The sequence below is a fragment of the Haliotis rufescens genome, unplaced genomic scaffold (assembly GCF_023055435.1).
Source record: "Haliotis rufescens isolate VD_foot unplaced genomic scaffold, xgHalRufe1.0.p SCAF_16, whole genome shotgun sequence".
Classification (NCBI taxonomy): domain Eukaryota; kingdom Metazoa; phylum Mollusca; class Gastropoda; order Lepetellida; family Haliotidae; genus Haliotis; species Haliotis rufescens.
The window spans coordinates 23,998,803-24,070,891 of NW_025963846.1; the positions used below are offsets into that span (position 1 = coordinate 23,998,803).

Genomic DNA, 72,089 nt, shown 5'->3' on the forward strand with positions numbered 1-72,089 from the left:
ATCATGGAGGCTGGAGCAAGCTGATACCACGACAAGATCAATAGTAATTGTGACAATTTCTATAGAGTTGTACCACATGTTACTCACCGCCATAATTTACATGGAAGGAAGATGCATATTTCAAACCCACCCAATGATATAATCGCACTTGGTCATGAATACTTAGAGGGGGGTAAATATTTCCATATTTGATTTTGATGAATAGGAAATGTATTTTAAGAATGGCAGCCGTGTGTTAATACAACGTTATGATGCATAAAAATTCATTTCTTCTTGGGAGATTTTCTTTGTGATTTTTTAAAATGTTTAACGCAGCACTAGGCAATATGCCAGCTATATGAAGGTGGTCTGTAATTTTCGAGTCCAGTGCAAACAGTCCAGAGATTCACGTCACGTGCATCGAGCCACGCAATTGGGATACGATGACATGTATTAACCAAGTTACCAAGCCTGACCACCTAGTCCATTTAGACGCCTCTTACGACAGTCATATGTTTCGGGGGACCAAAATGCTAAACCAGGATCCCTACGGGGTTAAATTAAAGGTGACCGCTAAAGAAATATGAGTAGATAATCAGGGATGACCGCTAAAGAAATATGAGTAGATAATCAAGGGTGACCGTTGAAGAAATATCAGTAGGTAATCAAGGTTGACCGTTGAAGAAATATCAGTAGATAATCAAGGGTGACCGTTGAAGATATATCAGTAAATAATCAAGGGTGACCACTGAAGAAACATCAGTAGATAATCAAGGGTGACCGTTGAAGAAATATCAGTAGATAATCAAGGGTGACCGTTGAAGAAATGTAAGTTGAGTTGCGTTTCAATCAACTGAAATATTTAAAATCTCCATCACTTTTAACAAATACCTGCAAAATGGAACCGTTGACATACGAAAATGCCCTGTAATGAAACCGAAGTTTGACGAACTAGCCTACCCCACCCGCATGTGGACACTAGAACATAGAACGTCAACGCCGGAGGACAACCAGTCTCGATTAATTGCCGAAACAAATTTCACTGGCGTAAAGGCAACCAGCGGAGAAAATTAAAGGAACGGATCACAGAACATCCGCGATGTCACCAGGAGCTCGCGAAAAGGGTAAGCATGTTCTGCCCTACCGGTATTATACACGCTATAAGTCATAGTTCAAGTTATCAGCGTGAAATAAAACCATAAGATGATATATTTATCTTCCAAATGTATATTTTTGTTTTTTTACTGTGTCGTTAGTATTAAAATTTAAAAACAGAAAATTTGTGTATACTTTATTACAGATTCTGACAATACGAAGTAAAAATGTCGATGAGGGTATGTTAATTTACCACGGTCTTCAATGCGTTGTTCGAGCACGTGTTAATGACGTAAGAAGGTGTTCATTTCTATTTGTGTTTGTTTTTTACGTTGATCTTACGTACCTGTGTGGACCGACCATTGTGTGTGTGTGTGTGTGTGTGTATGTGTGTGTGCAGGGCATGTGCGTGTATGTGCGTGTGAGTGCGTGTGCGTGCGTGTGCGTGCGTGCGTTTTTTTTTCTTTGTTTGTGCGTGTGTGTATGTTCGAGGGTTACATGATCTGTTTACGATATGCTGGAAAGACAAAAGGTTTTCCCCAGGTCACAATTAAAAAATGATCGTACACTGAACATTCTGGTCTGTAAAGTGATTCGTTGTGCGTCAGAAAACATTGCTTCTCCTTCATAAGCTTCAGGGAGCACAAATCAATGTTTTGAAGCCCTGACTGAACAAATACTCCAACAGAAATCCCAGCGTTCCCCTCCCCAGATGATTAAATGAGCAGTCCCTTAATGTAACAATCTCTGACAGATCGCATAGACAGAACTGCTTCCGGATGTATCAAACCCATGTCTGGTTTCCGCGGTACGTTATTTAGATAACTTCCAAGCTCTCTACGATTTCACTAACAAAGATGTGTAACATTCATGGAATGAACGACGACATAAGTGTTGAAATGTAAATCCGTCTGCTTTTGCATTACTTTTGTAATAATATTCATATCTGTGCACTTCACCTCGGGTTACCTTTGTTAATAGAGTTACATGTTTGTCATGTATGGTAGATTCTTCTTGATTGTCATAAAGCACAATGGTTACCCCCAGGGTGCCTTATGAAGATGACTCAACTCACTGGCAAGTTCAGGGTTTGTTTCCAGTTGGTATCCAGCTCGTTTCAGTACATTTCTGATGTGTTGGAGCGTATCCATTTAACACTGTCATCCTTTAAGTTCGCATACAGGAGTTTGAACCAGAGTTGAACGGTCACTAGTACCAAACCCATTGGGCGTAAGGCTGTGAATCAATATATAGTTCATGTAACATATAATTACGATTTGAAAGAGGACAAGTCACATGCGTTCATCCATGAATAGCGTCATGCAGATGTATTTGATGTGTTTTGATAACGGTGAATTTCAATAATCGTTGTGAATATTTATAACAAATGCACCTACATTGAATATCGTTAATTTAAATTTGGAAAAAAGCATAAATATTATTAGAATAAAATAAAATAAAAAGCAAGATTAAGCCATCATTTTGATCACAAAAAACGACGTTGCCCGGGGTGTATTATTAATTTGAATTTGGACAATGCATAAGAACTATTTAAAAATAATAAAATAAAAAAGCAAAATTAAACCATCAAGTTGAAGTTGCTCTGGATGTAAAACGAGTCATATTTAATCATAAACCTGGAATACTTTAAACCACTTCCTTAGCTTGAACTCTTCTGTTAAAAACTTTACCGACCACCAACTCACCGACATGCGCAGTCTTAAGCAAAGAGGCTGTAAGAAAGCCTTCAAAGATGGCATATCTGTGGGAGGCTCAAGGACTGGCATTAAGATCGATGGTCTAATCACGGCTGTCATAAAGCCTCATTAGCTGAAACGGCTCTTCGAAAACTTCACACCAATTTTCCACTCTTCTACTCACGAGATAAGGAACTACTTGCTGTTCGTGGAAAGAGGTAAGCGATATTTATTACGGCGTAAAGCATGTTTGTGACGGGGAACAAAAAATATGAAATTAAGAATAGTGTTTTATGTTGGATCTTTTTGTTTCCTTCATCTTTATTAGCTAATTTTGAATTTGGGAAACGTTTTTTTTAATTTCTTCCAACCAAAAAATGTTACTACGTTTCGTATTCAAACTTTTCGAGCATGAGAGCCGTGCCAGTTTACACTTATCAGAGGGGTAGAGAAAGAACGCGTTGTTATACATATCGGTGGCTGGGGGGGTTAGATCGCTGACTTTGTGTCCTGGCAATTGGGTGCCTCACTCTCAGAACGCCCCCCCCCCCCCCCCCCCCCCCCCAAAAAAAAAAGTACGAGAATTTGTACTTCACTAAACAAAGTGTAATCCAAAATATAAGATTTGTTGCGTTTCGCCCCTTTAATATTTGGTTCAACTTTTAAGAGCATTATCGGGCGCCGTTCAAATGGTTTACTTGTGGGGTGTCATTAACTTATACATCATCTAAGCCACATCTGAGTACGAAATATATTTTCTTTCAGATTCCTTTTCCAAACGTTTAAACTTATATATATAACCACTTAACAGATATTTTATTTTTCACATTTAAGCGTATTTATTTTCTTTATTTGTTCGTCCTGAAGTGATATAATATTTCATAACTCTTTATATATTTTTACATCATGTTTTTACTCGTCCTTGAAGCCATACTTTGATATTTGTGATTCACTTATATTATGGGAATCAAATATACTGATAAGCAGATAAAGGTATAATATGTGATTGTTGACCTGTTGTGCCGGACTTGATGACCTCTCTGACCCATCGTTGACCTGATGTATGACCCCTCGTACTGGTCTTGTGAGGCGCTATTTATCCGAAAATATGGAATGTGATTCTGTTGTACTGATATGATAATCCTTTGTCGTGGTACATGGGCCACGATATGCTGCCACTGCGACAATCGAATTTATACCAATCTGTAAAATGCTGATAACTTTCTAAATTAAAACGGTAACCCGGTTGTAAATATTCATTTTGTTAAATATAATTTGTAATGTTCCGCAAACAGTAATTCAATACAGAGAACCGGCTAAAGCAGCTGAAACGGTCACTTTGATAACTGTGTGGCTGAACGAAATGACTGAACGAAATGACTGAGCGTTAACAGAAACCCGTATAGTGTGTAAATGATGGGCCTATAGTTCAGTCACTAACTCCAAACATTACAGATTCCTATGCATGTGTATAAAACTACATATGAATTCAAATGGCTTTCTCTTTTGTTTATATTGTAACCATTTGTCTATTTTCGGTGATGTTGAGTCTACAATTTTTCCACGATTTACAATGAGAAATATTAAAAGGAGTTAAATTTAAATTACTAGTATCGGTTAATGGCGACATCATCTGACACATTTAGAATGCATGTATGATGATAATGATAATCTAACTACGATAATGTAATGAGGACAAGGTGGTCAGAATTCGGGACTGGGTTAGAATTGGTCTTCAGCAGCACATGCTTGTGTAAGAGGCGACTGACGGGATCGGGTGGTCAGGCTCGCTGACTTGGTTGATGCATGTCATCGTATCCCAAATGCGTGGATCAATGCTCTTCATATTAATCACTGGATTGTCTGGTCTAGACTCCATTACTTACAGATCGTCGTCATATAGCTGGAATATTGCTGAGTGCGGCGTTACAAAATACAAACAAACTGAAACACAGATCTATACTTGAACACTGAAATTAATAATTTACAATCGCACATTCCTATACCAAGTCTACAATTTTAGCATGCGGTAATGATATAAAACTATCGTTGAACATTAATGTGTATATCATCAATTCCTTTTTCCAAGACCCTTGCTTTAGCGTGAGTGAGTATGGTTTTACGCCGCTTTTAGCAACATTCCAGCAATATCACGGCGGGGGACACCAGAAATGGGCTTCACACATTGTACCCATGTCGGGAATCGAACCCGGGTCTTCGGCGTGACGATCGAACGCTTTAACCACCAGGCTACCTGACCGCCCCCTTGCTTTAGAAGTCTAATGAAGGTGAAGGTCATTTACACAAGCACGTGCATATTTCGAACGAACTTGAACACTCCACTCCACACACTTTGATTTTGAAAAGAACCAAACTGTTCAACATTTGGTAATATTTAAAAACAGTGGGATTATAGATGTAGCGCCTGTTTTATCACTGACGCATAAAGGGGGCACGGGTGGCCCAGTCGTCTAATGCGCCGCGATTCGCTGTGCAGAGTTGCGTCCCTTGGGCACACCAGAAACCTATGATTGTGGGTTCAAATCCCGGTTCGCCCCGATTATATTTCTAGGTTTGTCAGCACCATACCCGTGCTCGTGGGTTTCACCGAAGTGGTAAACGTCTGAGACCTGCATCACTTCGGGCTTTCCTCCCACATTAAGCTAACACGCCGTGATATAACATGAATACTGTTAAAAGCGGCGTTAAACCCAACTCACTCACTGACACATAAAGATCTTGCATTCTGATTTTTAAAAAAACATAGGCTGAAGCGCAATGTCAAAAACTTACCGCCATCAGGTTCCTGTCGCACTCTTTGCTATTTCTGGTGTCCCCAGCTGTGATATTGTCAAACGCGGTGTAAAACATTATTCACACACTGTTATATTCACTAATTTGAGAAAAAAAACCCCACCCAAATGTGCCTGTGGAGTATTCATATTAGAACTCGGTTAGGCAAAAAAATGGAACCTCAAATATAGGTTGAAATGACGGAGAAAATGGTCGCATGAAAACCAATCCGTGAATGCGTATCTGCAACACATCTTTAGATGAATAGGGGCGGTCGGGTAGCCTAGCGGTTAAAGCGTTCGCTCGTCACGCCGAATACCCGAGTTCGATTCCCGACATGGGTACAATGTGTGAGGCCGTGATTCCCGACATGGGTACAATGTGTGAAGCCGTGATTCCCGACATGGGTACAATGTGTGAAGCCGTGATATTGCTGGAATATTGCTAAAAGCGGCGTAAAACCATACTCACGCACCCACTCTTTAGATGAATAACCGCTTCAAAGGTCCGTCTTTGGATAGTAGTTTCGGTGTGAGTGAGTGAGAATGGCTTCACGCCGCTTATATTTCAACAATATCACTGCGGGGGACACCAGATATGGGTTTCACACATTGTACCCGTGTGGTGAATCGAACCTCGGGATGACGAGCGAACACTTTAACCACAAGGCTACCCCACCGCCTAACAGAATGAGTGATGTGCGATCTAACGGCCTTTATAAAAAAGACCAGTTATAAAGTGAAATCTTTCTATGAATCGTTCTATAAAAACATTTTCACCCAAAGCATTTTGTGGCATATATCTCATCTCATTCCCTTTGCATTATGGTTTGTTTGTTTGTTTGTTTGTTTGTTGTTTAACGCTGCACACAGCAATATTCCAGCTATATGGCCGCGGTCTGTAAGTAATCGAGACTGGACCAGACTATCCAGTGATTAACATCATGAGCATCGATCCGCGCAATTGGGATACGATGACATGCATCAACCAAGTCAGCGAGCCTGGCCACCTGATCCCAAACAATGCAAAAACAAAAACAATGCTCGTTGGCTTCACCAAAATTGTAAACATCTAAGACCTGAATCACTTCGGGCTTTTCCTCCCACATCTATGAAATACTTGTAAGGGACATTCTCGTGATCTCGACAAAAACACGGGAACTCTAGATTCGGCCAAAATCTCGCGTTCTCGCGATCTGGCATTCTGTTTTGGGCATATTTAGCTCGTTTCCAAAGGTAGAGATCGCGAGAATGTCTCTTACAGTATCCCATACATATCAAGCTGCCACACCGTGTTATAACTGAAATGCTGTTCAAATCCGCGTTAACCAAACTCACTAACTCACTCACACAAGCGCCCGTATACCATAACGGTTTAACAATTATACGTTGCAGACCGAGGGCGAGTGTGCAAATACGGTACCGTCTTGTCCCGATAATGTACCGTCGTGAGCTCTCCAGCCAATAATCTCATTTTGCATGAAATGCACGTGCAGCGCGCAATTCTTTGAAATGTACAGTTGTATTCCAGTACAAAGGCTTTAGGAAGACCTTATATCCGAGCTTGTCTGTAGGATAATAATTAAAGGTATGACATCTGATACATGTGTTCTAATTATATTTGTCATATTTGAGTGATGTTATATTTACCTATTTGCAAATTTGAGTTGGCTCACGTGATCAAAGTGTCAATTCCGTATAGCGTTACGTGTGGTTTAATAACGACAATTCAGTTTTAATAATTACTAAAAAAATGCACATGCACAACCCATGTCAGTTTTGACTTGCGTGTGTTAATATAGCACTTTCAGAACATTTTATCAAACTTTTAACATCAAACAATGGAAAAGTGACAATATGGTACAGTTTCACGTGATATTTGGATAGCCATGTGATGATGTATTAAAAATGCCATGATACATGATGGCCATTACTCCAAATACATTGACATGTTATGCAACAATGACAAGCCAAATGTTAGCGCGTTGTGAAGGCAGTAAAAAAATCACACATAACAAAATTGCGTCATAATCGAAGCCGCCTTTCTGCCTGCACGTGATCTCCGTGCTCGCGCCAAGGATGTGCGCGCTGCCAGTATGCACCTGCGTGAAAGTCATGCGTTGGTCACGTGCTGCACGGGCGACGGTGTTGTTATAGGCGCGTGAGGTTGGAGAGAAATTCTCCTAATCGTGAACGTGAGGATTGTCGCCATTGAAAGGGCTAATTACACTTACGATGAAGCAATTAATTTACCTTCAGTTTTCTATAATGTCTAAGTGTTGAATGGCTTTGAAAGTCATAGTGTGAGAATCGACAGTCAAACTTCAAAATCAGCAACAGTTGGGACGGATTTTCTGACACGCCACCCCAACTTATTTGACTTGTTAATATAAACAAATCTTGTCAATATCACTTCACAGACAATCCAGTCTTTCCAATGGCATCTCAAGCAAACGTTTAATTCAGGTTCGAAAATTCACAAATCTTCAAAACACCCGTGTCTGGAACGTCATGCTCAAGCGGTTTTTTATTATATGTTGAGAGCCCTTGCCAAATAAAAAACGTCTGAGTAGCATCTATTTGTGATCAATAATGTTTATTTCCACATAAGGGATTTTTACTTTCGTGCAATATTTGAAAAAAAACTGTCATCATTTAGACCTCAAAATATTATGACATCGCACGAGGATGAAAAGAAATCTATATCAGGCTTGCTTCATTTTAAACATTTAATGTCGAACCAAACCAAAGTTAGGTATAGAAGGTAAAAATTAACCGACCTCGGAGCTTTAAATGACAAGACAGACAGATCTGTAGTCCTGCACCATGACCGTGGAATATATTTATTTTATGAAAAAATAATAATCTAGAAATGCATACAAAAGCAAGTCTAGCCAGCTCAAGCTAGCTCTATTCCACAAATCAGCAAAAGGAAATTTTTTTATTTTTCGAGTCAAGAAGGATATTGTGTAATATAAGTTTTCAGAGACTTAATGCTAGTCTAACAGATCTGGGGTTATCTCCCTTAGACTTACAGCCTGAACACCTGCTACGTGCCGTCATCTGTAGCCCGTGCTCTACAATCTACCCAGACATTATTTGTGTTGTTGTTTGACGGTGCAATCAGTATTATTCCAGCAACATGTCGGCGACCTGTAAATAATCGTGTCTGGACCAGACAAACCATTCATTGGCACCGTCCCATCGGCAAATGATGCCATGCCAAGACTTGGTGCCTGACCACCGAGCCAATTTGTCACCTCTTGCAACAAGCATTGATTGTTAGACATAATTTAACCCCGAATCGCCAGTGGTAGAAATTTTTTTCAGATATGAGTGGAAAATATGCAAACATATTTTCAGAATAAATATAAGGTACACAGCCTCAATGCCTAAAATATTATTCTCGATACTAGGGTGTCTCATTTTGTCTTTATCGTCGACAAGAGTGAATAACATTCTCTTGAAGAAGTAAACAATGCAAAGATCTACCAAGATATTGGATTAAAAAAACCATAAAAAAATCCAAATCTCTACTTAAAGTCTCCGTGTTTATTGCCCTAGGGATCAGGGCCGTGCATGGGCACGCCCACGTTTTTTAAGGGTGTGGTGGGGGTGAAGTGTTTTTAATGGCGTGGCATTTAAACTGATATAAAACATATTGTATTGTAAAGATGCGAAATTTAAAAGGTGGGGTCACCTGGATGCGCACCTGGCTCAGCTGGAGACAAACCTTTAAGGAGCAACGATTTGATTTTCAGAGAAGAGGGGGGGGGGGGGGGGGGGGGGGGGAATTCATACATTTAAAAATTCAAGATGCTTCGTAGTGTAGGAATATAATAATGTGTCTTTCCTAGCAGACAAGTGTCCAAAAATACATTTCATCATTTGAACTGATTTTACACAAAATAATTGCGCCCCAATACATTTAAAAAAAATGTTGACCGTGAAAGAAATCTCCCACCACACTCCACATCTGAAAAACCAAATGGTTTTCTCCCCCACGCTACCATTCTTTCAATGGACTATGTATGTCTATCGATTCAAACATATTTTGTGGCATATAAGTAATATAATTCTCATATCATTCCCTTTGCATAATGGTTTGTTGTTTAACGCCGCATTCAGCAATATTCCAGCTATATGACGGCGGTCTGTCAATAATCGAGTATGGACCATATAATCCAGTGATTGACATCATGAGCATCGATCAACGCTATTGGGATATGTATGCCCTGCCTCCGGTCATATACTCTGGTTAAGGTAATATTACATATAGTATCAATAAAATCCAGCTATCTGATTGGCTAGACCCATACAAGTATGTCCAAACACTATGACGTCACTGTTTCTTATGACGCGTCATAATTGACCTTGTTCATGTTTTGAGTTACGAGGCCGATTCCACTGACGGTCGTAAGGTAGAATTGATATTGTCACAATATATTTCACCGAAAATATATCTCTATCAACAAGTAATAATAAATTCATTTCCTTCGGTCTCACATGCCCATTCACCTCGTTAAATCCCTGACCCGTGAAGATCCGGGGTAGAATAGGTCTTCACAAACCCATTCTTGCCGTAAAAGGCGACTAAGCTTGTCGTAAAAGGTGACTAACGGGATCGGGCGGTCAGGCTCACTGACTTGGTTGAAGCATGTCGTCGATCCCAATTGCGTGGATCGATACTCATGATATCAATCACTGGTCCAGATTCGATTATTTACAGACCGCCCTCATATGGCTGGAATATTGCTGAGTGCGGCGTAAAACAACAAACCAAACCAAAAAAAACCCGTTAAATCCCGTACACTTCGCCAATGACACATGCAACGCATGCTGTTTGTCACATGTGTTATGATTTCCAACACATTGTATGCATGTGTGGTACGGCTAGAGAACACTTTAACCGTGAGGCCTACCCCACAACCAGACTGACATTTAATCCCAGAAATAGTGTTATCGTTTAAAAATATATATATCTACCAAATAAGAAAATAAAATCCAAATTTGAGCCAAGAACAATGCTTAATTTCAGAGCCAATCTAGATTTGCCAAATCATTATACACTTGAGTTGGACTTTTTTAATTTATTCTTTAGTGGCTTGGAGACAGACTACCCACAATTCACCAACGCTAACTTACTAATGAGTGAGTGAGTAAGTGAGTGATAATATTTTACGGCTCAATTGTCAATAGTTCGGCTACATCACGGAAACCTGTAAATTGTGTTTGTTTGTTTGTTTAAACGCGGCCTCAGAAATAGTACAGCTATATGACGGCAGTCTGTAAAAATCGAGTCTGGAGCAGACAAGCCAGTGATTGACATCATGAGCATCGACCTACGCAATTTGGATCGATGACATGCGTCAACCAAATCGGCCAGTATGACCACCCGATCCCGTTAGTCGCCTCTCGCGACAAGCATGGGTTGCTGAAGACCAGCTCTAACCCGGATCTGCACGGGTAGCAACCTCTAAATGATCGTGGTGGTTGATAACATGAGCAATGATACATCGGGTACTATGACACACAGACAGTGACGTACCACTTTAATCTGAAACACTTGAGGACATTTGAGGAACATATGTCAGTGTACCATATATACTCAACGACAAAAGAAACGCGAATACCATACATGTTGGTTAATATGTGAAGAATTATTCATAGTCAAGAGATTGGTTCGATGCACAAATGAGCATACTGTTATGTTGTTTGAACCGACGTTCATGAACGCATCACATGTGACGTCATAGATCCATGACTCGACTTGACTGATTGTTAGTTTTGTCATGTGTGGTACACATTGGAAACATCTCTTCTTAACGTACATACTTCCCTATATGTTTCTATGTTTCGCGTTTCTTTTGGCGGTGAGTATATTATTCATTTGCTTTACTTTCTTATTATGGCGATTACAAAATGTCCGTTAGTGCTTGGAAGCACACAACGAAAGCAGACAGGATAGTTTGGTTCTGGTATTGAACAAGTTGTTTATCAGGAAATCGTGTTGTCTGTCACATGTGGTACTGTCACGCCCACAGATGAACGTATGGAAGCACAGCTGGGTCAGCGCTGACATCGAGAACACAGATTTTGGACATACACTCGCACATCTGTGCAACTCGTCTGTCACGAGATAGCGATTTGTGTTCACTACAGTGGGCATTAGTAACATTGAAACATTTCAGTTTCAATAAACCCCCTGTTTATTTCAATTTGATACCCAGTCTCACGTCTCCATCCTGACCGTCGATTGACATTGCCAAGTATTCTACATCACTCCCTACTGATTAACAGACATTGTAAAATATCCAATTATCATAAAAAATGATATCATCACTAAAACATAAATCCAAGGGAAAGCGTGGGGTCCGTTGATAGTACATGCAGTATAATTTTCAACAAAGCTATAGCATATTTTCTATTCGGATATGATAAACTATTTGTGTATAACGGGTTATACGATTTCGAAAAAGCTTGCAGTGCATCGTAGGATTTAGGTAACTGTTTGGTGCATCGTATGATTCGGTTGAATGTTATTTTGTGTATCGCAGGATTCGGGTGAATGTTATTTTGTGTATCGTATGATTCGGGTGAATGTTATTTTGTGTATCGTATGATTCGGGTAAATGTTCTGTGGTGTATCGTAGGATTCGGGTAAATGTTATTTGCTGTATCGTAGGATTCAGGTAAATGTTATTTGGTGCATCGTATGATTCGGGTAAATGTTATTTTGTGTATCGTAGGGTTCAGGTAAATGTTATTTGGTGCATCGTATGATTCGGGTAAATGTTATTTTGTGTATCGTAGGATTCAGGTGAATGTTATTTTGTGTATCGTATGATTCGGGTAAATGTTCTGTGGTGTATCGTAGGATTCGGGTAAATGTTATTTGCTGTATCGTAGGATTCAGGTAAATGTTATTTGGTGCATCGTATGATTCGGGTAAATGTTATTTTGTGTATCGTAGGATTCAGGTGAATGTTATTTTGTGTATCGTATGATTCGGGTAAATGTTCTGTGGTGTATCGTAGGATTCGGGTAAATGTTATTTTGTGTATCGTACGATTCGGGTAAATGTTGCATGGTGTATCGTATAATTCGGGTAAATATAGAATTCAGGTAAATGTTTGTATTGAATCGTATGATTCAGGTAAATGTTGCTTGGTGTATCATAGGATTCTAGTAAATGTTTTGTAGTGTGTCTTTCAATCGCGGCCAGTTTTCGTCTGTAGATCAGATGCCGTGTGTCATATGATTCTGGTACATTTTCTGAACATCAGCATATGATTCGGATACGTGTTTCGTCTTGTGTCTGGTTAATGTTCTTTGCTGCACTGTATATTTTAAGTAAATGTTACGTCATGTATCACGTGATTATTGTCATTACTGTACGTTTCTGTGTGTTCTGGTATTGTGGCTAATGTATGGTTAAAGAGGGTGGGTCTTATGTCACGTGATTCTGGCACATATCGTTCGTACTCTGTATGAATCAGACAAATGGTCTTTCGTGCATCGCATTATTCAAGCAAAGAGTATGTAATATATCGCATTAAAAAGTACAATCATATAATCATACAATACCAGTGTGTTTTCAATAGTGTTTCACATGATTCAAGTAAATGTTTCTTCGTGTTTCACATTCAAGTAAATGTTTCGTCGTGTTTCACATGATTCGAGTAAAAGTTTCGTTGTGTTTCACACGATTCAGGTAAATGTTTCGTCGTGTTTCACATTCAAGTAAATGTTCCATTGTGCTCCGTATGATGTAGGAAGGTATTATTTGGAGCGTCTTATGATTCAGTAAATGTTCAGTTTTACACTATACTATTCAAGAACGTGTTCTGTCGCGCGGCTCATGATAAGGTAAAAGGTCCGAATCATAACGTATGATCCACCTGACGTCTCCTTCTGCTATATCACTACCATGAATGCCCCGTGTACATATAAGATTAAAAACGAAGAAACGGTTTCTGTCTTCGTACCTTTGTTAATAAGAATAAGAATATTGTATTATAGTGTCACCCGCTGTACATATAAAATGACAAGGCAAAAATATAAAAACTCCAGTGGCCTACGAGACACTTAAAGACTCATAAAAAAATATTTTATAAATACACACGCCACATTTAATAATAATCATGAAAATAACATTCATAACATCCCCCGCACAAGCATCCTACATACCCCCAAACACATCTATTCCCACATCCAATCCTTCACTCACAGCAGCTTACTATGACCACTCAAACACACACAAATAACAGTAATTTCGTTTGTATTTGGATGAGTACCATGTGAAGACAGGGAACAGATGAAGGAGAATACGGGATCAATAGTGTAACATGTCAATTGGTGTTTTATGTACACGCATGTACATATATGTTTTTTCTTTTGCACTCGGCAATATCCCAGCTATATGACAGCGACAAAAAAGCAAAAACAATCAGAGGTAATTTAATCTCAAAATCTCGGGTTAAAATTACTTACATATCGTACCTTAATACATGGGAATATATTCAAAATCGAAAAGATCAAAGATAACTACGGTACGGCCTTATCACAGATTCATATTGAAACTGTCAATCAAATACGTATGGATATGTTAATAACCTGAATATAATATTACTGTTATTACATAACATCAATAGCAATGATTCTGATAGTCTGCATTCTATATCGGACGATAGTATCATAATCATATTTTTTACATAATGAAAAAAAATGAATTTGAAAACGCAGGTTAATGATCACAAGAATAGTATCGTGTTAATATAGTCCGATTTAATTCCGAGTCGCATTGTGACAATGTTTGAAGAAAAAAAAATCTTTCAAAGCCTAATAACATTATTTGGAAAGTATTCCTAGTTTTTTTACGCTTCTTGGCAATAAAGTGATGGGCAGGGGGAAATACAACGGCCAAAAATCAATACTCGTGGCTTTGTTCCCAAATAAAGTCCTATATAAGCAAACACTTGAAGCGGACCTAAAAGGTTGAAACTTACCGTTAATTCGGGCACAGTAAGTATCGATATGTTCTCTCGCTAGAGAAAGATGTATCATTCAAATGAAAAATGTTTATTTCGTTGACCTTATCAAATATGAATTACTTCATCACATAGTCTGGCGAAGAGGGAACCTTTTCAACTTTTGAAAATAAAAAAATCAACAGTCAGGAGAAGGAATAATTATCTTTTTTGTGAATACTTCTCAAATACCTTTTTCATATTGTTTTTATTTTTTCACCTGATGAAAAAGTTAGGAAAGCTATAAATTCCAAAAATCCGATTTTTTTTTTATCTCGACGGGATCCAATGCCTCGCAATATTGTGATATGATGAAACACCAGACATTAAGTCTCTCTGTGTGAAAATAATGATTGTATGACATGATGACGTATTGGTATTTACTACCGGATCCGACCCGTGAAGATCCGGGGTAGAATAGATCCGTAAAAGGCGACTATGCTTATTGTAAGAGGCGACTAACGGGATCGGGTGGTCAGGCTCGCTGACTTGGTTGATGCATGTCATCGTATCCCAGTAGCGTGGATTGATGCTCATGACGTCAATCACTGGATTGTCTGGTCTAGACTCGATTATTTACAGACCGCCGCCATATGGATGGAATACTGATGAGTACGACGTTAAACAACAAACAACAACATAATGCTTACAATGTCTTTACTAATGGTTACATGAAGCTTTCAATATGTTTTTTTGCGGGAGGACAGGACATGCTGACCCGTTTCGCATATACCTAGTGCCATCACTGATTTCAGTGATCCAATTTCACAGGTATCCAATTTCCACAGCTATTGAAGGAAATACTCCGACAAACTGTTACAATATTACACCGATAACACGAGGTATTCGTGCAACGGGTGATAAAGTCCCTGTGTATATACACGCTGGCGAGAGGCCAAGATGCACACTTGGTGCTCACTATTCATAGTGAACATTACTTATTCATTTTGTCTAAACTGCTCTTTTACCTACGTTATATATGTGTACAATACATCAGTTGTACCGACACTTCATCTAAACTGGGCCTACATCGTATACCTACATTATGCTTACATAGTACCTATAATATGTCTGTTTTATACCTACATCACATCTTAATTATGTGTACATCCTTCTCACATTTAATCTCACCCGTGAAGATCCGGGGTAGAAAAGGTCTTCAGCAACCCATGCTTGCCGTAAAAGGCGACTATGCTTGTCATAAGAGGCCACTAACGGGATCGGGTTGTCAGGCTCGCTGACTTGGTTGATGCATGTCATCGTATCCCAATTGCGTGGATCAATCCTCTTGATATCAATCACTGGATTGTCTGGTCCAGACTCGATTATTTACAGGCCGCCGTCATATAGCTGGAATATTGCTGAGTGCGCCCTTAAATAGCAAACAAGCAAACAAACAAACATTAAACCTACTACATTTAGGTACTACGAGGTGTCTATATGGTGTCGATATTGTGTTATTTTAAAAACTTATATATGCACTGTCTCTACAAAATGCCTATATTCTGTTGATATATAGTGTTTATATATACGAATAAAATATATATCACTAATATATATACGTAATATAGCTAAAGTATGTTACCATTGTTCATTCTTTATGCTTTACAGCGTGATTAAAGATTATTTCATTAACAACTATATACAAATGGAACGTTTACGCAAATTCAAACCTATGTAAATGCCTCTCCTCTTTGCACATTCCACCTTATTAGAATAGTATTTTACATTGTGAATGTGAAGTTTACATGATACTGTGTTGTGTACATATTGTGTTTATATTATACCTACCGTTGAATAGTATGTAAGTGAAAGCTATAGTATATCAACATTGTCCCTATTTCACGCCTATATCGTGTCTGTATTGGGGTTATGTCGTGTCTACATCAAAGCTATGTTGTGTCCATATTGTTTCTATATGAGTCTATATTGTATCTATATTGAGTCTATATTGTATCTATATAGTGTATATATTGTGTCTATAGTGTATCTATATTGCACCTATATTGAGTCTACATTATATGTATGAAAGGCCTATATATTTTCTATATTGAGTCTATATTTAGCTTACATTGTTTCTATATTGTATCTATATCGTGTCTATATTGTGTCTATCATCTATTTTGCGTCTATTTTGAATGTATATAGTGGCTATGTATTGAGCCCATATCGTGTCTATATTGTATCTGTAGTGTGTCTTTATTTTCTACATTGCGTCTATTTTGTATACTGGTTATATCGTGTCTGTATCAAGTTTATATTGAGTCTATATTGTATCTATACTGAGTCTACATTGCTTCTTTATTGAGTCTCTATTGCCTTCAGATTGTGTCTATATTATCTATATTTCCTCTTTATTGGCTCTATATTGGCTCTATGTTGTGTTTATATTACGTCTATAGTATCTCTATGTAATGTCTATATTTTGTCTATATTGGCTCTATGTTGTGTTTATATTATGTCTATATTACCTCTATGTTGTGTCTATTCTATGTCTATATTACCTCTATACTATATCTATATTGGCTCTATGTTGTGTTGATATTATGTCTATATTACCTCTATACTATGTCTATATTGGCTCTATGTTGTGTTTATATTATGTCTATATTGGCTCTATATTGTGTCTATATTGGCTCTATGTTGTGTTTATATTGTTTCCATATTACCTCTATACTATGTCTATATTGGTTCTATATTGTGTCTATATTGGCTCTATATTGTGTCTATATTGGCTCTATGATGTGTTTATATTATGTCTATATTACCTCTATACTGTGTCTATATTGTGTCTATGTTGTGTTGATATTGTGTCTATATTACCTCTATGTTGTGTCTATTTTGTGTCTATATTACCTCTATACTATGTCTATATTGTGTTTCTATATTACCTCTATACTATGTCTATATTGTGTCTATGTTGTGTTGATAGTGTGTCTATATTACCTCTATGTTGTGTCTATATTGTGTCTATAGTGCCTTCAGATTGTGTCTGTACTGTCTGTACTTCATATTCTCAGCTTGGTAAAACACTGCCTCTTCTGCATTAAGCTATAACACTTAAGATACCTATATTAATGGCGTCATGGAACAGTCGCTTCACGAACAAGGCCAAGTAATACATTGTCTGCGGGATAGTAACAGCATATCGCACATCACCGACTCGTCACTAGCACGTCCACTGCCTCGACCATACAATAGGAACTACACCCCTCCACCCCCACCCCCCTGATTTATGAGAAATAGTACATTGACATGTGGCTTGTACAAGCTGATTTCACACTTCACAGGCAATGTGTCGTATTTTATAATATGTATAGGCATGTACACAATACCGTCGCCACACTGCTGTTGTCAGTGTTCGATTGCTGCAGTGGAAACTCGGAATTTCAAACATTTACTCATACAAGCATAGGAACTGCTTCACGAATGCAGTTTGATTTCATTACTGTGAATATATAAATACCGCTTTATTCACTTCAGTGTATAATAAATAGAAATTCTATTTGATTTAAAAAATGGTGAATAAATAGTCTTAAATACAATTTGATGTTCTTAGTTTTTCGATGCATCAGCTGATTAGCAAAGATTGCAAATATCGTATGTTTCACTTGATTTATTTCATCATTGCTGTGAACACCGATACGAAATATTTTCGAACTAACTGTCGTAAATGCAACACTATCCAACGGGTTTTACACGTACTTAACTAATAGATGCCACTTTGAAATTTAAAACATATCTAATAAAATTACAAAGTTTTATATCACATTTTGGGGAAATGGTATTCTGACTACAATGTGTCGCTGATATTGACCTGAATGTATATAATTTTTAAATAAAATTAACCGCCATGCTTGAATATTGATTACTGCGGCGTAAAAAAAACCCCCGAACAATATGTGTTTATTCACGAAGCGAGGGGTGATATAAAACATAAATATTGATAAAAGAGTATTCAAACAACTCATATATTTCAGGACACCGCATCCTCTCTGACGTCACCTAGTCCTCATCAGAGCTCCATCACATCGCTACTGATTATTCCTCAATTCATTCAAATCACCGAATAATAACAAGTATCTATTTCAGTTCTTCATCAGCTGGGATTTAATTGCCGCATTAAAACATAACCGTGATTAACCGTCGAATAAAGTGCTTTCGTTTGTCTAGAGGCGATGATTGCAATTGACTAGATAATGATGATCGGCGGTGCTCTTTGATGTTGCAGCAATTAACAAGGCTAATTAACGGTGAAATAGACATCAAGTGAAGAGGGTGGTGTACTCACACCTACCGAAAGAGCTTTCGCGGCCGGGTGCTCTTTTGCTGTGTAAACATACCCGCTACAATCTCTTGGGAGAAGAAATTGGAGATGTTTTATTACCAATATACTTACACAAGCTCGGGGGGGATTAGCTAACCTTGGCTGCACGGGGGAATTACGCCCATCAAATGAGGAGGTGTGAAAATGAGAGAAGACTTTGGAAAACAAAGACTAAGATCTAGGATTATAATCAACGGATGGAAATGAACTTATCTTCAAATAAAACACTTAATCCGTACCGCAAAAAGAAAATAATAAAGCTTATCATTGCTTAGTTTAATCGGGTATTACAATCAATCGGGAACTTGAAAGCTACGATTGTCTTCTTGTGTAATCGTGTTTGTTTATATGCGAGTGTTCCTGATTCAACTTAAATGTAATTAACGTTGAAGATGTTTATTCTACGCAAACAATTCGTATTGTAATGCAGTGTTGTCTATTACTCGTGGTGTTTTCTACTTTGATATCTGCTAAGCTTTTTGTGATGAGTTGGACGTTTTTTGAACGATAAATATAATTTCAAAAACGTTTCTTTTCTTGAATAAACAATTCTTATGTGTCATCGAAGAAAAGAAGATGACACTTTGAGACCAATATCTACGTAATGATTAATTTGACATCCTAAATGTGTTTTAGTTCGATCTTCGTTATATCTATATTAGAACCAACATACACATTTCGTTAGGACGGCAATGACTTTATAGTTTGATAGATATGAATTTTCATATCAAGCTTTTAAGTCAGTTCCTTCACAATCACTTAGTGCCTCCGTTACTATATGGCTTTTTTATCACAATATACCTTCCACTATCAACAATTGATTAGTGACAGACTGTATCAAAAAGACATTGGGCTATGTTTTTTTAATCTCTCACTTTCACCATTTGAAATAAAGATTATGCTTTTAAGACAAAAATCAAAACTATCATTATGGTGTCCGTTTGTGTTCAAAATATTATTATAGAGATAAAGAAAAATAAATGATCATTTACTAATAAATATCTTACCGTATATACATATGTATTTTAATGTTTAGAGGGGAGCCTTTACTGAAAGGTCAATGACTATTCATGAACGTGATGTAAAACACACACTATATGGTATGATAAAAGTGAGAAAGGCTACTCGGATGAATATTTATGAATAATATATAAAAATGGCTTTACGATAGAGAGTCAAGGCCGTTTGAATTGCAGATACGAAGGGTTTTAAAGATACGAAACGACTAAGAAATGAAATATCATAAAACAGATTTGCAATCAACTTTTCAATATTTCACACAAGGTCCAAATTCGAGGTGATAGCTTATAAATTGAGAATCTATTCAAAAGACAATTAGACTATTGATACAAAGACGTGTCCTTTTCCTTTCTTTTTGTTCCGCAGAGAAACATATTTAAGACGATAATATTCTTTGTTAACTTCGAATATTACACTCTATTTGACGCAAAAGTCTATTTTTGAAATGATACTTTCGGAAATATTTTACAATATTGCTTAGCTTAGGATATATTACAGCATGATATATGCTAATAAATGTGAGGTATACTAACCGGATGTATATGGTATTTAAAGATATATCTTAATATATATCTTTCATCCACACGAGTCCCATAAGCATCATCTATTTTAATATTTCCTACTTAAAGGTGTAAAATAAATTGTCAAATATTCTAACCTTTTCGACACATATGATATACCTACATCTCTACATCATATCGATAAAATGACACTTTTCGAAGTTTAAGGTCTTACTATTGAGAATATTACAGATATTTTCCTCTCTGTGAAGTCATGATAAGATCATATACCACCTGTGACGAAAACTTTACACTGAAATGTACATCTATGGACAATTGTATATATCAATACATGCCATAAAACGTTTTTTTATTGTACTATTGAGACAATTTGAGCGTCGTTTAGGTTTGTGATGACATCGGAGAATAATACCGTGTCTTATCAGACTGGAGCCCAAGGCATCACATGCGGCCGGACAAGTTCTGTTTTCATATTGTGACGCGTCCTTATCATTGACGATTGTTTTCTTTAGAAACTTGCATCCACATCACCAATAATGGTTCCAGGCAATATATCTGAGGGCATAGATGAATTTAGGCAGAGAATGCCTTGGGATTTATTGACATTTATATCGTTGTGTTTGGTTTAGATGAACATGTCATAAAACAGACATATATAACAAACACAAGTGTACATATATTTGAGTTATATGCCTGTGATGAAAACCGTTTTTAAAATAATTCTCTTTTACCAAAAAATTGTGATATCTTTCAACAATATTATTACCTTAAATAAAAAGCGAAACGTGTGTCTTTCCAGACCTGTAAGATTTGAAAATAATATAAAGATATTATTGATAATATCAAAATGAAATCAAAATGTTTAATTAAACTTATTTACAAAGCTAAAAAACGCAACGTTCTCGGGTGACAGTTGATAATGATAAGAAGCAAGTAAATATAATACATACTTGATATCGTAGTTTTAGAAGAAATTAAGGTGAACAACATATATTACTTGAACATTTCAGCTCAGTTGACCGATCTCTTGCAACGTCGGGTACCGGTGGCGTTGTATTCTTCATTGCGTGCCTCTAGTCATTTAATACAGCTAATACGGTTAACGTTGGAGACGGAAACTATGGAGAATAAATCCATATATGTGTGCTCCGTGTCTACAGCATCTCAACCGAAAATTGGGGCTCTATATAAACAAGTCATTTATTCTTATCGAAACGATATTGAGTAATAGGCTGATATATACTGCGGACGGCAGTTAGTTCTACCAAAATATTATTTTGCCTCTGTTTATAAACAATAATAACGTCTAGGGGAGCCCGCGGGAACAGCGGGGGAAATATCCCCTCTCTGTGCACCCCTCAATTATCCCCCCAACGCGTTCCTTCCCCTCCCCCACAATTCTAAACCACAGCCAGTCTTGACGGTTCACTCAGGGTTTTTTAGCCAGTCGGATTCGCAATATTGAATTACTAAGAAAAATATACGAAAACTGTTCTGGTATATTTATCCGGGATACATTCTCGCCAGGCATAATTTTCTGAAGTTCTCCGTTAGCGCTGCACTTGCTGGGGCTGACGTGTTTAGACTGTTATCCTAAACTCGCTCGTCCCTCGACCCCATCCTGTCCCCCCTCGCCCATCCCCCGACACGCTGACTCCACGCATTTAACAGTCTAGTTTCCCCCTTAATTAATATCGTGATATTGTTATTACTGCAGCTCGGCCGTCGTGAGGCACGGTTTTGTATTAGTTTATACAGCGCTGCCTTCGCTGCAACCTCGGGCGCAGTCTCGCTGAGGATCAAAACGACCGAAAGGACGGTGCAGCCTCGGAGACCTAACGAAGAAACTATAGCATTCAACAATCTGAATTCGCTTGACTCATGTGTGTTCTGTGTTTTCATGAGATGTGTAAACGACTTACAAAGCGTGAATAAATAGTCGTCTTGATAGTAATCAACGTTTACACAGACCATCTCATTAAATGGCACGTGGCCCTGCGTTGCCGTTTAATCTTTTCCAAGTGTGGTGGGAAATGCGCGGCCTACTTTCATAATCTCACTCGTCACATTTTCATACGCAGATTTTGTATGTGCATACTTTGGTCATAGCCAAAGAGTAATAGTCGAAAACCCAATGGCCCGAAAACTATTTGCGATGAGTCCAAATAGAGCAGGCTTGTTTAACCCTTCATTGTTCGGAATGTGTATATATAAATGATCTTTCAATGATACAGTTATAATAGTACCTCTTTATATCTTAAGTCAAATACGAAGAATAACATGGCGGTGTAAAATAAACAATGTTTAGCCACCCGAAAAGCATTGGGCCCGTTGAGGTATTTTCTTCCACGAAGCACCTCTATTGACTTGACCCTTGAGCGTATTACAATAGCCAGATCGCGCATGGTTCACTGTAAAGAAAAGGGGCTGCTATATCAACCGTAACGCCGAGAGAAGATGACGGAGGCGGGGCTTAGACGATCTGTCGACAAATGCTTGGGGGCGGAGCCTAAAATCACCGTTCATCCTGGCTTAGAAATAGCGTTCGCCAATCATAGCCCAGCTGTTGTATCGTAGCTCCGCCCCTAATTGTCGGGGCGCTCTCTATTACCCTTTGCGACTTTTGTTGATTGACAGATTGAATCATCCAGCCGGCAATTGTAAACCAATGAGAGTGGAGATATGAAGGGCTCTGGCGCTATTATGTCAGTATCTACAATGTAATACGCCCTATGATTGGTCATTAATACATTCGTCTCGCCATGACTGTCTGTATCTTGTAGCGGACTGGCGCCGTAGATCGTGGAATGAAACCCAGGCGAGCCTAACATTACCTTCAGTCGGTCTTTGGACTTACTACCACAGGGACCGCTTGTTGTTGACAGTGAACGGAACTAGCTTGTTCAAATAACTTGTTGTGTTATTCCCGTATCGTCTTTTAATCAGTGACGTGTGAATTACAGTCGGATATTTCCACCTACAAAAGGTTTGTTTTCTTCGCAAATTTATGCACGTGGCTGAACGTGCTGCCTGTGTCACCTGCAGTATTGCAATGATTGCTTATCTGAACAGATTTATCAACAGCTAATCATGATTTGAGCTTGACTTGCTTAACTGGCCCCCTTAACTGTACCATCATCACCGATATGATAATATGGTAATGTCCCTAGGACATGCTCTGGTGATAACGTTGTATTTCGTGACATTCTTCACCATTTGGCATATATCGCACGGCTTTTGGACTCTATTTTTATCTAATTTATTTTGTCACTACAGGTCAGCTTGACAGAAACTCAGGCACTTTGCCTGATTTCAACTAGTCTCCCGCAATTCTCGACAATACCACCATGGAAGATCAACAGCACCCCAGCGCCTGGCTACGTCCCGACACCCACAGGAATACGTTCGAAGCTGCCGCCACCCCCGGTATCCTACCCCCAGAAGACATCAGTGAGATGTTGTTTTCCTCCTTCGATGGGAACTCAGGGCATATGAATCCCGGGTACTACCCAGGAACCGGCCGTGCTAGCATGGGATATCGTCAACATGGTAAGTCGTTTTAAAACGACATTGTCGTTTTGTCATTATCGTATTCATTGTTGTTTTTTTTACTCAAGCGTGTTTGTATTTTGTTGACATGCATCTCGTTATTTGTTTGCACTCTCAAAACGACTAGATTACTTTTTGATGAAATTCATCAAACAATATCGATTTGTTTAACGGAGAATCCTATTATTAAGTTATGTGTACACTGATTTGATTTCGCTATCCCGGGCCTGGTTATTTCACTAGTCCTATTTCCGTAAAGTTACGAGAGGGTAAGCTTTTGTTTCATTGGTTCATTTTAATCCGGTTGTAGTGGTATTAGTAAGGATGTTTAGTAACGCTGTGGACTTTGACTACTACTCCATCTGCCCGCATCACATTTGCGGTATTTGTTCAGCTATGCCGGGAGGAAATAAACTTCGACATAGCCGGATTCTCTGGTTTTCCAATGGCATAAGTGTTTTGACATAACAAATGACAATGTCAACAACATCCTCAGAATGTCACAAACACCCACCTCTCACCCTCATCGCACAGATGCATCCGCCCTCGTATTAAAAGGAAATGGGTAGTGTTCCTAGCATCTCTGTTTCAGTCTTCGTAATTCCCAGGCCGTTTTAAGAGCTCGTGACCATGCGGTACTTTGACGCCACAAGCGCCTAAGGATCGCGATTTAATTTCAGTCGTTGTGTAGAGACATATCCAATTTTCCAGATCAATTTAGACGGGTCTTGTTAGTCTAGACGGGGCCATAAACAGCAATCTACTTCTCCTATACCATATCTCCGTTTTCTGCAAATATACCCCAACTATAAACATGCCCTCCCAACGCCGTCGCGTGAACCGAGGTATTTCATCCGACACACGAAGTATTTCAAATCATTCCTCTTTCACCCCATTGACGTTTGTTAACGAACGATGATGTTGATGTTTTAAGTTGAGAAAACTTAAAAACCATATGGAGGTTAACACGGTTCGCATCTCGCTTAACTTGTCGTACCGCAAACTGAGCGGGTATTGTTTGATTGACAAACTTGGGATCAGCGTTTCCATGTCAATTTCCTGGTCATGTTTTTACTGTTTTTTAAGGATTTTAAATGACAAATCTCAACTAAACCACTGGGGTCTTCGGCTCTCGAAGAGGACACTTAAGTTATAGAATTACAATTAGTTTATTTAACAGTTAACTCATTCATAATATATTCCCCAGTTTAGTAAATAATCGTCGTTGAAATGTCAAACAATATTGCCATGAAAATATAGAAATAGTCTTTATACAATATGTATGTTAAAACCAGAACACCGTAACAGAATAAATGAGCTTTTCATATAAAACCTCCATAAATAAATGAAATCAGTCCCGGACCTCAGATCAAGTTTCTTATCCAAGTTTCAAGCTATGATAATGTAGTTGGTATTTTATTCCATCAGTTAGCCGAACATAGAAACGTACAACTGATTGCTACGGCACGAGTAATCAAATATTGTAGCAATAAGCATGTATCATCTAATCAAATGAAGCAGCACTTTCGTCCAGGGCTTCTTACAAGTCCTTGTTTTTTTAAAAACAGCTTTATCTAATTTATTCTATTAAAATCATCCCAGATGATGTGGGTCCCGCGCCCACAGGGGGTAGAGACGGATACTCAGTCCGTTCCCCTTAAAGTCCCTCCCGCCAGTCTCATTAACACTTGATTAATTTGCTGTGAAAACAATTTGCTCTTGATTTCGGAAGCATTTTTCTTGCCTGTTAACGACCAATGTTTAGCGAACGTCCCTTTTCTTAACAAAGTTAATCTCATTCTCCTATCAGGCTTGGCTTCTGTGAGTATAAAGTGCGCGCAATTCCCGTGATTTAGAATGCAGTGTCTATAATAAATGACAAGAGAGTGGAAACACTCTTTTAGCACAAATGTAATGAACTGTCCCAAGATTTGCGCGCAATTTTTACATTTTAAGACCCAATTTCCCAATTCCATTTGTAATACCGTCACACTATATGGACTATATTTATTTGTGATTGTTACATCATGTCTCCAAAACCATCATACGAAATGTTGCGAATCTATTCACCACTAAAGATAATGTGTTTATTGGTTTTGTGAACTTCATTCTTTAAACGTATTTCAAATTCTTCCTCTCGGGTGTGTTTTGTGTTTCTATCTTACACTAGTTTCTATTACAATGTCGCATGAAATTGCTAAAGCAACCTGACAATTCTTAGTTTGAAAAATAATCCCCCGTAGTGTAATTCGAGTTTTAATGTCCTTGCCACATCCACAAAACAATTTTCCAGATGCGGTTGTTAGATGACGTTAGACATTGTTCACATATTGGTTTGGCTTTGTTCGTGGCATTTTCCTGTTGTAGAGTAATAACTATCAACATTACGAATACGAACCCGAACCACTTTAACATTATGACCATTTTTTCGATGATTTTGATAATTTTATTAAAACAATATTTTGTTTATTTGCAGTGTCAAGTGGCAGTCAGCTTCACCGGACCCACTTCCATACCCATCCCCTACCCTGGATCACAGAACCCAAGTCCATGGTCCCGCACACAGGGGGGTGGAGTATATACAGCAAATCTCTCACACACCCCTCCCCCACAGCCCCCCTGTCGGTCCACCCAGCAACATCAATCGCCACATCAAGCTCGTTTAATTTCCCTCCCACTCCCCCGAAAGACACTACCCCCGAGAATAACACATGCACAAGTGAATACACCCCCGACAACAAACCCAAAAACGACGGGTCAGAAAACGGACTGTCCGGCCTGGCTAGTTTCCCATCTCACGGCAGCGTCACGTGCAGCACTGCCCACCCCGTACCCACCTACCCCCACTACATGCCGACCGACTACACAAGCGCACACATCGGTTTCCACCCCACGGCGTCCGTCTTCAAAGCCACACCCTCCCTCGCCTCTGGTCACGGAAGAACAAGGACCAAGTCTCGATCAAGCACAGGTAAATTGTTTCTTATTAAAATAAAAATTATGAATATTGAACATATTATATATTTAACAAAATCTGATCCCAAAACCACCTCATTCATGTACATGCATGTCAAAAATCGCACCACATTCTACAGTTTTCTTTCGTAATCGAAACGAAAAACAATTACGTCATGATCTTGAATTTCCAACTCTAATACACACTTCAAATAAACATATCTTTATTGGACATTTTCATGTTGCCCAGCAACACTTTTTTGTAGACTCTGGTCTATCTCATTCTCACCTTCTTATTTTTTAGCGGGCTTTATCATTTGGCGCTTAGCGCCTTTATTCGAAATATAATATGATTCTCTAGAACGTCGTTATCCAATCTGCTTGTTTACATTGAACATTTGTGTGTAGAAATGTCACTGATGATGTATTCATCTTCCTTGTTGTTGTATACACGTGTAACTGTTTTTTCTTTCATAAATAATCCACCACTAGAACACATGACAATGTTTTTTTATTCTGTCCATTAAAAAAAATATTTTATATAAAGAAAATGAGCCAGAACGGTGCATTTTTCATACGTTGATGGCCAACATATGAGCACTTTAGATAAAATACATTTTCTAAAAACACCACCACAAACCATAAATTTGCGCCTTTGTCTAGAAAGAGAATTTTTATATTCATTGTTTACTACAGGCACAATGCTTTTGTTGGAGTGTGAAAAGAAAGCTTGTTATTTCTGAAATAACGTGACGAAACCCATTCCCCATACAGTTAGTTCTATTCTCTGATGGTTTTCCCAGCGTTTCTATGTGAAATTATGCCCTGAAATGCCCTAGTTGTACGACATGGCTGTGTTTCGTTTACGGTCAATAACAAAATCTATCTCGAGCTTTCGATGAACTGAAATTAACCGAACATTATATGTTACAGGGTAGTAATTTCATAGCTTTTTGAAATATAATAAATATAACATTCCTTTAAAGGATAAGATCAAAATCTGACGTGTACCAAAAAAAATAAGACCAGAATTGATTTCAATCTATTTTCGATACATACTTCCCTAGCTTGTAGATTTGATGCTAAATGATAAATCTTTTAGCTTTTCGGTCTGTTTTTTTCTCTCTGTTTGGGAAATGAGCTTGTATATGTATCATAATCACTGACTTCAGAGATGCTGTGGTCACGGAAATATTTCTAGACAATGTGCAATGTTGTGCACTGTTTTCATGTACGTAGTGTTTGTATATGCAGGAGATACTACGATTTACACATCCCTTCCCCCTCCCGTTTCCCCTACCCCAAGTACTTGAGACACTTGCTCGTGTTAGCCCGGTTAGGTGATTGCTCGCACCAGTAGGATGACGGGACGGAATGCGGACGGAAGAGCCCTAACGTAGTAGTAGCTGCAGTCGTCTTTACTCGCCACCCAACGTCTGTCAGCCATTACTGCCACATATAACACATTTTATATTATATTTAAAACGGGTTCATTAACGTGTGTGAACCCGTGATACGTATCTGTTATTTGGATGCACATTTAACCTATGATGTAAATTATGGCACGGGTTGTACGTGTAATGTGATCCCGTTGCAAATGGTCATTTAGAACGTACGGGAGCCATGGTTGAACGTCGAGTCTTGGTGTCTCGACAGAAACAATATATGCAATTAGTAAACACTTGGTATATCCGCTTTAGCCGGAAATCGAGCTGCTTTTGTCTTGAGCGTTTGACATAGAGTCCAAGGAAGGGGATGAGGGGGTCATGCTAACTGCGGGGATCGTCCAGGGGGTGTAGCATTTCATGCCCGTGTCACGGGTCTACCGTGCCTGATGCGTTAGGATGCTGGGCTAATCAGCTCGGGAGTGTCCGACCAGACGCTGGTCAGTCTGACACGACCAACTGGACATATGATCGCCAGTGGTCAGTCCGCTAAATGTGCCATTTCACCTGCTTGTTCGTTCCTCACCCAGGAGGGACTGTACGTTGGGGGTGGGGGTAATGTCGTGTCACGGTCGGTAACAGCTTGGATACAGATGGAACGATGGGTTGTAGCCATCAGTGACAAAATAACCCTCACAATAAACTTATAACAGGCCATATTGGCGTGTACCAACACTCGGTGTTAATGGCGTTTGGTATGCAACGCAGGTCTCTCCCGTAGCTTGTGGCCTATCCTGACGTCAAATATAATTGCATGTGCCCGGGGCAGAATAATGTGTTATCTTAGTGTTATGCAAGAAGGTTCGTATATAGGGCAGAGACAATATTTACGGAGTTTGATCACCAAAAATCCCGACACACCTGGCTGACATACAATGTCGATTTCATAATGTGAGTGACAGTTTGTGTATGTTTCAAGCAGCAACGAAAACACATGTTATGTATCGTTATAAACATTTTTGTAAACAATCACACAAATCGTTTAATCCTACTCACAACACATTGCCACATACAGCCCACAGACGCTCATTTGACTGGTTTTTTTATCTGCTTGAATTTTCATGCGCTTTTAACGATCGACGACTTCAAAATATGCCTCTTTTTATAAGTGGGCCCTTATTTCACATGAATTGGCATTATATAAGAGTTAGCCTGACACAAAGCACATTGCACCGACTGTCGTATTTATCAACAAGTAGCGAGGGGATCTGCTAGCGTTTGATAAAGTCAAATACGAATCGAATTACTGAACGCTAGAAACTTACGAGTGTTGAGGCACTTTACTCAAGCCCGACTTTAAGGAGGATGAGAGTCCAGTCCACTAAAGATGCCGACAGGCGGGCACTAGCTTCACTTCGAGCATGTTATGGCGGCCCGAGACATTTCTTAATTAGCCCACACATCTCTTATATGCCCCCTATCCAAAATAAGAAACGGGGACCCCTCGCCCGTTATTTAGAAATGATTGCTGGCCATGTTGCAGACAGGGCCAAGTTAGAGCGGTTCTGTGTTTCAAACATCTTTCAGGAATTGCGCTAACAGCCCAAGCAATTACATCATTAGAGTGGTTGTGTGTAAACTGTTAAACTCATGGCGGCTACGGGGTTACTGACAAATGACAGTGGGCACCTCTTATGCTGACTGCTGTCTAATTACTTGTGATGAAACATAGCACGTACTTGTTTACGTTGGTGTTAACTACCCCCCCCCCCCCTTTCTACCTCCCACCCCCGCCCCGTCGTCAGCTCCCCCGCCCTTTTTCGCCACTGGCTCGTATTACCTTAAGTTTTATTTAAAATGACCCGATATATTCTATTTCTAAAACACACGTAATGTAATTCAGTTCCCCCATTCTTCTTGATTCTTGTACATTGAAGCATAACATTCTTTTCAGATCAGTATCGCTTATTTAATCGTTTATGCTGGTGTATTAGCGTGCAATATCTGATCGTATTATTTTATTTCAGAGGGCAGAGAATGTGTAAACTGCGGAGCAACCTCTACCCCCCTATGGCGTCGAGATGGTACTGGCCATTACCTGTGCAATGCTTGTGGACTCTACCACAAAATGAACGGTTCCAATCGACCCCTCATCAAACCAAAACGAAGATTGGTAAGTTCACAAACTACGACATGGTTATTTATTATAATTAGTCGTTAAAGTTAAAAAAAACGTTTTCAAAATAGTAAAACAAGGACAAAGATCAATATATTCCAACGGTTTCAGATCATCGTGTCATGATATTTAATCACAAGACACCCTGGGAATAGGCAGTTGTGTCCCCCAATGACGTGCTCGAACCACGTTAAACAGTCTCGTCGAATACCTCGCTACGGCCTCTCTGAGCCTTAATTTAAGATCACATGCAAAATACATATTCCAATGGGCTACAATTCACACCCTAGTTTCAATTCATGTTCACCGTTCCAGCATTGTTTCACATGGAAAGTGCGTATAACTGCACACCGAGTAGGGAGCCGTCGCTTGGCTCCGTATCGCTTTGAAGTAGGGGACTTTCAACCTGCGTGAGAGTCTGGGACTCGCTCGCCCCATACAATATTTAGTAGGCTCTCGCTGCCCCTAGAAAAAGCGACAGCTTTTCTAGTTTGGTGACTGAATAAAACGGACTGTAATTATCTAGATTGCAACCTCACGTCCGTATCAGTGAAGAGACGAGTTATAACGTTGTCTTCAAAGCATTGGACAACGATTGAATTGGAATGTTTTCAGCACATTTATAAATAATGTAACAACTAGTAGAAATTAAACGTTACTTTGAAGATATTACTTTTTTAATGGAGATTTCGAAACAAAACGGCAAAGTGCAAAATTTGGTTAAATAAGTTAAAATTCAGTGCGTTCCGGGGAACAAATAAAGAAACAGAGAAGTCTGTTTTTCCTAATTCTATTATGTTAATCGAGCTTGTAGAGAAATAAAATCTCCCTTCCACTAGCTGTGGTATGCATCTTAAATTACTAACAAAATAACCTATCCATCAAAGCATCCGGGCGCTACACCGCTTCAATTATGTCAGGCAAGCTTAGCAAATTTCCTGAAAAAATTATTCGTATAGTTTCGTTGAGGTTAGGAGGACGAATCTTGTCCAAATACTGATAAAACACGCGCGAAGTTCCGGGGCGGACGATGGGCGTGGAAGGCAATGACATGGCAGTTAAATCGGCATTTTTTGTAGAAAATAGAAACATGGTAATCTGAAACATTTACCTCTTTGTGAATTAAAATGTAAACGTTTGGATAAGTTTTAGTCTATTAAAAACGTATTTTGAGATAACTTGTTTTTTGTACTCCTGAAACAACGTCCCTGAAAAAAGTGTTTTTCAATGAATCTTAATTCTTCAAACTCACTTACAAAGACATTCATTCTGCTATTGTTTACTTAATCGATTTTATTTTTTTCGTGTAAAAGTTTGATTTGTTTATGGAGACTTTCAAATGATTCAAATTGCACAGAGGTGTTTAAGAGATTTCTGTTGAGGTTTCATTGATGAGGATGGTGATTAACACGTTGATGATGGTATGGTGTTATACTTAGTGCATGCGAGAGATGATAGCGATATAGTCGTTACCCATAAGTGACTTGTATCATAGATATAGCCAAGTTCACATAGCTAGTCTGTGAATCGTTGCATCTTCCGTTCACCAAGGCATGATAAGACATGCGCATTTCGTCGTTATCTTTGAACGCTTCAATCGAGCATTACTAAGCGTGCGTATTACTGCAAGAAGCCACTACTTCGTGACAAACGTTGTCAATCAGTCCTCCATCTGATCAGATAGAACAACCAAACCAAACCAACGATCGCTTTGTCCGTTCACTGTTTCAACTCGTAGAGCTTGTTGAGCCATGCTCGCGTGCCAACCCCGCAAAGACAGGTCTTCTAAAGAAGGCTCGCCTGCCTATCTCGATTTGAACAAGTTTGGGGAACCTATCGAATCTCCTGAAAAATATATAATATCTCTTAAATATGTAATAAGTGCCGCAATTACACGAATCCACTGACGATCTCAAATATTCGTATCGATGATCGAAGGCTGTTTTCGCCATTCGGACGTATATCAATGCCATCTAGTAGTTTCAAGTCCTCTCGCGCGGTTTTCGATCTTATCATGCCGTTCGGTGGATAACGCGGATTTATAAATCGTCCACGAACCTGCAAAAATACACCACCGGCACAGTCGGCTAGGGTTTTATGCTCACATGTCGACTCGTTGCGAAATACCGCTCGCCATGTACAGTCCCGTGACTTTAGGATAAAGGCGTCTTTCTCCACCGCTCATATGGTCGATCTTCAAGCTTTTAGTATTACTTATTGGAAATCGGAGCGCGATATCGAGATGGGATTAAAAGTCACTCGAATCAGGATCTCAGCAGGTGAAAATGCAATTAAATAGCAGAATAAACAGAAGCTACACACAGTCTCTCAAAACCCTCAGGTACCCCGCCGTAGACAGATGGTCTGTCGGGGTAGTGGATCTCTCCCACCCGAACCACCCCCCCCTGCCTCTCGAACGCTGATTGACTGGGCGGAGTCACCCCTTATGAAAGCAAAAGAGGTGAAAACTCGGTATTTGACAAAGTATGGATTTAAAAATCGGAGAACGCTGTTAGCCGGGGAGCTATTGTCAAAGTCATGTTTGGTGAGCATTTATGGAGACGGAGACTTCTTTCGATGAACTACATAAAAGTATGAAGACTTTGTTTGCTGTGGTTGTGATGAATAGGAAGTTGTGTAAACAGGGTCAAAACGGGCTTTAAGACATGGCGCGGCGGAAGGAAGAGTTTTTCATTTGACACCGGATTGTGATTGGGAACTGAAAAGGCCCAGAGAGTGGTTTTAGTTTTGGGGACCACACTCGTCTAAGTATCCAGACACTGGTACTAGAGATTTATGTAAACCAAACCTAATATCTTCTGTGACGTGACAAAACCATACATCTTCACGCTCACGTCCAATGCAATTTGAAAAAAGACACGTGAACAGGAGACTTATTCCGTTAAACACTAAAACCAACTAAACCTTTTAAAGGCTGGAATTTCGAAAAATATATAATCGTCTCGGTTTAAATAAACGTTTGCATATTCACATCTTGTACCTACAGTCCTTGTCAGAAATAACATTTTATAACATTATATAACATTTTGGGGTGATGAACATAGTTGTTTTAAAAAAGACGAGTCTCACTGCTTTTGTTTAGAAGAAAGTATTCCCGATCTTCCTTCAAATACGGATCACACTGTGTAATTCGACAATATATACATTCAAGGTAAAATTTTAGTTTTAAAAGCATCATCGATGAAATTATTTTGAAGTTTTATGACAACTATCAAACAAGAAATTTCAGGGCATTTTGTTTAAGTTATGGTGCTCTTAGCTTAACACGAATATACCACGCTATTTTTCAAACCATATGTGAAAAACAAGGTATTCTTTTAATCCAGGCTTGTAGGAGAGACAGAGTCGAGAGCCCGCCATTGACTCCCCTTGAAACTGTCGGTTGCGGGATATGGCAGTATTCATGCACTTACTCTCTTCATAATTTGTATTCATAACGAAAACCGACATGTGTGGAAGGTAATTTGAAACCTCAGAGCTCTTACGTGCAACCTTCAACCACTTGGCGATAGATGCTTCTATAGTTTGCTAAAATTATCTGCATAATCAGACAATATATCCGAGTTTATTCGCTATTCAGTCAATACAGATTCATAAAAACTTTATCAAGGTGTTTTACCTTGGATTTAGCGTTCAATATAGCCTAGTCAATTTCCAACCATTCTGAACGCACCGCTGATAAGTACCGAATTTTCAAATATTTGAACATTAAAAAAATATTTTGACACACTTAGGTTTTGAAAAAATGCGAAAAACGAAATATCGGATTATATATGATCGTAGCTGTGGTTGAATGCGTCAGAATGCAAATATCGTAAAGGTAAATATTGCCTTGTTTATTTTATTGTTAAAGGCACTCGTCGGTGTCAACTGCTGCTTTCCCAGACATACGGTTACGTATCGATTGCCTAGTTAATCGCGTATCCCCCTAGCCCCTCCCCCCTGTCTGTGACATTGTCTACAATTATCGATCCTTAAACGGTGACGCCAGGCCAGGAAATGCAAGCAAAACAGGAGCAATTAAGAAAAATGAAATTCAAGCATCGTTTGGTTAAGTTGTGCAAGGTATCCCAGTCTGACTGCGCGGCTTCGGAACTACGGGTCGCCCTGGTCGCAATGGTCGATACGGTCGCTGTCTGTTCAGCCAAATGGGGCTTACATTGATTATGCATAATCATTACTGGATTTCCGTGAAAATAAACATTGGTTACTTTCCATATGTAACTGAATTGATTGAGAGGGTTGTATATTTCACACTACCTCAATAATAATAATAATAATAATAATAATAATAATAATAATAATAATAAGTTGTTATTGTGCCAGTTCAAATGACTAGGAGAGATATAGCTTTGACACGCCACACACCAACGTTGGCGTTTAAAACCTGTCGTCATTTGGCCCCCGCAGCAGATTGACAACACACCAGGTTGTGCAGCAACGTCGCCAACACGACATTCGCACAATTGTCAGTGCAGTGCGAGGCGAACAGTCCAGGTGAAACTCGCACCATTCTGAAAACGACCAACGACAGCGGGCCGGCAGATGACATTCGTTGGTCACACTTCACTCATTTTGCCCATGTTAATTTCTCGTTTTCACATGAAGACACTTCCGTTTGTCGCTGCGACACCAGAGATTCAGATTTACACAGACATATGTTGCCAGCGCTAGCCGAGTTCACACCAAGACCGACAGCCGGCCACCACCGTGTACAGAGCTTTCCGAACATAAATGTCAACGATGAAGTTGCAGTGTGCAATACTGACGGTTCAAATCTGCAGCGCAAACACACAATCAGATATTAATGTGGAGACTTCTACTTTAAAACATACTTCATGACATCATTGAATTTCATTACAAATATAATGATAACTTAATATGCAAACAGAATCCACGTCACCGTATGGCACACGTGTGTGGTGTTTGTTGTGGGACTTGTAGAGGTTATAGGGAGGGCTGTTTTTCTTAATTCCTAGGCCAAGTAATGTCTACCCCAACTGACCTTTCCGGGGTATCAACCCCCTCTCTCAATTTCAGAGGATATAAATCAAATAAGGTCTGGGTTTTGAGCTGACTGACAAGGTTTGGGGGTGTCGCGTTTCTCTAAACACGGCGCACGAGCCTTGCTAGACGGATTCGCTATAGCTCCATTGGTTAGAAGGAGATTCAAACAAAGGCCTGAGTCCACGACCAGCGACAGCAGAGAAGATACTGGTTACCCGAGCACGTAATTGCTGTAGCCGAAGTAACCTTTATTGTTAGGGATAGGTTCACGGCCAAAATACTACCTTAAGTAGCAATATAGGAAGTCATCACGTCTAAGCGTAGCGTGTGAACGTTGGCGTGAGGAACGAACTCAGCGCACGAATTGTCCTCTTCGCTCATTCAAATTCTCAGTTAATTTATGTCCTGTCGACCGCTCAGTTGAAATTTAAGGAAGGGGAAATTGAAGAGCTGATAAATCGATGAAATAAACGTTACAATAATTTAAGTTTCTTTAATTCTTTGTGTTTTACAGTCGGCTGCACGGCGAGCGGGGACCAGTTGCGCCAACTGCGGGACGACGACCACGACGTTGTGGCGACGTAACCCAAATGGCGATCCCGTTTGCAACGCCTGTGGTCTCTATTACAAACTCCACAATGTAAGTACTGTTTGTTTTTATTTATGATCGTAATGTGTTTTTCATTCCTTTTTTGATTGCACTTTGACTTTGTAGACAGACCTCAAGTAACTCCCATGCAAATCTTTTTGCTATATTCATCTACAGTATTATGGGAAGTTTTAAAAACATATATATCATCAGGTCACCGTATACAGATTTATTAAACCATATGAAATGTTTTCGAAATACCAGGGAATATTATTACATCACATCAAGCGTAGCTAAACGCGCCCCAAAAACTATCGGTTCGGTAGTTTTAACAGTACAATAGGACGAAGCTGGTTACGTTACAAAACAACGTTGAATACAGGATAGGAAAAATTGAAATTTCGACACGTTACAAGAAAACAAATCTACTCGAACAAATTGCCTGTATCCGTAAACTTCGACTAAGGTAAAAGCTTTTCAGGGCCCTTCAAGCAACAGCGAATACGTTTATCATTTTTACATTTCAAATGGAAATTGCTACGACTTGTTCGAAGCATTGACCCGTGGGAGAGGTTGGCGAAATATTTACATTAGTGCCTGGTGCGGTGACAGGATCTAAAAGCACTCTGACGCCGTTTTCATCCTCTTGTATGCCCCTAATGTTCCTACAACGCATATTACGGTACAAGGTCTCTTGTCCAGTGGATGTTACGTTCGTAATATGGCCAATTTAGTTGAAGTCTTGTTAGTTTGTTAAGTGTATGGCATTTTCAAGTAAGTACGGCTTGGCCAGGATGCGCCATTTATGACGCATCGTAGAGAGAAACCTTCATTATCATTGCCCAGTCAATACAAGGTTGTGGTATTGTCTGGTCTTCTGACTTAATGACGCAGTTTCATTTGCGCTGACATTGAATATGTTTGCGTAATGGCTCTTATTTGCGTAATATCAGTGTTCCGTAAGCCAAGCGTAAAAAGGGGTTAGATAGAGCATATATTTATTGCCGCACAGATAAGTTACTTTGTTTTTAAAAGATTAAGGAAGAATCGGGTTGTTTTAACATTTGAACTTTGAATCACCAACAATATGAATGTTACATGGATATTTGAATAAAAACGAATTATGATTTTATATTTCTAAACCATAGACAATTTACGATGGAAAAATACTGTAATATAGTTCATATGTTCAATTATTAAGTTTATATGACACTGTGATATTAGTTTAAATGGTAGTTCTGCGTTTTCTAGCTTCCTATAAAGACTTTTCAGTAATATGAACAGGTAGAATAATAACAGCACATGAATAGATTTCCTTCGGCTAAATGAACCAACTTTTTGCCTGGAGTTGTGTTATAAGTTTAGCATGAGGGTTATGACCACTTATCTGGAAAACACGGCAGATTATAATCACCCTATGAAACTGATATCACACACATTAACGTGTTCAGTTATGAAAAATTAAGTTTTCATCGATTTTGACAATCCTTATCAAATTCCGATAACGAAACATGATCGCTTTTTATGTATAGACGATGCTAAAGAGCAAGATTACACGGAACGTTCTCTGCCGATACTGAAAAACATTAAGCTGTGTAGGAGAATTATGAGCAGCGTTTTACTGTAAATTATATGGAAATTAAGCTTTATGATAAGAGCTTGGCGCATATATTGATTTGTGGTGAAAGTAACTTACTCTTGAATTGACTTATTTTGGTGAGTTTCATGCATTTTCGGCAACGTGACCGCTTTACCGGTCTAAGCTGAGAATTATCTTGGCGTGTTAAGAGGGTATGGCTGCCAGCCGAGACTAGAAAATATTTAAACTATCTAAAATGATCTTTTGTACTTGTAGAAATGCACAGATTGATATTTATCAAATATTTACTTCAGCATATTTTTGTAACGTTTGATAAACAATACCCGAAGTAACATGACTTGGAGCTGACATGGTACTCCCTGTGATCAAATGAATTGTTTTTATTCATGTTTAGGGAATCGTTTATGATAACACCAAAATGATAATTCATTTGACTCCGGGGACATTCAGTCAGCTGTTCGATGATTCCATTACCATACTCTGACGCCTCATTTTACTGCAACCTAGCAATAGTTTAAAACATAGGCTATTGTATTGCAGATGGCTTTAGACACTTAGGCGATGCATATCAACAGCATCTAGTCTATATCAACAATATAATCTAGCCTAACCCAGGTGTTAGTTTATGATTGTGTGAATATAAATTGTATATTTCAATTACCATAATTTTTATATCCGATAGACTTCGTGTAACCAAAAGAGGCGTAGAAACAAGATTTTATTTGAGAATTTCATTTCATAAATAAATATTTAAAAATTGGAATAACGAAATAAATATTACAGCTGGGTTAAAACAACTCATATTTTACCACACCCCTCTATGCAAAAAGAGGAATATGGAGGGTTTATAAAAAAAGGGGGAATAATATAATTATGTCAACTGTACGGCGTTCCAAGACAAGACATATATGCCCTGTCAGTGTTGTACTCGGAGTGCCCTCTCCCCTCCACCTGTTGGTAAAATGTCAGTTTTCCATCCGTGTGCACACACCGTATCCCGTTTTCCAGTATTTTCTCTTGTCGGCTACATCCCTCCCCTCCCTCCCGCGCCACTAAGGCGGCCGCACTCCCGCGCCACACTATCTTCTTCTAGGGTCGAGTTGCTCCCGTCGTAATATAGAAATTGCCGAGATCAAAGCCACAGCGATTAGGTCTGCTCGCAAACACTGTCGTCAGACGGAATGGAGTCAGTTGGAGAGCCTCGCTACGCACGATTGAATTTCATATAGCCCTCCCATCTGACTCCCAATGAAAACTCCATCCGACTGCAGACTGAACTGTAACTTCGTTCGAATTGCTTGCTTCATCTATGATAATTCTGTTGGATATAATTTTAATTTGAACAGGTTACTTTGTGTTTGATGTGAGATGCTGAGAGACTAGCATCACCACCTCCTTTAATGTAAATATCATGAGGTTTGCTTCTAAATACTAAACATTATAAAATGACCTTATCATCTTTTAATAAGTACATTCACATATAAGTAATAGAATAATCGGACTTAGGTGATGCTGTCGAGTTGTAGCATTGCATAGCTTTGAAATCAGATCCAGATGTTTCGGTATAAATAAATTCATCAGTGAAACGGTTGTGTCTAATGTATGAAATGTTAGGAAGGAATAATACTTTGATTTAACTACATATAATCCGGTAGTCTTGTATATGATCAGTTTTATATGCAAAAAAACTACAATGGTATCATGAACTCCCGATTTCATTATGCCGGTATTAGCGTTGATCAAACATATTTATGACGGTGAAATCTGTGCCCCTATTTCCGTATGCATCATGAATTAAACATCCACAGCTGATTAACGAATCCTCGCCAGGTTCGTTCGGGAATATGAATATTTCCACGCTTTATTTAACATCAGAGATAGTGAAGCGAGACCGCGATAACAGTTGCTCAACAGAATAATGTGTAGTTAATAAACTCAACAGGCCACTCACTGGTACGGGACGCAGCCACCCCTGTGAGCTGACCCCAGCCAGTTGTCCCCACCCCCGCGGCTCACGCCATACAGAAGGTGTCAGTTGGCAGGATCCGTTAAAAGAGCATCTACCCTCAGTGGCGTCGGATAATTGTAGAAATTGAGGAAACCTGTCTGGCTGTTTTTGTTTGACTGAAGACAGAGCCCATCAGAGAAGAAAGACAGCAATTAGTGTGTGTAGCGAGAAATTACGGGGGAACAGGTCCCCTTTAGGCATGGTACAACGAAATGGAACATTGGTGGGAGTTATTTCCATTTGAAACTTTTAAGCCGAGTAATTCGTACAATTGAGCTTTATACATTTGACTTAATTTAAATATCCATCTGCGTTGTCGAGTGTATTTATATTATTTTTGGCTGAAAACGATTTTTTTAGAAGTTTTTAATTTCACTTGGCTTCGTTCTAATTCGGGTACTTTTCATGTCAGATTGAGAGGTTTTTAGATTAAGTGAAGTGTGTATGCATTGAAAAGTTTGATAAATATAAGCCTTCCGCTCATCGCTCTACTTAATCTAGAACTATAGGGAGGCGTTGAGTGTCCACATATTTACTCCAAGTATATGTTTAATCAATAATAGATGTTTCCATATAGATAAAAGATAAGTAGGACAGCCTGTTGGATCACAGAGCTCTTGCATACCACTTTACTCTCAAATTCAAATTCCAAAATAATGGTGATTGCCCGCGGTCAGAGATAGCCAGCGAGTCGGCGGCAAGGCTCCCACTTAAGCCCTGTCCCTTTTTAAATCCTGTCACCACCCCTCGATGCTCATTTGGGGTTTGTTGTGGGAGGGGACAGGCTCTCATTAGTTAATGATCTAATGTCTCCGAGACTTGACGTCTATACTCGAACATAAACAGTTGTTGACGGGCAAGTTCATTAGCGCCGCATGTGTCCGCTCTCCCTACCTTGGCGAAGCGAATTAAGCCAGGTTGGATTGTGTTGAGATGAACACTTAAGATAATTAGGGGAGGGGAGGATGTCAATGTGTGCTCAAGATTCTGCTGGCTCTGGACAATGGATGTACGCGGGCCCAGTAAGCGAGCTCGTAACCGCATTGTGTTAAAGGGAGACATGCAGGGCTAGCTTATAGAAACTGGCCATGCTTCAGCCACTTGGTTGGGTTTGTACAAAGCCTGGCGTACGCTGACGAACAGAATTTGGCTTAGTGAAAGGAAGATGTTTTCAAATAGGGGAAGACGACTAGAAAATGCCGATTTACCACCCAGACGCTGCCGTCGTTGGGTCTCAGGGGCTCGGAGTGGGGAGACAGCCTTTTTGTTGTCGCAAACAATGCGATAATTAGGGCCTGCTTGGATTAAATGTGTATCGAAAAAAACAACAAATTCAGCTTAGAAAACGGAAAGTTTAATTCAAGGCCATATCCTCTATATCTGTGCAAACGTCAACGCTGGAGCGTCAGTTAGAAGTAAATCTTGTTTTCCGTTTCAAACCACACGTAACAACAAGCGTATAAATTGAATCAGAAATAACGAACGACGTTTAGCTGATGGATAATTCCCTTTTTTCTCATTTTCTCCAAACAATTCCAAACCAAATTACGAATCTCGTGCAATCCCGCGAGAGTTTGCGGTGGGCAGAATCTTTGGAATTTCCCCAATTCTTAGTGTGAACCCCTCAACGGTAAATAGACCGTCAGAAACACAGCATTTAAATTGGTCGACATATCTATGACACTTGTGTCTGCCAACAAATAGCTAGCGAGCGTCTCGCAGAAAATCTTTCATTTGACTCTGTAATTGCAAGGTTAATTCAGAGGGCGGGCCAACCTTATGGTTAAAGATAATAGGATCGATATCACACTAATAGCTCGGCTCTTGGAGAACCCAACTTGACAAGGAGCCAAAGCGAGTCCATCCTCAAACCTCGGCAGCCGGCGCGTACTTTGATTTCACTCCCAGATACATTAACCTATTTTTCTCCTGAATATGTACATTAAAGTATTGTTTAAATTTCAAAAGTACCAATGGCACTGTTAGAAAACTAGAGTACGTTTAATCTCACCGAACACATTGTGTATAGGAACTTTAGTTGGTCATTTTATCTCAAAATTAAAATTACATACAGTCTTCTTTAAGCAAACATAAGCTTTGATTATCTTAATTTTTTTATGTTAATGTATCTAGCTTCGAAAGAACTTTAGTATTCCTGAGGGATTTTGGTCGTTTAAGTTTTCGCAAATGGTGTGAAGTTGCCAGCAGTACCTCTCAAAGTATATATCATTCAGCGACGCCAACACGTTGGTGAAATGTACACCTTCATGCTTGTAAAATGTCTATTGATTTCAAACGATTTATCCTTATCGAATTTGTGTTCAAGAGCAGTGTGATGCTAAATATTTAATGATCTGAAGCCAACTCAGAACGAATGCTTTATTTTAAGTTCGCTCAGTGGTCATGTGTTCATATTCAACAGTCTTATATTACTATTTTATGTCACCCCGAAGAACGCTGGTAAAGGTTAAAATGTCACCCACTCAGAACACTGAGGTCAATAGAGATTATTATTGCTTTACTTTGTCCCAGCAAAATAATAATTTCTAACTGATTTACTGCATGCACATATTTTTGTGTGAATCAGACAATTAATAATGTGTCAAATAAAAGTTACTTTTCAAACATGACCGACGATGACCTCTTTGTTTCTTTATCAACGAAAAAAACACAAAAATACCCGGATGTTACCAGGTGAAGAATCCGTGTTTAAATAGGCCATTTGATCACAATTCAATGAACCAAATTAGTTATATTTGTATCGACTTCTGGACATTATTGCTATATTCTTTACTCCCTTAAAAAGTAATCTGTCTTTATGTAGGATTGTTATTTATGAGCCCATGCGTGTGTTGGGGCGAGCGCGGTCGCCCTCCGCTTCATGAGCAGATGTTGAACTGCAGGGGGTTCCCAAAAGGGGACATACCCCATTACCGCTCAATTCTAGGGTGATAGGGCCCTTACACTGGCCACGAGCCGATCATAGAAAGCACGCCTTTTGAAGACCTTTGACTTCATGAATATATTCTTCTTACAGGTAAACCGCCCACTAACAATGAAGAAAGACGGCATTCAGACGAGGAACAGAAAGATGTCGACAAAGAGTAAGAAAAACAAGAAAGGAATGGGCGGAATGAACGACTTCTTCAAGCCATTGGACAAGGGTCTTGGATTCGGCGCCAACATGAATCCCAGCATGCATACTCAGATGCACCCGTACATGACCGGAGGCAGTTCTCTGACAGGAGGGTTTATGTCACACTCCGGACACCATCACGCTCAGCATAGTGGTCTTGGCAGCCTCTCCTCTGGATTCGGCAACAACTTCCCGCCGTCACTGCAGTCGACGTTCCCTTCTTCATTTTCCTCAATGCCAAGTATGACATCGGCCGGGCTCAACCTCTCGACGGCGTCCAACATGGTAGGCGCCGCAATGGCCTAGTGGTGACGGACAATGCCATTATTTATGTCCATATGTTCATGTACGTGTTCTGAAGAACCGGACGTCAAGGGCAGTGGGAGAGCCTGAGTTCCTATCAGTGCTACCAGCAACGTCTAGGACATCGTCTACTGCGTGCCCAACGCCTCCTCGTGTCGCAAAAGAGCTGAAAACCCACTTGAGACAACCATACCTTGTCTCTGGCTTACCATCACAAGAACGATTCTTCAAAGAGGTACAGCAGGGTGCATTTCAATCCAGCAAGTGCTCATTCGTGCTAATGTCTTCTTGGTCCAAGAGCGGTGTTTGTATTACAATGGACTTGAGAAAGACATGTTAAACCTATCGTGGACAGTAACAATGTACCCGGGGTGTCACGTTTCAGGGATATAAACACTGAGGCGCTCCCGGCGGTGTGATTCGCAACTGATCGAGGCAGGGTGACGGTGCAAGGGAAGGGTATGCGTGAGTTCTGGGAGTGAAGCTTCGTCTATGGGGTGGGGTCGACTCGCAACCTGCCCTCAGTTCTACAGCCACAATCCTTGGTGACTCGAGCGCTCTCAACACTGTACAGCGCCGCCATATCGGGTGTATTTCAGCGCCGATATGTCTATGAGAACACACACCGCGCTGCCCGTGAAAACTGAGCACAAGAGTTGTATAGCGGTCACTTGACTCATATACCGGGTTGGACACAAGACAATGATGGCTTCAGTTTGAGTATTACATTTGCCCTGAGCGAACACTGACGAAGTTCCACTGTGAATTACTGACTCGGTCGACATATTAAACGCAGCATTAAAAGACGATCATTTGTCGACGTCCTTTGCGGGTCTTTTAATCCAGCATAATATATCAAGAATGGCCCAACGTTACGTGGATGACATTTTGTTGATATTATATATATTCGTTACCCTCCCGAGGAGGGCGCTGTAATGTTGTTATAATTTATGCAAGTGTATTATAGTATATTGTTTAAGAGAAGCATTTCTATGACTTGGCAGAGGTAACCTGCTTAGGACGGAACACAATTATCTAGTCTTCAGTCTTCAACATACATATCCGTTCCATCAACGTGACAATGTTCATCTCCATGTGTGTGTTGCCCTGACTATCGTCGAGCATAGACGACTGCGTTTCCCAGCAGTGCTGGTGTAGAACTATATAAAGGTATTCTTCTACGATAAGGTGCAATTGGGTAAACTAACTCGTGTAAATTTGGAACGACCAGACGACAGCCAGCTAGCGCCACCTAGTGACAAACGGGTCTCACACCACCTGACGACCGTTCAGTGAGTTAGCGCCATCTAGCTTCAAATTTGGTGTGCTAGCGACGCATTTGAACCGCTAGCGCCACCTAGCGACGAATTTGAACCGCTAGCGCCACCTAGCGACGAATTTGAACCGCTAGCGCCACCTAGCGACGAACTCGAATCGCTAGCGCCATCTAGCGGCATGTCTGTCTGCTAGTGTGAACCAAAATGACCACGTAGAGAGGGATCATTCCACAAATCTCTACCATACTGTTTGCAGTTGTTTTTTCTTCATATATGAATCTCACATTTTTGTGTATGGGCTAACTATACAATGTTTATTTGTACATACTCGTCTGCTCAATACAGTGTAAACACCACTTCTAATTCATCAGAACTAAAAAAGTGAAACGAATTTCTTCTTTTGTCTTCTTTTGTATACCTACTGGCGAATGGACTCGCCCAAGGGCCAAGGTCGTGTCACGTGCATGTCACTTAAGTATCGAATTTTTCAACATCGTTTCGGAAAATTTCGATTACCTGATCGAGTAAACACGAACACTCGGTTTGCGTTTGTTACATAGGCATTTGTGAGTTAATCGATTAACAGACGCAAAAATGTGACAACTCGATGTCTCCCTTGACTGTATACATGATCAATGGCACCAGTATGTACTTGGTCATCTATGGAAGATTAGGCAAGTCTATCTCCTGGTTCTAAAAGTAGATATTTTGAACCAAGGCTATAGAATCAGATGATACAGATCTTGAACTAGAGACACAGTTCGAGGGTACTGAAGTTTCAATATGGCTGAAATACTGCCGATGTGACCTTTATGTTAATTTGTGTCAACGTTTCAATGTGTGTTAGAGAATTTTGTTGTATCTTTTTTAATTTAGAAGTAATTACACGGAATCACATGAACAGATGGAAATTATCCTGCCTACTGAACCAATCAGGTTTATCATAAAGACGAGCGTCCGACGACTGTATATGTCTCTAGTACACACAATACACAACACGGAGAATTTCATACGTTAGTGTGATAAACTAAAAAATGTGTAGCATAAAGGTGAACTCAGGCTGTCGGTCATAAACAGACACTGTTGAAAGTAAGCTGATAATATTCATGATAATGACTTTTGATACTGTTCATGATAACCTGATGATACTATTTATGACTTTTGATGTTATTCTATATCATCTGAATTGGACACACTACTGGAATAAATGTGTTTAATAATTATAAGCAATAGGAAATATTTTTTTTTGTTTTGAAAAAAATCTAAAATTATAATCCTACCCATTTCTGCTGACACAGGTGTTTTAGCTTCAACAATCCAAGGTCTTAATGTGGTTAAAATACGTTACTTGTTACGCAAGGAAGTAATTTAGACTAAATTATAGGTAACGACCTCGTAACCAATGGAGATACTGACGTTATTTCCTTATTCGATCTAGCAAAGATATTTGGTTTTGTCAAGAGAGTGATTTTTTACTGTAAACATGTTATTTCATACGGACACTGTGCAATACCATAGGATTTCAATTTCAAACATAACGTGGTTATATTAAGGTAGAATTACCATGTAATCGTTTCAGTGTTACTTACACAGTCAAGCACTATTATGGATTTAAGTGCAGTCTTGACATTTTTTAACACCAAATGCGCTTAAATATGCACAGGAAATGGCGTTTGAATTCTATTTTTAAAATTACCATGGATTAACGCACTCTGCTATTTCCTAAAAAAATAATATGAATATTTTATTTGCAGTCGTTTGATCAGTACAGTGTAGATATCATTCGAATATATTCATAAGTTGAATTTTATCAAGATCAGGAAATAACGTAATCTTGACAGAAACATTAACGTATATCAACTGTTCCAGGAAGTCGTTTTACGTTGTTATTTTCAGTTTTGATTGTATTATCGCACCTGGCACTCAAATTTAAGAACAAGATTATATAAATTACATTATTTTCTAATGAAATTTAAAAACGTGATTGCACACAAACCGTTTTGTGACATAGTGCAGGGATGTGTTAGTGGCAGAATAAGACGGTTACTATTGAATTTAATATGACTTGTTAGTGTGTAATATATCTTGTATAATTAGCAGCCGTATTAATAACGGCCATGCGAGAAATATGCGCACATACATTGATAACGTTACGTAACATGCATTTGTAATATTGTGCCTATTGCCCGGGTAATAAGCTTAGCAGTTTTCCGATGAAACTACAAAGGATCGAATGCAAGCATATGGTGAATATTGTACCTTACTTATAATTCTATTTTAATTACGGCATCGTCTCTCCAATGGAATAAATTATGCTTGTAACGTGAACTCAAAAATATTTGCGCATATACACTCTTCACACAATATCATTAATACACAGGATAAGATAACCCTTTGATTAAAAAACATGTTTTTTTGTCCGATAAATTCGGTTTTAATCTTATTAAAATCTATCATCATATTAATGTTTAATTACCTTGTTTCAAATTTTATTAGCCTTCAAACTAACAGTTTTAATAAAATATAAGGATTAAATTTCGTCCGTTTTGTACGTGTAATATTCGATTGTAATTATTTATCTCAAAACACAATATATTATTTGATTATGATAAATCTAGGTCGTTGAACTATTCACGCGAAATTTAAATTATATGGTTTCATATTTTGCGATATGAAATTATACTTTATAAAATATTTTTCCAACAATGTGGTTGGTATGATTACACGTTAATAAAACACAATTATTGTTGCACTCTTACTATTTCAGCCAGAAGATTGTTGTGGGGGATTTGACCCTCAACGCTTATGACGATGAGGAAATGAACACTTAATTTTGTTATACTTTCATATATTATACAGTAACTGTTTTCCAATTATAGATCGTAAGTGTAGGAAATATTGTCTTCGCCATGGCGAGAGACTGAGAGATATATCAAACGATAAAGTCTCTGTTTACAAGTGAATTCAAGTATAACTACTAGAATTTTCTTTTCTTAACAAAACAGGCAGTTCAGATGTTAGTTGTATATTTTTAGATAATGAGTCACTGGTTTTTATTGTGTATGTGATGATAAGGCATCCAAACAAACTTTCATAAATGTAATTAAGTTTTGTTTTGTCTTACGATTAATAAGGTTGATTTAAGATTTTAAAAATAAAATATTGTTTTCCATGCAACTTATCGCAATGATCTTGTAATTACAGGCTTATATCTTATCTGCCTGTGGGAACGCACACACAAAGAATATGCAAGTTCCTTTCGTTCTTGAATGATCTGAAATTGAAATCATATGGGTAAATTAAGGTACCTCGCACACAGTTGCTAGATACTTATATGTGTGTGTTCATTTTATATTTTGAACAGGCGATAAGAGTACGGCAGTGAAAACCATCTATAAGGAAAAAAACATTTCCGATCTTCGTCTCCCATTTCTCCCACTAAATGTAAGATCTTAAATGCAAGATTTCTCAAGCGGCTAGTTGCAATACAATGTGTACCTTTCTTAACAACCGACCGAGACTGCAGAAATAATTATTACTTAGAAAGTGCGTTTTGTAGGGTTTCTCAGAATTTTGAAATCCAACAGTCTTTGACTGATTGAGCAGACGCGAGCAAGGCGCCAACGTTTAAATTAGTCGACTTTGGTCTGAAATTTTGGAAACTCTTCGAAGCATGTGTTGAAACAGGGCTTTATGCGTGTGTTTTAAACAGCGTGCATTATACTTTCGTCAATACGGCCCACATCAATCAAGCTTTTGTGAACCACAGCAAGGGGTGCACCCGTCCCGCCCCCCTCCCCCCGGTCCCCCTGCAGCTTCGGTTTCTAGTCAAAAGCGCATCGACCAAGACCTATTCTGGTCTGAATGGAGGCACAATGGGTTGCGCTAGCGATGCTTAGTAAATGTCCTTACTATCAGAGGGTAGGTGGTTCGAGGAGAGCAGGGCCTGTGTTGTAATTAGAGGGGGTGGGTGAAGTAAACAACCGGCTTGGCAAGGGAGGGGCAAGCATATGTTAATTAAGGGGGGGCAGAGCTAATTGAGGGAATGTTGGCCCAGAGGTGACGAGAAAAACGGAATATTAAAGAAAATGTGTAGACAAACTGGGTGCATAGTTGAAATAAATGGCGATGTGATTTGGGGAAACTTGCAACATGGAGAACTGGGGGTCAAAGTTGAAAGGTTGTCCGAAAATCGCTGAGACTGTATCTCATCAAGCTCCCTCTGTCACTGCTGAAGAATGAGGTATTCTTGTCATTGTAATGTCTTGTCGTTGACGATATGACAAAGGAATGTTTTGTCTGTTTGTTGTTTAACGCCGCACTCAGCAACATTACAGCTGTATGACGGCGGTCTGTGAAACCATCGAGTCTGAACCAGACAATCGAGTGATTGACATCATGAGCGTCCAAACTACAACTGCTACTACAACGACTACTACAAATAATAATAATAATAACAACAACAACAACAACAACAACAACAACAACAACAATAATAATGTCAGTGTTGATTTTTTTATTATGGTTCTGTACTGCTGGACGGTACAGAAATGAGTGTCAACCAAGTGAAGTGCCATATTAAATCGGCCCGGACTCAAGGTGAGGCTATCTGAACGACAACTGCATCGAGTTTATTTTCAGTTTGTTGAGAAGATAGGCAACCCTGCAGAGTCCTTCGCATGGATGAGGTCCACTGTTTGCTGTTCAGGACCAGTCACTTCCAACTCGAAATCGTCAATGTGTGATATTGCATCAAAATGTAAATATGAAATGTAGATTACTTGATGGATTTAATGAGACTGTCCAACACATTGTCTCTTAAGCGACATAATGGAGTGGCTCGATCATTTTATTACCGTCTTCGCCATGCTTGTGGTTTTGACACAGAGGTCCATCCATGGTACGACCCAGAATATGTAGAGGGCGTCATGGAAAATGATAAATACAAAATTCTTTTGAATATGCCCGTATACAGCCTCAGACGTATTCAGGCCAACAAACCTGATCTTGTCCTTTTTGATAAATCCAATGAAGTCATTTATATTATTGAATTTTCTGTCCCTTTTGACACTAATTTGATTGACAAGATTTAGGAAAACATGGCAAATATGCGGACCTCGCATTCGAAATGTCACGCTTGCATCCCAAGTACCAAGTTGTCCGACTTCCCATTGTTCTCGGTGCTTTAGGTTTGGTACCATCCAAATCTGTTGACTGACATTGGGAGAGTACCCGGGTTTGCTACCAGGAATACAACCCTTCTGACAATCTGGGTAATGCAGAAGGCTGCAGTGTTGGGAAGTCTTCACATTCTCCGGAACCTTCTGGGTGGGTTTGACTAGGCAGCGCTTCCTGGGAGAAGTCCCATTCGCTGTCTGGGCTGCGTGTAGAGGGAGCAAGGGCCCTGAGCTGATGATGAGCCTAACCAGCCTGACTGTGCCAGGATAACCCTAACGCATTTTAAAATTTTAATCTGTACATAATGATGATGATAATGATGATAATAATGATGATAAATAAAGCACATGTAAGACAACACACCCACAACAAAGAACATCATCATTACCGCTGTCAGCAGATCCGTGTGCATTTACAGTGCATTCTCAGCTCTCTGGGGAGTATACAAATTACATATTAACCATCAGTAAACATATTACCAGCATTCGTAAGCGATGTTCAAGGAGCGTCCATTCATCAGGAACTAAAAGCATGTATAGAAACGATCACAAGGGTATTCCCTCTCAAACACACTCAACCCGCCTCACTTCTCGATCATACAAGAACATGACATGTACGACTTCCCCATACAAACACATGGGCCTTTTTCACTTTCATGCACACACACCCCTACATGATTCACACGCAATATCACATCCACTCCCGCCCTATTCCTGTATTCGACTCTGCCTAGTCGACCTGTTCTCAAAGGTATGGTACTCACCTGTTTATCAGCCAATCTTAACGAAATGACGCGCAAAATGGATGTTAAATTTTGCACGTAGTGAAGTGAGAATTGGTATGAATGTTTCATTTGAGTTTGTGCATTGTTCCGCTTGAACGAATAAATCTGCCCAACAATAGTGTTTACAAGGCACCTGGAAAAAATAGTGATTCATAATCAACACAATGTCCAAATAACAACAAATCAGATTTCAATGTATGCATTAATAAATCTCTAAATCCGTTAAATGAAAGGTATTTGAAAATCGAGGTATTACACACTGAATGATTCCAACGGTATTGGTTGTAAATTAAAATTCTGAAAGATAACTTTTTATTAAATTTCGACAAATTGGTATCATACTCAGGTATAAGTCGCTTAAACAGAGACAGTAACTAGAGCTGTGTAGTTTACACGTTATGTTTTGATAATTGATGATACGGCAAGCAAACATTCGTTACATTGTAAATGTCCCCCCCCCCCCCGCGCGCGTGATTCATAAATTAACGTATAGTGCACGACATGTAGTGTAACTAAAATGGTACTTTTTAAAATCCGACAAAAAAAAGAATGCAAAACGTGATATAGCGTAAAACATTTACCGGGATGCCCTGCACAAGATAATTATCTTTCCGCTATGCTTACCAAGGGACAATGCTAATTTAGATGGATTGAGATAATTGTTAAAAGCAAAACGGTTTTAAGTTCATGGTTCGGTTACACGCATAATGATATATTTTCCCTTGCCATTTATCTTTCTCTATCTCCATCTGGCTTTTCATGAATCTATATACACTTACCATTTGTGACACAAAAAAAAACTTGTTGGAAAATGAAAATCTCTTAATTTGTATTCTGTAATATGGTCTTATGTTTTCGATAAATTAGTCATAGAGGTCGACTGAAAAAGACAACACGCACGTATCTCTGTTGTTTTTTTGTCTCTAAGCTATTGAAGAAATATTATACTGCATTTTAGTGTTTAAATGTAACATTATGTCTTTTCCTCATTTCAGGCAAAACAGAAATATGAAAACCAATGTCTCGCTCTCTTACACATGAGTGTACATATTCTTGCAAATATAGTCACACACACACACACACACACACACACACACACACACACACACACACACACACACACACACACACACACACACACACACACACACACAGATGTATTAAAGTTATGTAATGATATTACATGATTAACGGACTGAACTTCAGTATCCTCGTTTTTACTTTATTTTTTTCAGGTATAAATATTGAATGTTATGTGTTCACTGAAAGGGCTAATTTACTAAAATGACACATCAAATTGATATTAAATTCGAAAAGCGACACATATCCCCCACCCCTACAAATTCAGGAAAACGTTTAAGAATGGCCTGTAAGCAGATTGACCTTGTGTAACCGAAAACCTGTATTTGCACTAACTTTGAAAAAAAAGAAAAGAACACTGCAGTGAACTCTATGAATTAATTATGCCGCCTGCTTTTCTGTTTTTATTAAACAAACCCTTCCACATGTGATGATATTTCAGCGCAGCCCTGCACGGCTCTGCTTTGTAATTATCTTGGACATGTGGCTTGTCTTTGCATTGATTTATATAAACCTCAATATGACCTGAAAATGATTATTCAATCAGCATTTCTATTGCGATATTCGCAAAGAAACGGAAGAGCCTCCATTGATTTTCATCAAACGAATTAAGTATTAATCGTGTAGACTTGCGCCAACAGAATAGATTTGAAACAGAGCCTTACGCAGCTTAGGGAAGGGTGGTGTAAGGGGGTCGGCAGGAAGAGAGGGGATGGGGAAGGGGTGGAAGGGGTGTAGGCTGGTACGGAAGTTGCGTGAACAGAACGCCCTTTCTTTTAAAACCGATTATATATTTGCTGTATCGTTACTATTTTGTAATAACTATTTTAGTTTTTAATTTTGATCTTGACACACGTTGTGAAATGGGACAAACTATTTGCAGCGTATCAGTTGCACATCGCTTGCCGCATATTTATACATGTCATTTACATATTAATTTTCCTTATGATAACTATACATGTTGAAGCCGAAAAAAAATCTGAACTGAAAAGGTTTTGTCATTTTTCATTTTGACATCAGCTCAAAAAGAACTTTAAACAAATATTAAAAACAAATAAACAGCGAAACTCAAAGCCGACATAATTTTGTTCATGTTGTTTCAGAATAAATTACATCCTGCAGCTAAAGCTGATGACCCATATGATTTCTATCTACATAATTATGTCCTAATTATAGAGGAGAGACACAGTTAAAATTTATTTTGTTATTAATTTCAATACTTCATTGAAAAAGTTATCCTTTAATGACATTTGTTAATATTCATCGTTCTGAAAAGAGATATGACGCAACATGTAAAAAGCATGTTTCTACTCTGTAGAACATTAACTTCTTTATCTCAGCAAAACATCATGTCAATTTCATGGAACGGAACATTTAATGAATTTTATTGAAATTTTTCGCTTTGAATCTTCATTGATCCTAATGATGTTCTGCCATGTCATAGTTTAAAAATGTTTTTTGTTGTTGCCATAAACAAAATACAAAGACAAGCGAATACACAATTAGATAACAGTAAACGGTATCAGCATTCATATTCGCTTATACCAGTAACAACTTACACATGGAAGGAAAACCTTTTTGATCGCAAAGTAATAACTATTACATTAAACGTTCGCATACACAACCAAAGTTTCACTGACAATACAGAGCAGCATATTTGGCCTTGTTTCTACTCGTACAGTCAGAAACATAAATAATTCCCCGCGTGGCAAAAGTCAGAAACGATTTAATCCGAACGATTTCGAAAAAGAGAATAAAACTGTCTACATTATCAAGGTTCCGCCATAAGTATTTGTTTGTTTTAATGAGGTTTTGGAATAGATCATAAAGAGTTTGGGTTTTACTCTCCTAAAGGTGCTATTCACACAACTCACATTGACGGGATTTCCTGACACATGTCCCATTGTGATATATTTCAATAGGGTATTACGTGAAATACCAACCCATGACCTTATCGGCACGTGATTGGTTTTGATAATACCTGTAGTTTTCACCCGATGGAAGTGAGAACATAGTTAAAAGCGCCAAATTTCGACAAAAAGCAATGATAATTAGTAATATGTCTGTAAAACGCAATCAACAACCATCTGTGTCGTTGATTTGACACTGGAACGCATTTCACATTGTCTTTGCGGCCATCAAGCCAAACCTGTTGACATTTACGATATGGTGAAGATAGAGATTGAGATCGCACATAGATTTTGGGATCGTTTTGATTTCGGCCTTAAGCGAAACACCTTTTGTCCCCAATATAAACATACCGCACTGTTCGCCAACGAGGCGGGTTAACGGGTGGCTCGGTGATCACATTCCCCCCGGGGAGTAGAGAGCGTGGCTCGCCTGGGGGTGGGTCACGATGGAGCCGGTCTCCCCCACCCCCCCCGGGTAAGGCATGCCACGCAGCTCCCATCCCCTGTGGTGAATTGCTACGCACTGTAGTAAGTATTTCACGCAAATTTACGGTTCGTAAACACTACTTGATTTTGTCATCACTCAATAAATAGAGCCTGCGGGGCTCAATACACTGAGAGAAGGTGGGTAACGGAGAGTCTATAAACAAGCGTGATTAGGTCAGAGCTACATTGCTATACAACACAACTAGATGTTGAACAGTTTCACCATGGGCGAGAAAACATGTAACAAAGATGTTTGTCACGCCGTGACGCCATTAAGATGCTGGTCTAGACTGTCTGCACGATCATTTAACATGTAAACACCCATCTAGTGCATCAGTGGGACTTTAATTAAGGGACTTTCACTGCCTACTGGGTTGATAATTATGCCAATTATACAGAAACTATTAGACCAATTGATATATCACTTTGACACTTACAATACCGTACAATGAGATTGCATGCGCTGACCACAAAACGCATGTTCTTGGAACTTGATAACTGAAATCCAAATTACATCACACCTTTAGAATATGTTTTCAGACTGAGTAATATATATTTTATTAACTGAGTAATATATAACTATTAACTTTAGATACTCGACACCAAAATGAATATAAGTATGTACCTGATTTCTAGTAGTTAAAACCTCATTTAAACATATATCTATCTCGTGTTTCGTCTCGGACGAATTACATATTAACTAATTTTATTGGGCCTACATTTTTCTATATCAATTTTGAAAAATTAGTACTTCACGGTGAATGAAATATAATTTTAGTTATATTTAAAAAAACTATTTGCCCTCGTTAATGATTTACATTTGATATAATGTCATACCTTCTTTAACATTGTGTATATTTGCGTGTTGGAATTACCAATAATATTATAATTCTTATAATATATTTATTGCTCAAAAGTAAAGAGCTGTTATGATTGCCGAGCTTAATAGGCTATTGAATAGAGATGTTTTCCTCTTAGAGACACTTCATTTTGTTTCTTCTTAAGATATGTCCAATAATATGGGAATTTATTCTTATGATTCTTTTTTGAAAATGTTGTGATCGCGATATGATGGGGAGCATTTTAACCTCAATTTAGGTTCGGGCCCTAACTAGAGCAACGTGCGGCACACAACCCGCCAACGCCAGTGTTAAAGAACAGCTTGTTATGCATCAACTCTTTGCAGCCATTTAGATAGCAGGGATTAAATATTGAACATATGTACCATCTTAGTCATGGGGAGGAAACAATGTAGTGGTTTATCCTTTATGCTAGATGAACATTGCAACAAAGAGAACCACAGGGACATGATGTTAGGCCGTTGTCGTTGGTTCATGTGGATCTTAGTGTTAGACCTATGTCGTTGGTTCATGTGGATCATGGTGTTAGGCCGATGTCATTGTTTTATGTGCATCATAGTATTAGACCGATGTCGTTGGTTCATGTGGATCATGGTGTTAGAGCGATGCCATTTGTTTTGTGGATCTTAGTGTTAGACCTATGTCGTTGGTTCATGTGGATCATGGTGTTAGATCGATGTCGTCGTTTTATGTTGATCATGTTGTTAGACCTATGTCTTTGTTTTATGTTGATCATGGTGTTAGACCTATGTCTTTGTTTTATGTTGATAATGGTGTTAGATTGATGTCGTCGTTTCATGTAGATCATGGTGTTAGGTCGATTTTATTGTTTTATGTTGATCATGGTGTTAGATCGATGTCGTTGTTTTATGTGGATCATGGTATTAGACCGATGTCGTTGTTTCATGTTGATAATGGTGTTAGACCGATGTCGTTGTTTCATGTTGATCATTGTGTTAGATCAATGTCATTGTTTTATGTTGATCATGGTGTTAGATTGATGTCGTTGTTTCATGTTGATCATGGTATTAGACCGATGTCGTTGTTTCATGTTGATCATGGTGTTAGACAGATGTCATTGTTTTATGTGCATCATGGTATTAGACCGATGTCATTGTTTTATGTAGATCATGGTGTTAGACCGATGTCGTTGTTTCATGTAGAGCATGGTGTTAGACCGATGACATTGTTTTATGTGCATCATGGTATTTGACCGATGTCATTGTTTTATGTTGATCATGGTGTTAGATCAATGTCATTGTTTTATGTTGATCATGGTGTTAGATTGATGTCGTTGTTTCATGTTGATAATGGTGTTAGACCGACGTCGTTGTTTCATGTAGATCATGGTGTTAGACCGATGTCGTTGTTTCATGTAGAGCATGGTGTTAGACCGATGACATTGTTTTATGTGCATCATGGTATTAGACCGATGTCATTGTTTTATGTTGATCATGGTGTTAGATCAATGTCATTGTTTTATGTTGATCATGGTGTTAGATTGATGTCGTTGTTTCATGTTGATAATAGTGTTAGACCGACGTCGTTGTTTCACGTTGATCATGGTGTTAGACCGATGTCGTTGTTTCATGTTGATCATGGTGTTAGATTGATGTCGTTGTTTCATGTTGATCATGGTGTTAGACCGACGTCGTTGTTTCATGTTGATCATGGTGTTAGACCGATGTCTTTGTTTTATGTGGATCATGGTGTTAGACCGATGTCGTTGTTTTATGTTGATCATGGTGTTAGACCGATGTCGTTGTTTCATGTTGATCATGGTGTTAGATCGATGTTGTTGTTTTATGTTGATCATGGTGTTAGATTGATGTCGTTGTTTCATGTAGATCATGGTGTTAGATTGATGTCGTTGTTTCATGTAGATCATGGTGTTAGGTCGATTTTATTGTTTAATGTGGATCATGGTGTTAGACCGATATCATTGTTTTATGTGGATCATAGTGTTAGACCGATATCATTGTTTTATGTGGATCATGGTGTAAGACCGATATCATTATTTTGTGCACGCGAAATTTTAAAATTGCGAAAATCTTTTAAATATTGCCGTGAAAATGATAAAGCATGTTCAAATCGCCATATTTCCTTCTTACACGTGCACGTTATGAACTTCTGACAAGGCCAAGTACATATAGATATGCGTAAAATGATTGAAAAAGACATATTTTAGATCTTTAAATGACAATCTAAGTAATCTCTCGAAGACAATCTCAGCAAGTCCGTGACCCAAGGAGATGTTTTACCCATCTGTTTGTAATGTTTTATGTATCTTCTATGTGATATAAACATATTTATTTCCATAAAGTTGAGGTATTGGCAAACAAGCAAATTTTGCTTATCTGAATGCCTCTCCCTATCTCCTATGTAAAGAAGCTTGGGTCAAAGACTTGCTCATGTTCAAACATAAACAAAACGTTTCGTGAATACTTCTAAAATCAGCCTTATTGATATTTTATCCAAGCATTTAGTGTTGTAATAAGTTAAAAACTTGCCATTGTCGAAGTGACCCCAAGTTAGCCCTGTTTCATATAAACACATCTGTCATAACACTTTCAAAAGTTTTTTTCACCAATTCTTAAATTTTGCAGATCCCGTGGACCCAGTCCTGGTCCAACTTTTGTTCTTTCTACGAATGGATCATTGCTTAACACAAAAGCAAACTTTTCGTTGGCACATGTTAAAAAAATTAGGGATCTTCTAGTACGTGCTGCTACCAACTGGTCATCAGAATACACTTAAAGTTTCATCGACTGCACTACGATATATTTAAACTTATTTTTTTACTATCGTTTCTCATGTAACTATAGTTAAAATTACATTACCAATTATAACAGAGGTTTCAGCATGTTGCCTGTTGAATCCTCGCGGACCCTGAACTCAAATTTGAAATTTAGAATTTGACTTCAAACGACAAGACCCCATTTTATGACATCCTGAGAAGCTCGTGTTTCACATTTAATTTATCACCTCTCCTCTAACTGCATTCTAAAGGCAACATTTCCCTTCCTATCATTCTGGCAATGAAACTAAATCTGGGGGCTTGACAAACAGAATGATCTTGAGACATTGTAGAGCCCCGCGCCATAAATCATAAGTCTTCGTAGAGGAACACTAGGTCGTTGTGATATCACTAGGAATATCTCCAGGTGGGTGAAGGTATTTATTAAGTTCATCTCAAAATGTCAACTGTTGCCATTACCTTGTTATGGACCGAAGAAAAAGAGCAATCATTTTTTTCAAAAGACTGAGGTTTTGTTTTTTTAGCAGGGGTCAGGCAGTTGGCTTTGAGTTAAATGCATGTCCAGTCGGGAACACCCACGTGTTTTGTTTATAGGTTATTTCTACGCATACAAACATATGGGTTTATTTTCGCAAAGAGGAACATAAAGTTGTTTTCCAAGTCAAATACAGCTGTGGTGTGGCATTCTTTTGAGGAACCATCAAGTAATTCTAGCCAGGCAGGGTTTACATTGACACATAATGTATGTGTGATTGGACATGTTCTTTGGTAAACATAACACAGAAAGATACACTTCAAAATATATCCAGTTAGCTACAGAATAGATTGTTTTGTCCATTGGATTCCGAACAATTTCGTTCTATTGCAAACACTCGTTCATGATATGCTCAAACGTGATTATCATTATAATTTTTACGAAAGATGTGTTTTTATCATCTTATAACAAAAATAAAGGACAACTGCGATCAATCATGACTACAAACCCGGTGAGAAAAGTTATTCATCATCTTCAAAAGTACCAACTGATGCACGCCATATTAATTAAACCTCAAGATTTCGGTTGTAGACTGCGCTGCCGTATGCACATACCATGACCATGGCGAGAGTAAAATGGGAGAGATTACTGTCATCGTGGTATTACTTGTCTCAACACTGGCGTCTTGGGCTTCGCAAGACATAAGAAGCTGTAATTAGATGTTGCATCATATTGTGTCATGCCTGCACGGTTCATATAAGCCGGAAATGATTCGGATCCAGCTCTGGCGTTTCACTGGCGTCTGAGATATCATCATTTGGGGGAGAGGGGAGAGGGGTTAGGGGTCTGTATGTTCGCAGAGAATAGGCTGGGGTGATTATGTGGTGGGGGAGGGTGGGGTTGGGAGGAGCTGACGGGTATGTAGGGATTATGTATACAAAGGGTGGATTAGAAACTGAGGATGATGATTTTAGAAGGAGTCTGTGCTTTAATCTGGATGGTACATCTGTCCACTTGAAGCTTATCGCTTTAACGTAATCCACCCTGATAAGGACATTACAAGATCGGACTGTGGTTAGCCAGTTAACCTGCAAACAAGAAAACATTAATAAGTAATTTGTTTTTCTCCTTTCCCCAGTTCCTTTTATTTAAACACATGTTTTATTAAAAAAAAATCCGACTTTACGTTTCCAAACACTGCAGGTTACAACCATGCGAATTACCAAAGAATACGTAAATTCGTTTCCTGTTGTGTGTTCATGCTAATTGGCTGTTCCGCCCCTTTTCAAAAACAACCCCCGTGCGTACATGCCTAATTAATGTCATGCAATGTAAGTTTGTTTAGAAGGAAAATGTTTATTAGGCTTACGATTGTTATTTCTTTAAACATATCCTCCGCGGAAGAAAATTCGACACCAGTTCTTCAGTCTGAACGTCGTCCCTCCTTTCACGTACATTTTACATAATGAAAATACTTTTAAATATGAATGTGAACGTTTTAACGCCAATAAATCAAAGTGATGCTTCTGATTGTTTGTACAAAGAGAATCAAAATTCCGAACTCTGTTCATTATCAGACTTTCCAAACATTGCATAACTCGTGTACATGGTCCAAGATTCTGATGAGATAGTGATGGTATGTGTATAGTAGTATTCCTTTGGGAGGGCTGCATTTTCGGGCATCTGGGCTCCAGAATACTAACACACGCACCGTTTGTTGTGCATACCACGTTGGTACAAGTAAACTGTAGGGTGAATCCTCGGGCCATTGCAAACTGAGTTCCTGTCTATAGATAAGCCATACACGAAGCGTATTCGACAGCAGGAACCAGTCAGTCGTTGAACTCTTCTGATACATTATGGATAGGCACGTGGTCACGATCGGCCGAGATCGTCTACCGGTATCAGCCATACTAGCGTTGGTGCACACACGAACAGACTTACCAGTTTACGTTCATATCTTGATAAGACCATGCCTAATACATGAAGGATTTGGACGCTGAATCAGTTCAAATTGCATGTCTTCGCTTCGCTGCCTGACAGGTTCGAGCATAGTTTAACGTTTTCACGTCTTACGTTAGACTGGTCTTCTGTCTCGCGGCAGCGCATGCCGACAGCGTTAACCTTCAACTTAAGTGTGGACTTGTTTGGATCTGAAGTATTTGCTGTTCCTAGGTAAATCCGTTAGGAGTAACGGATTAAACATTCGGAATGAATGGACAGCGTTGAAGACGTATGTTAATGTGATACTGGTTTGTGTGCTGATGGGGTCGGTCGAACCAATAGCCATGGAAGACATGGTTACCCTTTTCGCGAACACCTGGCGTCACCGTTTTCAGAGAGTCGTATAAAAAACATTTTCAGTGGTATGATCTTAATATCTAGCTCGAACTAAGCGAAGTGTTTTGTTAAAACATGTTAATATTTAACGTATTTTGCAAGTGTCATCTGCGCCCAAAACGTTGTCAGCTTGTGCTGCACTGACGTAAGGGGGCAGTGGGGTAGCCTACTGGTTAAAGCGTTCGCTCTTCATGCCGAAGACCCGGGTTCGATTCCCCACATGGGTACATTGTGCGAAGCTCATTTCTGGTGTCCCCCGCCGTGATATTGATTAAATATTGTTCAAAGCGGCATAAAACCATACTCACTCACTGACAGGATCCGACAAAGCTAGGTCGATTGCGTGAACCTCCCTTCCAACCAGCAAAGGTCAAAAGGCATCAAATATCCCCAGAAATAGAAATCTTTGTACCCTGCCCCCCCCCCCCCCCCCCCCCCCCCCCCCCACACACACACACCGCTGTGGGTGTTTTTCTTATAATGATAAAAAAGAAAAATAGAAAATTGTAACATAATTATTACACTGCGCGGTTATAATCCAAAACACAACCGTTGCCATGATACAGGTGTAGTTCTCTGACATCGTGTATCAATGATAAACAAGCAGCACCAAACCCATTCTGTAAATGATACAAAAGTCAGCTCCAGGAACCGGAATTAATACATTTCAGGTTTCACAATGCATTTCAAATGTAAACACTCGCAACACCGAAAACCGAAAAACTATAACAATTCAGCCAAAGTCTCAGGATCTTTCTTCACGGCTACATCTTGTACCACCGCGAATTAATATAACAGGGATACGGTGTGAGCACGTCTTCTGCAGCAGACAAAGTCGCAGCCAAGAAGCGTAACTCATAAACGTTCCGTTCCCGACAACCCTGCTTCAACCTTGGCCCTGGAAGAGATCAGACAGTTGCTCAACGTTTAAAGAAAGGCTTGTGCTCCCCAGCGGTGTCCGAGGGGTTTATCTTTGTACGAGATGCCTCAACTTTATGCTAGACGATTGTGCAATATTGGACTATCAGTATGATTAAATGTATGATGATATTTTGCAGATAACGCATAGCACAAGTACTGCAAGCCCCAGGGGGCTAGCAAACTAGCGCTCCGGGCAAGATAACGCAACTTGTGACAAGAATTTTATCAGGAAATATACATATTTTTTGTTGATGGGAGTACTTGGGAAGCCTAGACATTAAAGTGTATTCATTATGGGGACATAACGGGACGGACACAAATACGCTACCATAAAAATCTGAAAACATTGTTCCAAAATGTGTTCCAAAACTTCATATAACTGTCCTGGTCAAATATATTGCTGATAAATGGGGTTAGGTCATAGTTTTTTTGCAATAAAATGCGATTGATATCTGCATTCCCAGGAAATTACTGTTTCTCCTCTTAGCGTAAAGAATTCGTAGTATTGTCGTTAGCTGGTTGTAAGACGTTTTATCTTAAAGGAAAACTTTTTTTGCCAGGCTAGAGGCGACATGTTGCGAGGGGAGGCTGAGAAGGCTCGCCTGACGGTCTTCATCACACGGCGGTCATCGGAACGCTGAACGACCCCGTTTCAGCACCACGTCGGCATCGTTGTCGTTGTTTAAAATATGTTCAAAACAACTTAATTCAGAAATCTATTTCATTTTATTTCAAAATCATATCTGGATGATAATACGTACAAAACGTATTCATTATTCATATTATTTCTATCGTCTTTATAATATCAACAATCACGACGACTTCAAATATGCAGTATTTAAAAAGTCGTATGATAAAAAAATGCCTTTTTAACGATTAAACTGTATGTACTTGTACCGTGTAATTATCAATATCATGTAAGCCATCAGTCTGCATTACTGTTGTAGATATAATCAGTGACTGAAATATGAAACACTTGTGATAACGATTTTAATAGGGGAATATGATGAACACGATATAATATACGCTGAATAACAAGCGACATGTTGCCAGTTGAGCGGTGCGTGAATGAGGCTGTGAATGGCGATGGGGCAGCAGTACCAAACGTTTGCATTTTATATCATTATCATTTTTTGTTTCTTTACTTGTTCGGGAGGGGACAATGAAAACATTTAAAAAACTTCGCATATGGTTAATAAAACCAGGTCCTTTAAGGGTGAGGTTGGCACTTAGAAACATAATCAGGCGGACCGGGATTCGAACCCATAATCATAGGTTTCTGGCGTACCCAAGGGACGCAACTCAGCGAATTGCGGCGTCACAGATATCATGGCCACACGTGTTCCCGTTAGTTTAAATCGTTTGTCCATTTGACCACGTTGCCTATTAAATACATTATAACATCATACCAACCCGTGAAGGGTTAGAATTAGTCTTCACTAACCCATGCTTGACGCAAAAGGCGACTATGCTTGTAAGAAGCGACTAACGGGATCGAATGGTCAGGCTCGCTGACTCGGCTGATGCATGTCATCGTATCCCAATAGATCGTTGCTCTTGCTGTCCATCACTGGATTGTCTGGTCCAGACTCGATTATTTACAGCCGTATAGATGGAATATTGCTGAGAGCGGCGTTAAACAACAAACAAACAAACAAACAAACCATATACACACCATGTCGATATCAACCTGTATGTGACACAGATCATAGGATACTGTTCTTAAAATTATTCCCGCCGTGATATTGCTCGAATATTGCTAAATATACTCACTCACTCTTAAAATTATTTAGAGATAGTCAGCTGGGTTTGCGATAATCATTTTCTAGCGGTACGCTACGTAGGACAAAAGGATGGTAGTCACTTATCACTTGACTGGGCTCCTCTCTACCAAACGAGAACGAGTAGGGACTAAAAGCGTAAAGCTTGCTGCACGGACCAGCAATAGAACCAGTTTACATTTTAACTGCCTCAATGTCAGCCGTAGAAACAATTGGATCTGACAGGGTAGGTTCAAGTGAGGGCATTGAACATGAAATACATAAGTTGATACATTTCTCAATTCAAAATACATTAGCTGTGACATGGATAGCAATCTAAGCACATCTTGACGACACAGATGTTTCGCCCAAGTCTGCATTAACAAGGACACACACATCTTCCCATAGCAATGAGGTTAACTGACTATAACTGGACAAGGCTGGAATTTTGTGCCTCAAATGGCTCTTACGAGTTACGTCCCTTTTATGTCCCTCTTACTGACCAATCAGATTCCACCTGTCATATTACTTGCATTTGTTTCAAACAAAATGGCGGCGCCCAGTCACGACGATCTGATCAATAATCAAGATCTATATTGAAATAAAACGGGTCTTATTTCGCGAAGTGCACCTAACTACGAGAGCACTCTGAATAAAAACATGAAACAAATCCTTTAATCCAGAGAAATCTGCACGGTAGTTTAAGAACCGGATGTGTACATCGTTACGCCATTTTGATGGCACTATGCATAGAATATTTAGTTCAGTCAAAATATTGCTCCTAATTTCTAACCTAGTTCAGCAAGGATGGAAACGGGAGAGTTATAGCAATTTTATTTCCTTGCCTCAGGGAGGTGGAACACACATAGATATACCTGAGTTTAAAGTACGTGGGTCATATGACATGATATGTTATAACTGAGAGGAAAATGTTGTGGGAGAATGCCTTCACAGACAGTGACAGTAACTTTAATTAGCCAATATTGAGTGGAGGATACGAAATCCACATTTAATTTACTTAGCTACTCTAAAGAGTAGAACCCTGTGAAGATCCGGGTAGAATGGGTCTTCAGCAACCCATGCTTGGTGTAAAAGGCGACTATGCTTGTCGTAAGAGGCGACTAACGGGATCGGGTGGTCAGACTCGCTGACTTGGTTAATGCATGTCATCAATTCCAGTTGCGTGGATCGATGCTCATGATGTCAATCACTGGATTGTCTGGTCCAGACACGATTAATTACAGACCGCCGTCATATAGCTGGAATGTTGCTGAGTGCGGCGTTAAACAACAAACAAACTTAAGAGAATAGGGAATGAATGAAATGAAGTTTTCAATATTGACCATAATATGATGGAAGATATTTCGGGCTAAAATGACCAATTCATGACTTTCTAAAATAAAATGGAATTCATCATCGACATGCATTATACAAAATTAGCAAATGCCTGTCTTCCTTGTTGATATTATAAAATCCACCTGTTTCAATTTGGGATGGCTGAAGGTTCTAATATCAGTACGCCAAATGCGCTTCAGAAAGCACACGGCAGCGTAGAGATGTCGTTGTGTTTAATCGTCTTCGAGGGGCGGTCGGATAGCTTCGTGGTTAAAGCGTTCGCTCGTCAGGCCGTAGACCTGGATTCGATTCCCGTACAATGTGTGAAGCCCATTAGTGGTGTCCCCCGCGTGATATTTGCTGGAATATTGCTAAAAGCTGTGTTAAACCATACTTACTCACTCACTCAACCTCTACAAAGGCAAGACGCGTCCTACTGTGGTCGACCCAAATTGTAGCCACTGTTTTAATGATAAGACAACATTTTCTCATAGAATGCACTGTGCATGATAAAGTGCCCGTGCTCGTTCAGGTGAACAATTGACTTGCCTTTGCTTGTATTTGTGATGGGTGCAAGCCGTGGAGCAGGATGCGGGCAGGAGATTTCTTTATATGAACATGGTTTTGTCGCTTTTATTATTATCACTATGAAACTGTTATAATATGTATATTGTTTGGGTCGATAAAATATGTTTAGCACATTTTGATCACAGCGCAATGTCCAGATCTATATAACTACATGTATTAAACTTGGTCCCAAATCTTAGCACTTCAACTATCGTAATTCTTATTCTTTAATATACATGTAGACTTACGATAGTCGTAGCGCTAAGATTTCTTTGTGGATGTGAGTAGACATTTAGTCCTAGAAATAGAGTTTTTAAAAAATGAATATGTATCTACAAAACATAAAATACAATCCAAATGGAGCCAAGAAAAATGCTTGATTTCAGACATGCCAAATCATTCTTGACACAAGGGTTCATTTCTTAATTGAATCTATAGGGTCTGGGGGACAGACTAGGAACTGGGCCTCCTTACACAAAACTCCATAGACTTAAAACTAAGATCGATTTGTGAAACGGAGCCTTGAGTGCTCGACATTAATATGTGACATTTGATGTAGACACTTATTAACATTGGGGGCACGGGTGGCCCAGTCGTTTAAGGCGCCGCGATTTGCTGTGCAGAGTTGCGTCCCTTGGGCATGCAAGAAACCTATGATTGTGGGTTCGAATCCCGGTTCGGCCCGATTATGTTTCTAGGTTTGTCAGCACCATACCCGTGCTCGTGGGTTTCACCGAAGTGGTAAACGTCTGAGACCTGCATCACTTCGGGCTTTCCTCCCACATTAAGCTGACACGCCGCGATATAATATAACTGGAATATTGTTAAAAGCGACGTTAAATCCAACTCACTCACTCACTCACTCACTCACTCACTTATTAACATTAAGCAAGTATACACTTTGTTTCCTTCACAGCGCGCTGTGTAAAATTTTGACATGAACACATGTAGGCTGTATTGGTACTAACATTGGCTGGTTATTAAATCGTGCTTAATGTTTGGGTGATGAGCAAAGCATCATATACGACCAGGTTCATTCAGTCAATCACCAGATGTCTATCTGCATGATCATATTAAGAACTTTTTCTAACTATCAAGCAACATGTTTGATTATTCATGTCATGTAGTGCGGCTGATGAACGATTAAATTATTAACTATTAAAGTTAGTTTTAAAACATATTTTACAAATTATTTTATCGTCAAATTATACGCCAGAAACAAAACAAGTTCATAGACTTATTATGTTTGTTGTTTACCAAAGATTCTAAACAGACATTACCTTATTACAAAACCGCCACCGTGGTCTAGTGGTTGATCGTCCGCCCGGAGAGCGGCAGGTCCGGGGTTCGATCCCCGGTCGAGTCGTACAAAAAGACGTTAAAAGATGGTACTTGTTGTTACCCTGTCTGGTGCTCGGCATTAAGGGGCTAAAACAAGGACTGGTCGGCTCGGAGTCAGTATACTGTGTCTGAGAGGGGTATTCATGTTAAACTGCGGCATGGTATCTCAGTGAGCTAGCACTAACACAGGTGCATGCATAAGTGCAATAATCTTGGACGCGACGTTAAACCCCATTTCACCTCACCCTACTTGGAATGTTCTTCAGTTTTTTCAACGCATGTCCGCTTCGTGTGAAATTAAAGCTCAAACCTATGCAGGTCCTTGATGTTTGATGTAACTAATTCCATAGCTCTTTCCATAATCCTAAGAAATCTCTTCTTAATCCAAGAGTCCAGTGTACGACTCCGACAAAAACCTGTTTATGGATAAAACAGCAAATAGGGTAAGCGCATCCTGCTCCACCTGTTGCATCCTTCAGAATCACATGCAAAGGCAAGCTGAAAATATGTTCAAATACTGATCTCACTAGCTTGGTTCTATTACAACCATTTCTTCATATTCACAACTGGAATAAATATTAGTATATTACAATTATTGCCTCTAGAATGAATAATTGGCAGGAAAGAATGTACATGGTTAATGTTGCGTGCTCAAAGGTTTTCATCGGCAGCATAGTTTCATAGCCGGATAAACAGTGCCCTCTAGCGTTCATTTTATGACAATGGAAAAATGTTACTGTTTGACATTCAAACCTATCTCTCACTGGAGCCTCAGTGAACGATGCTGAATCAAAGCGGTTTGCTCGCCGAGAGGTGTATTTTCTTTTATTAAGTCACGTTTTCTGTATTGCAAACATACTGAAATGAAAGAAATTTTGAATCTGAAGACGTATGCTCTTATCATCTTGCTGGGCGCGGCGTTAAACAACAAACAAACAAACAAACAAACAAACACAACATCGTGTAGATCCTTTGTTTTAACATAGTCCCCATTTAGCTGTGATAATGCCAATGTGACGTTAAACACACTCACTCACTCACTCACCTACTCACTTGGTACATGAAATACTGCTTGAACATCTGTTCACTGTTCTGTTTCGATGACAATTCGGTGATGTTTCCCATACAGTCGAACCTCCAACTTGGATGTGTCGAATTCCCGGTTGTGTCGAACTCATTTCGGAGTTTCAAGTATTCAAATAAAGCATACAATTCCCCTGATGTCTCGAACCCCGGATAACTCGAATTTTCGAGTTCGACACAACGAAGTTCGACAATTCCTTCTGTCGGCACCAGACCTACGACCTGGCGTCACGTTGGACTTGTCTTCAACGTAAACCTCACTCGAAAGCGGCGATAACCCAAACTCACTCACTCACTCGAGCACACGGCAAATGTAAACACGCCAAATATCGCCCACATTTCACCAACAGATCCTTTTCCCCTCATGTGCGAGGATGGATCCATGCCCGTACGTCTTGATTAATTCCTTCAGAGCGACAGAATTATATACGAACTGACGATTAGGAACTAATTCATCCCATGCTGGGTATATTACAGTCACGATCGCTTCCGTGAATATATCGTACAGCGTGGGACCACGAGATCATGGCAAGTATTGGACACAATTTACAATAATTGGATGACATGATGAGCTCGAAGGCGATTATTACAGACCCGAAGTGTTAAAATCCCTTCTCTTAGCCGAAAAGGAAGCTGGCATTTCCTAGCTTATGGCTCGCCGTCACGGCAAGTCGTACATATTTTATCACCGAAATAAATTCATCCAAACCCAGAAGGCAATTACTCACTCCGCGATTCCGTCACGCTTGGAATGTGTTGGTTAAGTACGGCGTGTTCAAATAGTCGTACATACGGGTCTCTTACACACGTAACCGACTCCGCATTCACCGCAACGTACGACGAGGCCGCAGAAGAGAATAACGACCCGACGCTTTCTCTGCCATGACCGCATTATTAATTAATATGCACTCTCACAGATTTATTTCCGTCTATTCTTTAGTACGCCGATCGGCCATCATCAATAATTGTTATTGAGAGTTAGGGAGACACTCGCCTTGGGAGGGAACTAAATAATGAACGTTTACACCGGTTCGATGTGCATAATGGTTTGACAATCCCGAGCACGCTACACGGTGAGTAAACATATATACTCCAAGATAAACATAAGTGAACTAAATGTGTGTTTATTGAAAGAGGTAACAACGGGGGTTTGTAGACGCGACAGCGATTTTCCGTAATTATGTTTACAGAACGTTTTAAGGTGCACATACCATTTCTATATAGTAGTATTTACGTTGCGTATACATTGTTTGTTATGGCAGGTATAAATAACAACTTTGGCTTTGTGAACAAATTGAAGTTGGGCTAACAACGCTTTGACCGTATTTCACTTGTACGCCAAGGCCATAGACGTCTTTCCCAGACCCGTGAAGATGCGGGGAAGAATACGTCTTCCGCAACCCATGCTTGCCATAAAAGGCGATTATGCTCAGAGGCGACTATAGGGATAGGGAAGTCAGGCTCGCTGACTTGGAATGCGTGGATCGATGATCATGGATGATCAATCACTGGATTGTCTGGTCTAGACTCGATTATTTACAGACCGGCGTCGTATAGCTGGGATATTGCTGAGTGCGGCGTTAAACAACAAACAAACGTCTTTCTCACTTCAATGAAAGCAGCTATGGTACGTAGAAACCGGATTCGCTGACTTGGAATGCGATGCTCATGATGCCAATCACTGGATTGTCTGGTCCAGACTCGATTATTTACAGACCGCCGTCATATAGCTGGAATATTGCTGAGTGCGGCGTAAAACAACAAACCAACCACCCTATAGCTGGTATATTGCTGAGAGCGGCGTTCAACAAACAAACGTCCTTCTCACTTCAATAAAAGCAGCTTTGTTACGTACAAACCGGATTCGACTCAACGATCAAAGGATGTATCTCAGTACGGCAAAGTGATTCGCCTTAGATCAGGATCTAGCCGTGTCATGGGTGCAGTGTTAGCAAGCTTGCCCTGATTCTCAGGTAAACAAGACACGTTTGAAGATATGGTTGTCTTGTTGGTTGGTTTGTTGTTTAACGCCGCACTCAGCAACATTCCAGCTATATAACGGCGTCCTGTAAATAATCGAGTCTGGACCAGACAATCCAGTGATTGATATCATGAGCATAAATCCACGCAATTGGGATCGATGACGTGTATCAACCAAGTCCGCGAGCCTGACCACCCGATCCCGTTGGTCGCCTCTTACGACAAGCATAGTCACCTTTTACGGCAAGCATGGGTTGCTGAAGACCTATTCTACCCCGGAATCTTGAAGATATGAATACTATTCAAATGAAGTTAAGGACTATGTCATGACAATGATTAAGTAATATGAAAGAATCGGGTGGTCCTCAACTTCTTTTGAGTAGTATATATATATATATATCATTGACTAAAGACCAGTGACCCACCCTTACCCCTTTTAAGTTAGAAGTCTGTTATTTCACGAACCATCAGTGAGACGACTATGCTTGCCGTAAAAGGCGACTATGCTTGTCGTAAGAGGTGACTAACGGGATCGGGTGGTCAGGCTCGCTGACTTGGTTGATACACGTCACCGATCCCAATTGCGTGGATTGATGCTCATGATATCAATCACTGGATTGTCTGGTCCAGACTCGATTATTTACAGACCGCCGTTATATAGCTGGAATATTGTTGAGTGCGGCGTTAAACAACAAACCAAATAAAAAAACCCATTAGTGGTGAAGTGGACTCCCCAACCTCAAACTCCTAAATCCATAGCATGGAAGCGAAACTGTGAAAGCCCATTGTCCCTCCCGAATTCCAGAAGCGAGCATTTCAAATTTGGCACTGGATTTTCAGATTTTGTACGTAGGATAGAACTTTCAAGTGTTCAAAATAAACTACGATCAGTGACTTTGTCCGTTTTTCCGTGAATTCCAGTTTTTGATAAATGTATAGCATCACGTGACATGTAAAATGGTGGTCAGAGGTTATGTGCTGCGAAAACGGAGAGAACGGTGAGAATAAACAACTGAAAAAAATATTGGTTACATGTTTGTTTTTGTATCTCGAATAACAAGATGTCTCCAGTCTTGAAGGTTGGTCCCCGGAGGCTCCAGTTGGGGATCTACAGTCATTAGTCCACACAAACGATGGGCGCTGACAGTTTATGCACCTAACTACGAATGATGTATTGAAGACCTTTAACAGTTTGCACATAAACCACTTTCCATGTTTACAGGATGCATTTGCGCCAAATACACACAACTAGTCACATATACTTGCAGTCATCAAATTGGCTAGGTATTTTCTGTTGATTAAAAAGAAAAAAATGGCCTCAGCGTTGTCATCAAGTATCTCCACCAGAGAGGGATCATCCACGCGGCCGATGTTAACTGTCAACTGTCAGCTGTCCCTACCTAGGAAAATGTTGACACAATACGTGATAGGGTGAAGGTGATCGACGATTCACTACGTGTCTCATTCATTTTGAGGAATGAACAGGGCAAGACAAAGGTTTCAGCAAGCGGTGCTCCAACGCTTCGGACTCGTGATCAGAAACGCTCCACGTCCATTATCTCTCGTGAGAATTTGCGTTGTTTTGAAACAGTCCCGGGTTCACTAAAGTCAGCCAGACTAAACAGCAGTCAAAGCAACAGTCCCATCCTCCGAAGAATGCTGCCCCATCAGCTGGCATGGTGATGGCTTCGTTCTGGGGAACTCCAAAGAAATCCTTCTGGTGGACTACGTACCGAAATATCAGACCAATAAATGGCCAATATTATGCTAATCTGCTAAGGCAACTGAGTGGAATACACATTAAAGTTTTTTAGTTTTTAAAAAAAAAATTGTTCTTTAAAACCACACTCAGCAAATATTCCAGCTATAAATATTCTAATCTGCAAATAATCATGTGATTGACATAATGAGCATCGATGTACGTAATTGGAATACGATGACATGTATCAACCAAGTCAGCGAGGCTGACCACCCGATAGTCGCCTCTTACGTCGAGTATGGGTTGTTGATTTGGTTTGTTTGTTTGTTGCTTAACCAACCCCCCGCACTCAGCAATATTCCAGCTATATGACGGCGGTCTGTAAATAATCGAGTCTTGACCAGACAATCCAGTGATTGACATCATGATCATCGATTCACGCAATTGGGATCGATGACATGCATTAATCAAGTCAGCGAGTCTGACCACCCGATCCCGTTAGTCGCCTCTTACGACAAACACAGTCGCCTTTTACGCAAGCATGGGCTGCTGAAGACCTATTCTACCCCGGATCTTCACGGGCCTATGGGTTGTTGAATTAAGATGGATTCTAACCTTCACGGGTAACTTACTAAAGGTGTGATGCTCCACAAGGACAATGCACCCGTGCACAGGTCTGTTCCCGCCATGGCTGCAATGCATCACTGTGACTTTGACCTCATTCATCATCATCCATATTCGCCAAAGTTAATATCGTCAGATTTCTATCTCTTCCCAAATTTGAAGAAAGAGCCTGCAAGCATTATGCAAATAATCGTGACGTCATATCTGCCGTGGTGGACCTTTTAAACCACTAATGGGACGGTTTGTACACCAATGGGATCCAGGCATCATTGTACCGTTGGTAGTAGTGCGTGTTCCTCGGATTGATTATGTTTAAAAATAATTAACAATTAAGAGAATTTCAGCCTTCCCCCGAAAAACAGGACAAGGTAAAAACTTAGGCCCCATTTTGCTAAGGCATGACATCTGATATTGCTAAGGCATGACATCTAAAAGTTTACAT

General features: G+C 39.4%; 1 protein-coding gene across 1 annotated transcript; it reads left to right on the forward strand.

The window, feature by feature from the left end:
• The first annotated feature begins 23,232 nt into the window (after nt 1–23,232).
• On the forward strand, nt 23,233–44,857 carry LOC124133825 (transcription factor GATA-3-like). Its single transcript, XM_048397029.1, has 6 exons — nt 23,233–23,446; nt 23,737–24,009; nt 26,486–26,980; nt 30,377–30,522; nt 36,068–36,193; nt 42,788–44,857. The coding sequence occupies exons 2-6, from the start codon at nt 23,808–23,810 to the stop codon at nt 43,190–43,192; spliced, it is 1,374 nt and encodes a 457-aa protein (XP_048252986.1). The 5' UTR covers nt 23,233–23,446; nt 23,737–23,807; the 3' UTR covers nt 43,193–44,857.
• Nucleotides 44,858–72,089: the final 27,232 nt, after the last annotated feature.

Bases quoted from the DNA above. Each gene is read 5' to 3' on its own strand.
- LOC124133825 (XM_048397029.1), top strand. From the start codon at position 23,808: ATGGAAGATCAACAGCACCCCAGCGCCTGGCTACGTCCCGACACCCAC. The intron at 24,010-26,485 runs GTAAGTCGTTTT...GTTTATTTGCAG, and splicing joins CATGGGATATCGTCAACATG to TGTCAAGTGGCAGTCAGCTT. The intron at 36,194-42,787 runs GTAAGTACTGTT...TTCTTCTTACAG, and splicing joins TCTATTACAAACTCCACAAT to GTAAACCGCCCACTAACAAT.